Genomic DNA, 67882 nt, shown 5'->3' with positions numbered 1-67882 from the left:
TGGTGCCGCGCCAGGTCGGAGGAGCTGCGGAAGCTGCGCTCGCACTCCTGGCACTTGTGCGGCTTCTCGCCCGTGTGCGTGCGCTGGTGCCGCGCCAGGTCCGAGCCCCAGCGGAAGCGCTTGCCGCACTGCCCGCAGCCGTGCGGCTTCTCAGCCGCCAGGTCCCGGAACTGCCGCCGGCGCGTGGGCGGCCGACCCCGCCGCGCGCTGCCCACCCTGCCGAGTGGCTCCCCGGGCCGGTTCTCACTCTCCCAGGCCTCGGCCTCCTCGGGGCTCCAAGACACAGCTGCGGGGCCGCCAGCCTGGGCGGGCGACTGGGTCACGGCCTCCTCCAGCCGGGAGCTCCCGCTCTGGCATTTGAGCCCCACACCTGCACGAGGAGGGCCCAATCAGTCCCACCGGGCTCTGGGGCCAGAGCTGACCTGGGGCGGCTCCAGACTCAGACGGGCCAGCACTTCAGCGTCCCTGTCTAGAGTGGGCTCCAGGGACACCGGCGTGGAGGGCAGGGAGGCCGACTGCTCATGCCCTTGGCTTTGAGCCAGTCTCAGAGCTAAGCCCTGCCTGGGTTTCACTCAAATCCAGGGTCCCATCTCTGAACCCTGCCTATCCAAACTCCAAAATGAACAGATTCCCCTCAACACAGTGGGGAAAACATGGAACAAAACAAAATCCTAAAAAAGACCAGGCTGACTGGTCTGATGGAGACTGGTGGAAGCCCCAAGGCTGTGGCCCTGAGTCACCCCTCAGGCCCAGCATTGAATTTCAGCCAAAAGGCAGACAGGCCTGTAAGGTGAACAGCACCAGCAGGGGGGTGCCCACGCCTCAGAACATCAACCAGACGGATCACAGGGCAGTATTTACCCTGGGATAAAGCTCAGAAGGCCAGGGACAGGCAAGGAAAAAAAAAAAAAAAAACACAAAACTGAAGCGATTCAGGTAAGTTCCTCATGTTACCCAGGCTCTCCTCACAACCTCAAAGGAGATACCAAATCAGCCTTGAAGAACTCTTGGGCTCCACATTCAGGAACAGAGATCTGGACAGGAAGGGAGCCTGACCATCTGATTAAACGAGGGATTAAACGAGGTGACCCCACAACAGTGCTCAGGAAGCCCCCTAAAACCCAGAGTCCGGTTAGCAGAAGGGAGCCGCTGCCGCACAGCAGGTGCGCTCGCCGTGGGCCTGCTGCACCCCCAGGCAGAGGCGGCCCTTCTCCGCAGGACCGGCAGCCTGGGAGCCCCAGCTCTGGCCCACCGGCGGGTCTCGTTCACAGCTGAAACCCCTCCGCACTGGGCGGTGAGCAGCAACCGAGACACGAGCCTGGCACAGCCAGCCCGTGGCCAGCACTCTGCCACTAATACACGTGCAGGGGCACAGGGGAGTGAGCTGTCCACACAGCAGGAGTCCCAGGGGCTGCAGGACGGGGACCAGGGAAGACTGGCTGCCAGCAGCTATGGATGGGGTTCGGGGATCAGGGCCTGGTGGCTCCCGACAGCTATGGATGGGGGCAGGGTGGGGAGGAAGCCATGAGGATGTGAACGGGGAAGCGTGGCTGCCAGGGCGCCCTCTGCTGCTGGGACCCCAGGGAAGGCTACAGACCATCTTGGAGGAGCCAAGGACCCCCAGCCCTGGTTGCATCCCCCGCTTACCCAGAGTGACATTCCGTGAGTTCTCCCGCTTTATGTCCCAGAAAAGATCCCTCTGAGCAGGGTCCAGGGACCCCCATTCTTCCTGGGAAAAGTAGAAGGGAATGTCCCCAAATGTCACCAGTCCCTGGAAGGAGGCAAGGAGACACGGCTCAGAGCTGCCTTGCTCAGGACGCTAGGCAGCCATGGGAGGGGAAAGAGGGGCCAGGCAGGACCAGGACGGCTACAAGAGGCCTCAATGGGAAACCAAGGCCCCTTTCAGGGACAGACAGTGCCCAAGGCCTCAGGGGGATGGAGGCACTGGTACTCACGTGGACTCTGGGGGCAAGGAGGCCGTCTGCAGTCTCTCCAGGACTTTCTCTCCCCTCCTTAAGAAGGGCAGGAGGCTCGACAGTGAGCTGGGCTAGAGAAAGGGAGGCCAGCTGAGGCTAGAACGGAGCCCTGCAACCTCCCATACCCAGACCCTGACAGCCCCAGGCCCCAACACCCAGACCCCCCAAGATCCTGACACCCCCAGACTCTGACACCCAGACACCCCCAGACCCCGACGATCCCAGACCCCACCACTTCCAGTCCCCAACATCTCTAGGCCCTGACACCCCCAGGTCCCAACGCCCAGACATCCCCCCAGGCCCTGGCACCACCAGGCCCCAACACCCCCAGAGCCCGACACCCCAAGACCACGACATTCCCAGACCACAACACTCCCAGGCCCTGACACCCAGACACCCCCAGCCTACGACACCTAGACACAGACAGACAGATGTACCCACATCCAGACACATACACACCCAAACAGGCAAACCCATAGCCAGACACCTACCCACAGACATACGCCCTCACATATCCAGACACATCCATGCATATACAGACACGCGTGCCTAGGCTTCACGGAGGCAGGTACACCCTGCCCACCACACCCAGGGCTGCTGCAGCCTGCAGGGAGGCCTACTCACCACTGTGGCTGGGCTGCTCCTGGGGCAGCCGGCTCCGCACCCCCATCTTTGGGGGCAGCCCCTCGGCCTGGACCCCCTGGACCGCGGGCTCACGTTCCACTTTCTCTGAGGCCACATCCTGTGCAGGAACCACAACACGCTGGTCAGCATGGAGCCCAGACCGGGGTGACAGAGTCTAAACCCTGGGAAGGAGACACAGGAAACAGCCCTGAGGATGCTGGGGGCAGGGAAGGAGGTACGATCCGAGTGCAACAGAACACCAGGCAGCGTTGGGCACCCAGGGCCTCCCTGATCAACCACAAGACCAGAACCAGACCCCCAAGGCCAAGTCACAGAGCACCTGGCGGGGGGCTCGGCCCTGTGGCCAAGGCGGAGCCCACAGCCCGCCTCTCACTCCACTCTCCCAGAAGCCGCCAGTGTCAAGACCCGCCACCTCGCAAGACAGTGGGCTCCCGTGGACAGTCCTACCTTCCCAGACCCCCTCTGGAGTTATGACCCTATGTGCCACTGTATCTCACGAGTGGGCACTGGGGAACCCCCACGCAGGGGAAGGCTACCCTCCCTGGCCCCACTGCTCCCCTCTGTCTTTCTGCCAGCGTTCTTCAAAGGACCACCATGTGTGTGCTGTGCCTGGGTGACCCTAAGGGCCTCCTGGAAGACCGAGCCCTGGACAGGCCTCGTCCTTCAGCTCAGGGGTCATCTGGGTGCCAACGCCCCCACACACCGGCACTGGGACGTGGAGGCCCCTCACCTGCTGCTCGGCCTCCCCCGGCTGCTCCTGCAGGTCTTCCACCAAGGCCACGGCCTCCTCGCCACTCCCTGGGCGCCGCTCGCGCACCCGGCCCCGGAGGCCGCTGGGCAGCGCGCTCAGGAACTGCTCCAGCACCAGCAGCTCGAGCATCTGCTCCTTGGTCCGCAGCTCGGGCCGCAGCCAGCGGCAGCACAGCTCCCAGAGCTGACTGAAAGCCTCGTGGGGCCCGCGCGCGTCCCGGTAGCAGAACTGCCGGAAGCGCTGGCGGCACGTCTCGGTGTCCCTGCCGTCCTCCTCCTGGACACAGTCCTGCTCCCAAGAGGAATCTTCCACTTTGACGATGAGAAGCCCCTCTCCTTCCCCAGGGGCCTGGCCCTGGGGCTCCAGGGGCGCTGCCATTGCCCTGGTTTGGGCCCCAACCTGGCCCAAGCCTGCGGCTCAGTCTCCCAGAGGACTCCTGGGTGGTGGCCGGGTCAACATCTGGCCACGTGCTCCTAGGGAAAGAGCAAATCAGCAGGTGGGAATGGAGGGGCCCAGAAGCAAACACCACCTGAAGAGACTTGTAGGGACTCCAGCTGCTAGTCTTCAGTGGCCCTGAGGCCTGTTTTCAACAACATATATGGTTGTCAGTGGCTGCCACGGACTGAACTGCGTCCCCCCAAAATGCATCAGTGGTTTGGCAGTTACGTAACGATGTAATCACTTTCAGGGACGTAATCTGAAGCAATCCACTTGGAAGGGGGTTAGGGTGGGCTGCCACACTCTAACTCAGCTCACAGCACGGACCCAATGCTACAGGGGTTCAGCTGGGATACAGTCTGCATCAGCTTTTATCTCACAGAGATAAGAGGAGAGAGGAACCAGCAGAAAGACCCGCTATCATCAAGAAAGAGGAGCGGGGAGCAAATGTGCCCTTTGGACCTGGAGCCCCTGCGCTGAGACCCTCCTAGACCCAGGGGAAAACTGACGGCAAGACACAGAGAGATCTGCCCCGAATGCTGGCTCCGCAGATGTGGAAAGCAGACAAGCTCCCCACCGGCTCTGGTGCCCTGAACTCGGGCCGCTAGCCTCCTGAACTGTGAGGGAATAAACTTCTGCTTGGGAAGGCCACCCACTTGCGTTACGGCCAAACTGGAACACAGACAGCTGTCTGCAAGTCAAGTCCGGCTCAGGGTGACCCCTATGTGAACCACCCCACGGGGTTTTCAAACCTGGGACCTTTACAGCACAGGTCGCCAGGCCTATCTTGGGGCGTCTCTGCGTGGGTTGGCACTGCCAACCTTCCCAGCTGGTACAGCGCTGAACGGTTTCCGGTACCCAGGCACGGAAGACGAGAAACCTCCCACAAGGTGGCCGCGGACCGTCAGGGTCGGTGTTAACTGTATGATGTCACTGGTGGGACCATGAGGCTCCCGACACGGCCATGCCCGGTCCTTTCACCGATTCCCGAGCGACAGCTGAGCTGTTCCCCAGCCGTCTCCACTGCACACCGGGCGTGTTTCTTTTGTTCCTCCACGCTTCACACCGCCGCTCTCCTTCCCGGGCGATGGACGTGGAAGCGCCGCGCGGAGAGGGCCTGGGACTCACCAGAGTCGCTGAGCAGGACACGGCGGGCGGGAACGCTGGTGCCGGCGGAGCGCCGTGCTCTGTCACCAGCAGCCCGGAGCTGAGGGAGCGCCGGGCGCGCCGAGGGCGCCGCCGCTCGGAATGGCTGGCTGCCCAGTAACTGAGTGAGCGGCGGGGCGCGAGGGCGACCCCCGACTCCTCTCAGCACTTCCCAGCGGTGTGCACCCGCTCGTCCTCTGCCTCGGGGTATCGGCCCGGGCCCGCAGCCCCGCGCGCGTACCTGGAGCGCGGCGGCCCGAGTCGCCGGTCCCCGCCCCCGGGACACTCAGCCTCCACAGCTGCCCAGGCGTTCCCAGTTCCGTCGCCAGTTCGCGGCGCCGGAAACCAGCGCGAGGCTCGCCGGGAAACCGTGCGGCGCATGCGCCACGGCAGGTTTTCAGAACTACATCCCCCAGAAGGCCGTTCGTCTATTGCGTCCACCTTCTCCCCGGGGAACAGCCAATGAACAAGGACAATTCCCAGGGACGTCCAGCAGGAGGCAGCAACGCGTGATGCGTCACCTCCACGCAGCAGGGTCTCCCTCGACTCCTTGCGTCTTATCCCTTCTCCCTTTTTCTTTCAGTTTTCTCTGCGCCTCTAGCCTCTGAGGGCCCGAAGGAGAAATCAAGGTCTGGCTTGATGAGCAGAAACGCTCAGGGCCCAGCCACAAATGGAGCGCCACCTTTGCCGAACGCACGCGCTGGGATCACTCTAGTTGCGCCCCGGTCTCTTTGCTCTCCAAAGAGTGTGTTGAAGGCGGAGAGGGCTCCGGAGCTCGGTCCGGTGAGACCCGTTCTCAGCCCATTGGGTCCTGCCTTCTTCCAAGTCTCCAGCTGCAGGCGGGCAGCTGGAACTCATCCAGCAGTTCCATAGGAGAAAATGCAACCTGCTTCTATGAAGAGTCCAGCCTGAGAAACCCAACAGAGCAGTTCCACTCTATTACGTGCTAGGAGTAGAAAATGGACTGGACGGCGTAGCCAAAGAAGGGTGTGCAGCTTCATAGGAAACGCCGTCTACCGGGCGCGGAGCCTCCTGCTGCGGTTCTCCGTCTCTGCAGTCGGAAACGCTGACCCGGAAGGAACCCCCCGCTTCCCCACCAGCAGCCTCTCCTGCCCGGAGCTGAGGGGACTGCGGCGTCCCCCAGAGGGATCTGCAGGATGCCGCCTGTATCCGGGAAGCTGGGAGTTCTCCATTCCGTGCACTGGGATCCACTCTCGCCTTCACCCCAAGATTGGAGGCTCCAGTTCTTTATCTGAATAGAAAGCTTTTTTTTTTTTTTTTTAAATTTATTACTGTATTGTATCCTCAGTGTAGAAAAAGAAATTAAGAATGTATAGAAAATAACAAAGACATCTATTCCTCTTGATATCCACAAGGCTAGCTCCCGCACTCCCTGCTCAGATGTCACCCCCTGAAAGAGGGTTCCCCTAACCCTGTGTAAACAGCTCTCGCACTGTGACTTATTTTTCTGCCTCACATTTCTGGCTACCTGATTATATATGTGTACTGTTTGTCTCCCCCACTGTTTGACTCTAAAGGAGCTCTGGTTGTGTAGTGGTAAAGGCATTTAACTGGAAAGTCCATGGTTTGAACACACCAGCTGTTCCACGGAAGAAGGGGCAGTCTCCTTCAGTCAAGATTTACAGCCTTGGAAACCCAATGGAGGTCACTATGAGTCAGAATCAACTCCATGGCAGTGAGTTGGGCTTTTTTGGTTTATTCAACTGTAAACTTCATGAGGACAGACACTTTCTGTGTCCCTACTGCCAGCACCTAGAACTGTGCCTGGCACAGTAAATACTGGTGGAATGATAAAGGCGAAAGACATCCCTAATCAAGAAATAAATTAGTATTTTAGCCTGTGTCCCATGAGTATATTTATAACCCAAATACAGTCAATAATTAAGTAACATTTTGGTGACTCACTTGTCTACCAGAAATACTTTCCTTGTCAACAGTTATAAACAAAATGTGTCAGTTTTGCAAGCTGCAAAGAAGAACTGATATATTTGAGTTATGGTGTTGAAGATTACTGAATACACTTTGGACTGCCGAAAGAATGGACACATCTGTTCAGAAGGAAGTACAGCCAACACGAGCCTTAGAAGCAAGATGGCGAGACTGGCTTGCTACTTTGGACATGTTACATCATGCTTGGCAGAGGGTCAGCAAAGAACGGGAAGACACTCAACAAGACAGACTGACTGGCTGTAACAATGGGCTCAAATATAGCAAGGACTGTGAGGGTGACTCAGGAACAGACAGTGTTTCATTCTGTTCAACATAGGGTCACCATGCTTAGAATCAAATCCATAGCAGGGAGGTTATTTATTTATTCTTTTGGGGGGGGTATAATCCAAAGAAGCCCTGTTGACACAGAGGTTAAGTGCTCGGTTGCTAACCCATAGGCTGCCAGTTTGAGCCCACCAGCTGCTCTGTGGGAGTAAGATGTGGCAGTCTGCTTCTGTAAAGAGAAAACCTCAGAAACTAGGAAGCAGTTCTACTCTGCTGTCAGTTGGAATTGACTTGACGGCAGTGGGTTGGGTTTGGTTTGGCAATAATCCAGGATACTCTCCCAGTGTCATGATCTTTAATCATCTACAAAGCCTCCTTTTCCTTACAAGGCAACATTTCCTCATAGAGTCCCAGGGATTAGCACCTTATAGCTTTGGGGGTCCATTATTAGGATGACCACAGGCCCACATGGGGTCTCTTCAATTAGTAACCTCTAATGGTGAATACTTGGAAGGAAGGTTGGGCAATCCTACTTCCGTAGTGATACTGCCTTGGAAACCCAAGGAGGGGTCGCTATGAGTCGGGTTTGACTCCACGGCAAACAACAACAACAACAACAATGGTGAATAATTAAGGTGCGGCTCCAGGCAAATTACCTATTTCTGACTGATCAGAATGTCTGTATCCATGTCCAGGAGCCATTTTTCATCAGCAGAGTCCAAAAGGGGCACATGGTGGATCATGCTGGAATTGTCTCCCATTTTCTCCTCAATGAGACACATCTCTTCTGGGGCGCACCTGGAAGATGCCTTGCTCACGTGACTACTGGAGGCCCCGGTTCCTCCCCACGAAGACCTCTCTAAGGAGAACCTGAGTAACCCATTTGCGGAGTGATCTAAAAACCTCCGAATTTTGAGTGGGCTTCCTTGTTGCTGGGGTCATATGACCCAGCTGATTCCAGGGTGCTGGAAGTGCCCTTTGGCAGGGCCCTATACATGAATCACAACATAGAGCCGAGAATTTGGGGGCAAAACCATGCCATTCTCTACTGGTTACTATTCTTCAAGAAACATTTGTCTTACTGCTGGCTGCCAAGATGCTGTGTGACTTGAACTTCCCATCAGAAAGTGTGCATTGTCTGACGAACAATAACCGAGGGAGCAGGGCTGCACCCCGTGGCAGTGGTGTACGAGTGGGCTTGCCCAGGTCCTGTGGCAGGCAGTCGTGAGGACACGGCTCGTGCCCATGGGCTCCAGTTCAGTTACACCGCCTGACCTGTCCACGCCTGCAGGCGCAGCGCAGCTGGGCTGGGGAAGAAACTTGGGCTTGGCTTGCAGTGGATTTTGCATGACGGAGTCCACACTCCGAAGTGGATGGCTCCAGCTTTACAGCAGCACCTGGATGGCCCTGAGGACTCGTGCCGGCCACGCCCCCAGAACACCCCCTCTCTAGGAAGCCGGAGGCTTGGTGTCTCGGTGGTAGGGCTCGTGGACAAAAGGCGCGAGACCTCGGAACCTGGCGTCTCCCAACGAGGCTGAGAACCCAGGCATCCAGGCCTCATGAACCTGTGTTGCTATGGCAACGAAGCTTGGCAAGGAAAGGTTGAAACTTGGGCGCCTCTAACGGTTACCCGGGCAACCTTTGGGCTTGGGGGATTTCTGAGAACCTAGACGATTACTGGCCGGTTTTGCTGGCGCCCGCCCCTCTACTTGATTGGCTAAAGCAGCGGGAGAGGCGGGGCCTTTTGGAACGCGGACAATAAACGTGTTTCCCAGCGACTCTTCGAGGTCTGTGGCCAGTCTGCAGAAGTCAAGGGTCAAGGGGCTCACAAGCTGTTCCAAGGCTGGCAGTTTTCTGACCGCGCTGTGTAAAGGCCGGCAACCCTGGGCTGGAGTCTGAGCCGCAGAGGGCAGAGGTGCCAAGCGCCTTCAGCAAGTACCGGACTGACCAAACAGGGTCCCCAAAAAGGCCAGTTCCCGAGCTCAGGGAAGGGGGTGGGAAGCCGCAGTAGAAATCCTCCGTGCCCTCTACCTCACTGACATCTATTCCTGACCACACCCAGGCCCTTCTCCAGCGGCCAGCAGCTGGGGTTTCGGGTGTAGGCTAAAGCCAGGAGACAGGCGGGGAACCTGGACCCTCCTCACCTCCCACCCAGAGCGCCCAAGACCCTGCCCCCAGTCTCTGACCTCTCATTGGCAGCCCATCACCCACCCACTTGTGAGAACCCTTCCACTTGACATTCTGGAACCATCTACCCAAGTCTTACCTGCGCTCGTCACGGATTTTCTGAAGTGCCAATTTCCCACCTTAAAACACCATCATTCTGGGCCAGGTCTGGTGAAACCTGGCAGCCTGGGTCAGCCAACAGACCTCAGGTTCAAGTTCTCACATCTGGTCCCTGACACACAGCCCGTGCAGCCCAAGGGCTGGTGAGGGAAGTGCCAAGCAGCCCTTGGCATCAATACTGGTAATTCCCATAGTGCACGTGAACAGCAGGTGCAAAGCCAAGTGCTGACCTGTCCCCTCAACGTCTCCTTCCCACCTCTGTTCCCCTTCTTGGTTGAATGCATCACCCCCTCAGCCTTCCACAGAAACTCCATTTCTGGCTGAGTAACTGGGACCACAAAACGAGGAGGAAGGGCGCGGCTCGCTTTCTCGTCCCCCCCCCCCCCCCCGGAGAAATGACCACCTAACCCTGCCTCATCCCCAGCCCTGGATCGGGCATCTCCCAGACACCACACCGGCCCACCCAAGGTCCACATTCTGGGGCTTCCCGGTCTTGACTCCACCCCACACCTCAGCCGAGTCCCTAGTCCCTGGAGACCAGACCACTTTGTGCCATCTAAGTGTTTATTGAGCGGTGGCGCTGTCCGAGGGTCTAGAACGGGCATTTTGTACATTCCTTGATGTTAAACTCAGACCTGGATGGTCTCAGTCCCTCTCTGGCTGAGTGACTCTGGAGGGTCATGGGACACCCTCAGCCTCCTTTGTTATCTACAAAAGCTGAGGTGTAAAGCCCACTGCTCAGAGGTGGGATTAGGGACAACGGACTCTCACTGGACTAGTACAACTATTCTCAATCAGCATCCTATTCAAGGCACTGCGTCACTTAAGGGCTGGGAGCCAAGAGGGCTGCAATGGCTTCCCTGGTGCAGACGCTCTCCGGGTCAGCTGGGGTCAGAGGTGAACGCTGTCCCAACAGCTGAGCCACAAATCTGGGACAGGTGGCAAGCTGAGCCCAGCCCACCCCACCCGACCCGACCTCAGGAACTAAGAGAGAATGGGAAATGGAGCTCTGGAGTTCGAAACTTGGGAGGACCGGAGAGAGACGGAGGCACGCAGGGCGGGGAAGGGCCAATCACAGAACACACAGGTGACGAGGCCAAGGAGGGGAGAAGTGGAGATGTGGTGCGGGAAGCTCACAGCCCAGGATGGACCACGAGGGACGGTGGCCCTGGGAAGTGGGGACTTCTGGCTGGAGTGTGGCCAGGCCCCTGGGGACGCAGATGGGAATTGTCCACTCACTACAGTCCGAATCTGGCAGGCAGAGGAGTGGGAGACATTGCCAAGTGTGTTTCCAAGCTGGCACCTCCCTGCTCCCCAGATGCCAAGGAGCAGAGCCTGGTTGGATGCAACGCTCCCAGGCCGGCAAGCCAGACAGCCCTGCCCAGGGCCACAATTCCTGACCCTGCAGGGCTGTCTTCTGGCCTGGCAGCCTCTGCCGGTGGACTTGGGTCTTCAAGCCCTGGAAGGGGCTTGGACGAGGGCTCTGACCCAGGCCAAGGCTGAGAGGGAAAGATGCCTTCCTGAGAGCGATGACCGAGAGGGGGCCGAGTGAGGTCCTGCCGCCAGCCAGGCACCCCCATGCTGTGGCCTGACACACAGCCCGAGACAACTGTGTGGCCATAGCTTGAATTCCAAGGCCTTGCATTTCTAGCCAGAGGGCCAGCTCCTCTGGCCTCAGCTTCTCCCACATTGCCATGCTCCACCCCATGCCAGCTGACTCCCTGCCTCCCTTCCCAGGCCCCCCACTCCCTCTGCAACTGCTCTTACAGCTCCTAGGTGGGTGCAGGTCCAGGTACTGTCAGGGACTCCGCCTTCTCCCCCGGCTCCGCCTTCCCCCTCAGCCCCGCCTTTGCCCCCAGCCCCGCCTTCTCCCCCGGCTCCGCCTTCATCCCCAGCTCCGCCTTCATCCCCAGCTCCGCCTTCTCCCTCAGCCCCACCTTCTCACCCGGCTCCGCCTTCTCCCTCTGCCCCACCTTCTTCCCCAGCTCCGCCTTCTCCCCTGGCTCCACCTTCTCCCTCAGCCCCGCCTTCTCCCCCAACTCCGCCTTCTTCCCTGGCCCTGCCTTCTCCTCTGGCACTGGCTCGCCTCCGGTCTTGGGGCCCGGGGTGTGGATCTTCTCGTGCCGGTGCAGGTTGGAGCTGCGGCTGAAGCTCTTGCCGCAGAAGGAGCAGGAGTAGGGCCGGACGCCGCGGTGGGTGCGCTGGTGGGCAGTGAGGTGCGAGCTGTGGTTGAAGCTCTTGCCGCAGTCGAGGCAATGGTAGGGCTTCTCGCCGGTGTGGGTGCGGTTGTGGGCGATGAGGATGGAGCGATGGCTGAAGCCCTTGCCGCACTCCGGGCACGGGTAGGGCTTGATGCCGGCGTGGTTGCGCTGGTGGGTGACCAGGGCCGAGCTCTGCGTGAAGCACTTGCCGCACACGAGACACTTGTGGGGCTTGATGCCCGTGTGGATGCCCGTGTGGTTGACCAGGTCCGAGCGGCGGAGGAAGCGCTTCGGGCAGTAGTCGCACAGGTAGGGCTTCTCGCCGGTGTGGATGCGCTGGTGCTGGGTGAGCGTCGAGTGGCGGGTGAAGCTCTTGCCGCACAGGGCGCAGGAGTAGGGCCGGATGCCGCGGTGGGTGCGCTGGTGCGTGGTGAGATGCGAGCTGTGGCTGAAGCGTTTGCCGCACTCGCTGCAGCCGTACGGCCTCTCGCCGGTGTGGATACGTTTGTGCGCGTTGAGGTTGGAGCGATGGTTGAAATCCTTGCCGCACTGCTCGCACTTGTAGGTCTTCCTGGGGGCCTCGGCCTTGGCGGTGGGGCCCTCAGCCCTGCCCTCGGGAGCAGTGGTGCGCTTCTCTGCGCCCTCGGGAGCCGTGGGGCTCTTTTCCTCACCTGCACTCGCCTTAATGGCGGAGGTGCGCTCCTCCTCGCCGGGCTGCTTGGGGGCGCCACCCTCCTGGGTCTCTGGAAGGCTGGTGGCCGGTAGGGCAGGCTTTGGCTGTCCCTGCTCCAGACGCCCAGGCCGCTTGTTGTCCTCAGCCTTTCCCAAGCCCTGCTTGCTGGCTGCAGGCTGCACACACTGCAGGGAGGCCCCCAGGGCTCTGCCCGCCTTGGTTCTGAAGGGCTTCACATCTCCAAGGGGGTCCGAAGCCTCATTTCCCACTTCCATGGCTTCTGGGGAAAAAGGGTGTCCAGTGAGAGACTTGCAGAAGGGACACAGGGGTGTCAAGCTCAGTGGGTCCTCAGGCAGCCAGCTCCCCTGCTACCCCTAAGGAGCTCAGCTCTGGCCTCCTGGAACATCCATGGCCCCTCAAACTCCACCGAGGCCTAAGAACAGAGGTGCTACACTCTGAGGCTATACGGGAGGCCTGTGCAGGGCAGGAATGCAGGCGGACATGGGGAGCTCACACTGCAGTTCTGGGAGATAAGAGAAGGCAAGAACCAGGGGACCCTGGAAGCGAGAGCCAGCCAGGGACAGGCTCGGGAAGGCCGTGTGTCCTGGCCCAGAAGAGAACAGACAGGAAGCCCCGACGGGCAAGGACACCCAGGAACGAGCGTAGCCCCCTGCTCCCTGAGCCCTCACCTGTACGCACGGCCGTCTTCTCCTCCTCTTTCTCCCCTGCCTGCTGCCCGGACCCGGAGCCAGAGGCCTCACCCCTCCCCGGCACTCGGGAGGCCCAGAAAGGCCTGTTGATGGGAAACCCTGGCCGGAAAGAGACACTGGGCTCAGCCACGGGACTCCTGGGGCCACACAGCACCAGACGTCACCCACCGCAAAGTGCTGGGCAAACGGAGGGGGCTCTGCAGCTTGGGAACATGGGGCTGGATCCAGTGGGTATGAAAGGTCACTGTCAGGGGCGGGTCTGCTTCGGGGGCAGTGGGGACACGTTCCTGGGGGAGGAGTGATCTGGAAAAAGACAGTGGGCGTGGCTGCACACCTTGAAGAGGTCATTAGTGTCACTCAACTGCACAAGGAGAAACCTCTGAGCTGCTGTAAGTGTTGTCCTGTGTATTGGAACCAACATAAAACCTTTTCTGAAGTCACTTGCAGCACAGGGTGTGTCACTCCCTGGAAGCACTTCCACCGTAACTGCCAGGGACACCCTGTTCAGGGCTCGAGACCTGCCCGCCTGTCCCCAAACAAGCAGCAGAGTTAACGTGACAGCAGGTCAACTAAGTACGTCCCCAGCCCTGGCTGGTGGAACTAGGCATGAAAGAACTCCCATGTGGAGCCCCCTGCCCCCATGATCACATGTTCCTAGAGGTCAACAGGAACTCTAGGGAGAGGCAGGGCAACGGGCAGAGAAAGGCCATGAAGGAAGCAAGGAAAAAGGTCCCGAGATGCTGGCAAGCAAGCTCAGGGACCAGCGGCCCACTGGTCACGTCTCCGTGGCTGTCTGTGATGTCCAATGTTGAACAGTTACGCTGCTGCAGACTAGTGGGGAGGAATGAGTGACCAGAGAAATGAATGCACGCATGCTCCCACTCATCCAAGCCTGGTGAAGTTCTCCCAGGAGCACCAGACCCTCAGAGAAGAGACCAGAGACTCCCAGTGGGCCAGGCCTGGGGGCTGAGCCAGGGCCATTCCCTGCCATGGCAGGCAGCCCCCACGCCTCGGGCAGTCTTTCTGCTCCAACACCTCCCCCGTGGGAGCACAGGAAGAAGCCAGCGCCACGGGGTGACTGGGGGACAGCGGGGTCTGCCCACTGCACTCTCCAACATCACAGCCACTGGCCACAGACGCAGTTTAACCCTCAACTCGGACTGATTACAATGAAACTCAATTAAAAATCCCGCTGCCCTGGCCACATTCTCAAAGCTCAATAGCCACATCGGCCAGTGGCTGCCGTGCACGTGCAGCTCGAGAGCGTCTCCATCGATCCCGGAGGCTCTAAGGGACGGCACCCGCCAGAGAAACAAGGCAAGGCAAGCCGATGCCGAGGCGCTCACCGAGCCCGTTCCTCTTCTGCAGGGCGTCTCTGTAGATGCTCTGCTGCGCGTGGTCCAGGCGGCCCCACTCCTCCCGGGACAGGTACAAAGCCACATCCTCAAAGGTCACCGGCATCTGGAACAACAGAAGCAACCACGTCCCTGTTCAGGCCACGCCGCGGGGACTGGCAAAGGGACAAGGTGGCATCCCAACGTGTGTCTAAGCCCACTGGAACTGGACAGGTGACGGCCTGCGTGTGCGAGTGCACAGCTCTCGTAAGTGTGAGGCAAGAACAAGACAGCTGCGTCAAACAGAAGATGAGAGAATAAGACGTCCAGCCCGCTCTAGGGCCACAGCAAAGGCCCAGGGCTCTGCCACGCATGCTCCTCCTCAGCTGCCACCCGGACCCCAGAGCGCGGGTCACTCAGAGACACTGCCTCTGCCCTTCCTCGGTGTCTGCTCCACTGTGGGCCCCCGACAGAGCGCGTGGCCACCACCCCGCGAGCCTGCAGTGGGCCCAGGGCTGGGGGCCAGCTCCCAGAGGGCAGGTGTGGGTCCAGCCTTCACCAGGCACCCAACAGGAAGCCAGCACCCACCCATGGGAGTAGGGGAGGCAGTGCCTCAGCTCAGGGCCAGGGGTCCACTCACCTGGGACCAGGCTGTGAGGAGGGCGGCGGCCATCTGCCGGTCTCGGGTCCTCCCCTCCCGGGAATGGGCCGGGACCTGTGGGGAGGGGTGGGCTGGGGGAGCAGAGGGGTCCTCAGGCAGCCAGCTCCCCTGCTACCCCTGAGGAGCTCAGCTCTGGCCTCCTGGGACATCCATGGCCCCTCAAACTCCACCGAGGCCTAAGAACAGAGGTGCTACACTCTGAGGCTGCCCGGGGCGGCCTGTGCGGGGCAGGAATGCCGGCGGACGTGGGGCGCTCACACGGCTGCAGGCAGCTTTTCTGTACTGGGCAGGGGCCAGGACTCTCGCCCTGGCTGTGAACCCTTGTCCTGTCCCCCCACCCCCCACTGTGCTTGACTATCTGCTGCTCACCTGTCTCCTCCCCACCCCCTGCTCGCCACCAGCCTCCCCAGCTCTGCCCCCACTCACCTCTACCAGGGAGAAGAGCCTTTCTGGAGCCACGGCTTAGGGGCGGCCACTTCCGAGTGCCGGAAGCCCCCTTCTCCCGTGACGCCTCCTCCGGGTGCGGCTCTTTGCGCTCAGTACTGGTGTGAGGGGACTCCCGAGCGGCTCCCGCAGGCCCCGTCTCCTCCGACTGGGAAAGCATCTCTGAACAGGGACGCTGGTGACCTGGAAGCCGGGAAAGGCAGCCCCATCGTCACCGGGCAGAGTGTGGGAGAGCCAAACCCAGCTCTGCCCTGGGCCGGGGGCTGCCAGCACCAGAACCCAGGTGTCAGAACATAGAGCGGGCTCGAAGCACAGCTCTGGCCCCACGGTGGCCCTGCTGGCCTCATCTCCTCCTCCTCCCTCAGCACTCACCCACCTCCAGCTCCCCTCAGCAAGGACAGGGCAGAAAACCTGCAAGACCCGGGCAAAGAAGGCAGCCCCACTAGGTGCTGGCTCTCACAGGTTTCACTTCAGTAAGAAGATATTAGTGTGTCTCACTATAGGATATTGCCCCTCACCCTACTGGTCACGTGGTTCTCTCTCTGAAACCTGAACAGGTCTCAATTACAAACGACATAGGCCCAGGGGTTTCAGACAGGCTGAGGGACATGACGCTAAGCCATTCAGGCACCGATACTTCTGAGTGTCTGACAGGTGTTCCTTATACTCACAGTTAGTATTCCTCATCATCCTGAAGAGCATTTATTTTCGATTTTCTTTTAAATTGACTGCCTTGTTTTCAATGAAAAACCTAACTCAAACTGTTAAAGGAAACAATAAGGAAGAGCGGCATGGACATACAGAAATGCACGCTGTTGGAGTTGTTGTCATGGACTAGCCGTGTCGTCTAGAAATATGTGTCACCTTAGCTGAGGTACGATTGTCAGTGGTTTCGCGGTTACACAATGATGTAATCACCACTCAGGACGTGATTTGACGCCTGACCAGCCAACCAGTTTTATGAGGACCAGGGTGGGATTCAGCACCCTTAGTGACAACCCTGATTGTGAGAGGGTGGGATGTGTGGCCTGCTACACCTTTTTTTTTACCAAGAGATAAGAAGAGTAAAAAGCAGAGGAGTGGAACCTCATTAAATCCAAGACAGAACAGCTGGGTGTGTGTCCTTTGGCCCCGGGACCGCCCAGATCCAGGGGGGAACGGTGGTGCCAAGAAACATGATCTTCAAGGAGAGACAGGCCCACAGATGTTGAAAGGAGACAAGGACCTTCCCCCAGAGCAAGAGAAAGAAACCAGTCCCCCAGAGGTGGCGCCCTCCTAAGCTGTGAGAGAATAAATGTTTGTTGAAGCCATCCCCCGTTACAGCTGCCTAAGGAACTAAGACAGTGGCCTGCGAGTCAACAAGACCCACGGTGACCCTGGGTGGGAAACGGGGCTTTCGAGCCTGTAGAAGCAGATGGCCCCAGCTATCTTCCCAAGCGTCTGCAGGTGGGTCTGAACCTCCAGCCTCCACTGCTGTTACAGTGATGAACGGTATCCGCCACCCGGGCATGGCGGACGGAAAACCTCCCACGACGTAGTTGCGGACCCTCGCGATGGTCGGTAGCGGTGACATACGGGCTCGCCGACCTAGCAATGCTTCCTCACCGGCGGGGCCGGGAGCCTCCCGACCTGGACATGCTCCAGCGTCTTGGCCAATCCCCTAACGATGCATCTGAGCTGTTCCCAAGCCATCTGTCCTACGCACCGGGCGCATTTCTTTGTTCATACCCCCACACCGCCACTCTCATTCTGCAATGATGGAGGGGGAAGCGCCGCTCGGAGAGACTAGGCACTCACCAGGATCGCAGAGCAGGTCACGGCGGGTGGCGACGCTGGTCTGGGCGGAGCCCCGCGCTGTCACCAGCAGCCCGGAGCTGAGGGCGCGGCGGGCGGGCGGGCCAGCGGGCAGCGGGCGCGCCGGGCTGTCTGCCCAGAAACAGACGGGCAGCGGGGCGCGACTCGACCTCCTCCCGGCACCACCCAGCAGCGTGCACCCCTTCGGCCTCCGCCCTGTCCTTGGAGCCCCGCGCCCGTCCCTTCGAACGGGGAATCCCCTGGAGCCCTCCGCTCGGCCTCAGAATACGGGGTTCCGCGTCGCCGGTCCTCGCGCCGGGGAATCTCACCGTCGAAAGACGCCCACGCGTTCCCAGTTCCGTCGACTGACCGCGGCGCCGGAAACCCGCGCGTGGACCGCCGGGAAGCCGTGCGGCGCATGCGTCACAGCACGAAGTCGTGACTACACCCCCCCCCCAGGCCCAGAAGGGTGTGTGTTTGTTGAACCTGCCTACTCCCCGGGGAACAGCCAATGAACGGGGACAATTCCCAGGGATGGCCAATCAGAAGGCAGCAACGCGTGTGCGTCATACTCCTGGACACGGGATGCAGAACTATGATCTGCATATTGACTAGCTGCGTCCTACTGTTCTGCTCTTTTTTCCTTTTGTTTTCTCTGCGGCTCTGGTCACTGAGAGGCGGAAGAGGAAGTCAAGGCCTGGCCTGATGAGCAGAGGTGGCGGTTGCTGCAGTCACAAATGGAGCGACCGCTCCGCCGGAAGGGAGGCTCGAGGATGACTCTTTTGTTAGGCTCCGGTCTCCTAGTCTAAGGAGTGTGTTGAAGGCCCTGTAGCTCGCTCCGGGAAGACCCATTTCCAACCTATTGAGTCTCGCACTGTCCCAAGTCTTCAGCGGCAGGTGGGCACTTGGAACCCACCCAGTGGCTCCATGGAAGCAGAGACCTGGCTAGCTCCTCCCGTAAAGATTACAACCTGGGAGACCCTGTGGGGTAGTTCTACTGTGTCAGATTGGCTTGCTGTAGGTGGAAAATGGACTTCGTGGTAATGGAAGGGCCTGCAGCTACCTAAGAAATACCGTCCATTGTGGGGCGCAGAAACTCCTGCTGTGATTCTCCGTCTGAGCGGGCGTGCACGCTGGCCTTGGAGGATCCCCGCGGTCTCCCACCAGCAGCCTCACCTGCAGGGAACTGACAGGGCGGCGGGGTCCAGAGGCCCGAGGGCTCCGCAGAAGTCGGGCTGTGTCCCGGAAGCTCGGTGTTGTTTTCAGTGCCCTGAGATCTACGCCCACCTTCTCCACGCCTCCACCCAAAGAATTGAGGCTCCAGTTTTCATCTGTACAGAGTCTTTCCTTGTTAGTTTTTTAATCCTTAGTGCAGAAACAATTAAGAATGTATTGAAAATTATAAAAGCAACACTGGATGCCCACAAAGCTAGCTCCCTCACTCTCTTGCTCAACTGTCCCATCAAAGACTTCTCTAATCCTGGGTACACAACTCCCCCGCCCCCCGCCAGTAGTTTTCCTCTGCATTATTTTTCGCTGTCTAGTATAGGAGCTCTGGTAGCTTAGTGCCTAAGGCATTTGACTGCTAATCATAAGGCTGGTGGTTCAAAGCCGCCAGCCACTCCTTGGAAGGTAGATAGTGATACCATCTCTGACTCCATGGTGCATAACAACCTTTCATCTCCCATTATCCTCCTATAGGAGCTCTGGTGGCAGACCCCCTAAAGCACTGGATGGCTAACCCACTGCTGCCCCACGGCAGGAAGATGGAGCAATGTACTTCTGTAAAGATTTACTGCCCTGGAAACCCAACAGGGGTCGCTATGAGTGCAGTGGGTTTGTTTTTTTGGGTTCATTCAACTAAACTCCATGAGAGCAGACACTTTTAATGTCCTTACTCCCAGCACCTAGTATTGTGCCTGGCACAAAATAGGGGCTTAATAAGTATTGGTTGAATGACAGAGGCAAACCACAGTACTAATCAAGAAATAAGTGCTATACATATTGGATATGTATCGCTGAGTCACTAGTGTACCAGAGGTACTTTTCCCTGTCAGCATTTATAAATAAAATCCATCAGTTTTGTAAGCTGCCAAGAAGGGGTGCATTTGAGTTACGGTGTCGGCGAAGACCACTGACTGTACAGAGACGGCCAGAACGTACAAATCTGTCTTGGAAGAAGTAGAGCCAAAATGCTCCTTAGAAGTGAGCATGACAAGGCATCGGCTTGCTGCTTTGGACATGTTACCAGGAGGGACCGGTCCCAGCAGAAGGACTTCACGCTTGGTCGAGGGTCAGTGAAAAAGAAGAAGACACTCAACAAGATGAACTGACAGTGGTGGTAACAGTGGGCTCAGACATAGCGAGGACTGAGAGGGTCTCAGGCCCTGGCAGCGCGTCACTGTGTTCTACGTAGGGTCGCTATGTGGAGTCAATTTGATGGCAGTGGGTTTGGTTTTTGGGGGGTGATAACCCAAAGGAGCCCTGGTAGCACAGAGGTTAAGCGCTCAGTTGCTAACCCACAGGTCAGCAGTTTGAAGCCAACAGCTCTTCTGCAGGACAAAGATGTGGCCGTCTGCTTCTGTACATTTACAGCCTCAGAAACCCTATGGAGCAGTTCTATTCTGTCCCACAGGGGCACTAGACGTCAAAATCAATTCCATGGCAACAAAGTTGGTTTCAAGACAGTTTTCCAGTGCCATGATCCTTAATCATCTATGAAGCCTCCTTTTCCTTACAAGGCAATGTTTCCTTATAGGCTCCCAGGAATTAGCACCTTATAGCTTTGGGGTCCAATATTCAGACCAGTACAGGCTCACACGGGGTCTCTTCAAACAGCACAAGCAGCGGTTCAGTTTGTAACCTCTACTGGTGAATGATTAAGGCTGCGGCCCTGGCAAGCAAGTGACCTCTGACTGATCAGAATCCGGGTTCACCTCTAGAGCCATTTTTCATCAGCAGAGTCCAAAAGGGGCACATGGCAGATCATGCTGGAATCGTCTCCCATTTTATCCTCAATGAGACACATCTTTTCTGGGATGCACCTAGAAGATGCCTCGCTCACATGACTACTGGAGGTCTCTGTTCCTCCCCACGAAGACCTCTCCAGCGAGAACCTGAGTAACCCATTTGCCAAATGATCCGAAAACCTTCCAGTTTTGAGGGCCTCCTTGCTGCTCAAGCAGCTCTGGTGTTGCAATGCCTATGGTATGTGACTGCTAATCAGAAGGTAGGTGGTTCAAACCCACCAGCTGCTCCTTGGAAGGAAGATAGGACAATCTACTTGCGTAAAGACTGACTGCCTCGGAAACCCAAAGGGGCCTCTATGAGTCGGAGTCAAGTGGATGGCAGTGAGTTTGTTTCTCTTTGCTGCTCATACGACCGAGCTAATTCCAGGGCGCTTGCAGTGCCCTCTGGCAGGGCCCGATACATGAATGACAACACAGATCCTAGAATTTAGGGGCAAAACCACGCCATCTTCCACTGGTTACTACTCTTGAGAAACGGCTTTTGGCTTAGTATTAGCCCTTAGGAGCCCCGGTGGCACACTGCTTAAGTACTCAGCTGCTATCCAAAAGGTTGATGGTTCCTACCCATTCCGGGAGAACACTATCACAGTTTGCTTCCGTGAAGACTGACCACCTTGGAAACCCTACGAGGCAGTTCTACTCTGTCCTCTAGGGGTGCTGTGAGTTGGAATCCACTAACGGCCATGGGTTTGGTTTTTGGTTTACTGGGCCTTTAGAAGAAGCTGAACCCTGCTGGACCACAACTACCAAGTTTGCATGTGACCTGAACTTCCTATCACAAAGTGTGTACTGTCTGAACCACCAAGCCACCCCAGCTGGGCCCATGACCCACAGTGACCCATGGAGACAGGTGGGCTGCAATGGCTTCCCTGGTGCAACTGCTCTCTGGGTCAGCTGGGGTCAGAGGTGAACGGTGTCTCAAGGGCTGAACCACAAATCTGGGACAGGCAGCAGGTTGAGCCCACCCACACCAGGAACAAAGCACCCTTCTTAAGGGAGAAGAGAAAGAGATGGAGTCACGTGGGGGGAGAAGGACCAATCGCAGAGCACACAGGTGACAAGGCCAAGGAAGGGAGAAGTGGTGCTGGAAGCTCAAGGCAGCCCAGGATGGACCACGAGGGGCAGCATTCCTGGGAAGTGAGGACTCCTGCCTGGATTGGGGCCAGGCCCCAGTGGACGCCCCCAGACCTGGCAGGTGGAGAGGAGTGGGAGCTACCACCTCCCTGCTCCCTGGAGGCCAAGGAGCAGAGCCGGGGAGAGCCTGGGTGGACTCAATGCTCCAGGATGGCAAGCCATAGGGCCACAATGCCCCACCTAGCCTGGCTGCCTTTGGCCTGGCTTCTGACGGGGGGCCCCCATGCAGGTCAAGGCTGAGAGGGGGGAACAATGACCGGCGGGGGCCATGAGTGAAGATCTGTGGCCGTCAGGCACCTCCATGCTCAGTGGCCTGCCGCAGGGCCTGAGACACAGCTGTGGGCCACTGCTTGAGTTCCTAGGCCTTTAATTGGCAGCTAGAGGGCTGGCTCCTCTGGCCTCACCCCATGCCAGCAGGCTCCCGCCTCCCCCCTTCCCGCCTCACTTCCTTCACTGCTGCCCTTGCTCCTCCCGAGAGCCCCGGCCCAGCCCCATCTCCCAGCCCCCTAGGTGGGCGCGGGTCGGGGTGCTGCCAGGGCGCCCGCCGCTGCCCCCAGCATCAGCATGGCCAGAGCCTTGGGCCCCGTGGTGTGGATCTTCTCGTGCCGGTGCAGGTTGGAGCGGCGGCTGAAGCTCTTGCCGCAGAAGGAGCAGGAGTAGGGCCGGACGCCGCGGTGGGTGCGCTGGTGGGCGGTGAGGTGCGAGCTGTGGCTGAAGCTCTTGCCGCAGTCGAGGCAGTGGTAGGGCTTCTCGCCGGTGTGGGTGCGGTTGTGGGCGATGAGGTTGGAGCGCTGGCTGAAGCACTTGCCGCACTCCGGGCACGGGTAGGGCTTGACGCCGGTGTGGGTGCGCTGGTGGGTGACCAGGGCCGAGCTCTGCGTGAAGCACTTGCCGCAGACGGGGCACTTGTGGGGCTTGGCGCCCGTGTGGGTGCCCTGGTGGGTGACCAGGTCCGAGCGGCGGGTGAAGCGCTTGCCACAGCGGTCGCACACGTAGGGCTTCTCGCCGGTGTGGATGCGCTGGTGCTGGATGAGCGTCGAGTGGTGGCTGAAGCTCTTGCCGCACGAGGGGCAGGTGTAGGGCTTCTCGCCCGTGTGGATGATCTGGTGCTGGATAAGGTGAGAGCTGCGGCCAAAGCGCTTGCCGCAGTCCGTGCAGGCGTACGGCTTCTCGCCCGTGTGCGTGCGCCGGTGCGTCACCAGGTGGGAGTGCCAGCTGAAGCCCTTGCCACACTGCTCACACCTGTAGGTCTTCCGGCTGCCGTCGCCCTCGGCAGCCAGGCCGTCCTCGCCACTCTCAGCAGCAGCCCGCTTCTCCTCCTCGCCGGGCTGCTTGGGGACGCCACCCTCCTGGGTCTCTGGAAGGCTGGTGGCCGGCAGGGCAGGCTCCGGCTGCTCCTGCTCCAGACGCCCAAGCTGCTCATTGTCCTCGGCCTCTCCCGAGCCCTGACTGCCGGCTGCCGGTTGCACACACTGCAGGCCACCCCCCAGGGTTCTGCCTGCCTTGGTTCTGAAGGGCTTCACATCTCCAAGGGGGTCCGGGGCCTCGTTCCCCACTTCCATGGCTTCTGGGGAAAGAGGATGTCCAGTGAGGGACACAGGGGTGTCAAGCTCCGTGGGGGCCAGTTCTGGGAGATAAGAGAAAGCAAGAACCGGGGACCCTGGAAGCGAGAGCCAGCCAGGGACAGGCTCAGGAAGGCCATGTGTCCTGGCCCAGCAGAGGACAGACAGGAAGCCCCAGTGGGTGAGAGCACCCAGGAACGAGCACATCCCTCTGCCCCCCGAGCCCTCACCTGTACGCACGGCCGTCTTCTCCTCCTCCTCCTCCCCTGCCTGCTGCCCAGACCCGGAGCCGGAGGCCTCGCCCCTCCCCGGCACTCGGGAGGCCCAGAAAGGCCTGTTGATGGGAAACCCTGGCCGGAAAGAGACACTGGGCTCAGCCACAGGACTCCTGGGGCCACACAGCACCAGACGTCACCCACCGCAAAGTCCTGGGGCGAACTGAGGGGGTTCTGCAGCTTGGAAACCTGGGGCTGGATAAAGTGGGTATGAAAGGTCACTGTCAGGGGCGGGTCTGCTTCGGGGGCAGTGGGGTCACGTTCCTGGGGGAGGAGTGATCCGGAGGACAGTGGGCGTGGCTGCACACCTTGAAGAGGTCATTAGTGTCACTCAACTGCACAAGGAGGAACCTTTGAGCTGCTCTAAGTGTTGTCCTGTGTATTAGAACCAACATAAAAACCTTTTCTGAAGTCACCTGCAGCACAGGGTGTGTCACTCCCTGGAAGCACTTCCACCGTAACTGCCAGGGACACCCTGCTCAGGGCTCGGGGCCCGCGTGTCCCCAAACAAGCAGCAGAGTGAAGGTGACAGCAGTAGGGCCATGTCAGCTGAGTGCATCCCAGCTCTGGCCGCTGGGCCCAGCTTCCTGCTCCCACAGATCACACATTCTCGGACTATCACAAGGATACTGGCAACGGTGAAGGATACAGGCAGAGAGAGGCCCCGTGGGAAGCTGGGAAAAAGGGCCAGGAATGCTAGCAACCACCAAGTCTGGGACCACAGGTCCGTTTGCTGAGACCCCTTGGGGTGAGGGCCCTGGAGACCATCGGCTAAGACAGTAAGAGAGCAGGGTCCTGGCCTCCTTGCCTGCCCTAAGCACTGTGGGGAGAACATGTTCCAACGACTGGGTAGTTGGAGGGTTAGGGTGTCTGTGAGGCACGCCCCAGGGGTTCCGACGGGTGCCAGGTCTCTCCGATCTCCGAGGGGCTTGCCAGGACTTGTTGGAAAGGTAACGACACAAGGTGAGCACACCTAAGATAATTAAAGGTGTGAGAGGCCCAGGAGGACAAGGAGGGCGGCCTCAAAGCCAAGGTGGCACTGCCACGACCAGCAGATCTGCCTGGCCCTTGTGGACACATACAAACACTCTGCACAAATCAATGAACGGATGAATGAGTAAATGTACTCATACACTGACTTGTCCAGAAGCCTCGGAAATTCTCCCAGGAGAACCAGGGTCTGAAACGCAACAGTCAGAGCCCTGGGGCTACAGCCCCCTCTCCAGGGAACATCGGTAGCCCAGGCCCTCAGAGAAGTGACCAGAGGTTCCCAGTGGGCCAGGCCAGGGGGCTAAGCTGGGGCCATTCCCTGCCACGGCAGGCAGCCCCCACGTCTCGGGCAGTCTTTGTGCTCCGACACCTCCCCGGTGGGAGGACAGGAAGAAGCCAGCGCCACGGGGTGACTGGGGGACAGCGGGGTCTGCCCGCTGCACTCTCCAGCGCCACAGCCACTGGCCACATGTGGCTGTTTAACCCTCGACTTCAACTGATTACAACGAAACACAATTAAAAATCCAGTTGCCCTGGCCCCATTCCTAAAGTTTAACAGCCACATCTTGCCAGTGGCTACCATGCGTGCAGATGGGCCCTTTCTAAAGGACGGCACCATCCAGAGAGACAACGACGGACGGGCAAGCCGATGCCGAGGCGCTCACCGAGCCCGTTCCTCTTCTGCAGGGCGTCTCTGTAGATGCTCTGCTGCGCGTGGTCCAGGCGGCCCCACTCCTCCCGGGACAGGTACAAAGCCACATCCTCAAAGGTCACTGGCATCTGGAACAACAGAAGCAACCACGCCACGGTCTGGGCCACGCCGCGGGGACTGGCAAAGGGACAAGGTGGCATCACAATGGGCGTCCGAGCCCGGACTCGAACAGATGCGGCCACCCACTGGAACTGGACGGGTGATGGCCTGCGTGTGTGTGTGTGCATGTGAGTGAGCATGAGTGTGCACGTGAGTGTTCATGCATGAGTGTCTGTGTGTGTGTGTGCACGTGCAATTGTGTGGTGCAAGAACAAGACGGCTGTGTGGAACAGAAGATGAGAGAACAGAATGTCCGTCTTGGGAGACCACAGCTCAAGCCGTGACCCCCACACTCATCCCTCCTCAGCAGCTCCTCTGCCAGCACCCAGGCTCCCAGACGCTGCCTCTGCCCTTCCTCGGCGTCTCCTCCAGTGTGGGCCCCGGACGGAGCGCCGGGCCACCACGCTGCAAGCCTGCAGTGGGCCCAGAGCTGCGGGGCCGGCCCTCGGGGAGCAGGTGTGGGTCCGGCCTTCGCCAGGCACCCAGCAGGGAGCCAGCACCCACCCGCGGGACTGGGGGAGGCGACGCCTCAGCTCGGGGCTGGAGCCAGGAGTCCACTCACCTGGGACCAGGCGGTGAGGAGGGCGGCGGCCATCTGCCGGTCTCGGGTCCTCCCCTCCCAGGAATGGGCAGGGACCTGTGGGGAGGGGTGGGCTGGGGAGGCAGAGGGGTCCTCAGGCAGCCAGCTCCCTTGCTGGGCTCTGCTACCCCCAAGGAGCTCACCCCTGGGCTCCGGGGACATCCATGGCCCCTCAAACTCCACCTCCCCAGGCCTAAGATCAGGGACGCTAGGCTGCACAAGGTGGCCTCTGCAAGGCAGGGGTGCAGGAGGACCTGGGGGCTGGCCCCTCACACTGCGATGGATAGCTCTTCCACACTGCACAGTGGCCAGGACCTCTGCCCTGGCTGTGAGCCCCGACTGCTGCCTCCCTGGCAAGTGCCTCTCTGCACTCCTCTGCTTACCGCCTCCCCCTGCCCACCTCCCTCCTACTCATCTCTGCCTTGTTCTCTTCCCCCCCTGCTCATCTCCCCCAGCCCGCCTTGCCCCGGCTGCCTCCCCCATACTCACCTTCCCCCTACTCACCTCTGCACTCCTCTGTTCACCTCCCCCTACTCACCTCTGCCTTGTTCCCCACCCCGCTGCTTATCTCTCCCACCTTCCCTTACTCACCCCCCCCTCGCCTCCCCCTCCCCCTGCTCACCTCCATCGTTGAGCAGAGGAACCCTCTCGTTGCCAGGGCTCAAGGGCGCCCACCCCTGCACACCAGGAGCTCCTTCCTGCTGCGACCCCCACTGGGGATGCAGCTCTTCAGGCTCCATCTTGACATGAGGTGACTCCGGAGCGGCTCCCACAGGCCTCGTCTCCTCCGACTCGGAAAGCATTCCTGGACCAGGACACTGGTGACTGGGAACCTAGGACAGGCAGCCCCGTCGGCACCAGGTGGAGCGTGGGAGACACGACCCCAGCTCTGCCCCAAGGCACGGGCTGCAGCTGGAAGCCACAGGAACCGAGGTGTCAGCACGCACACAGGGTTCAAGGCACAGGTCTGGCATCACGTGGCCCCACTGGGCCTGTTTCCCTCTCCTCCCTGGGCACGCACGGACTTCCAGCTCATCCCACCAGGGACAGGGCGGTAAGGGAGGCGACAGAGCCGTGTCAAACCTGGGCTACAGTGTGGGTGCCAGGCACCACGCGGTGCAGTTCCAAACGAGAAAAGAACTTGTCTACAAGTGGATTCCCACCCGTGGCTACCCACCCCATGTGTCAGAGAGCAACTGTTCCACAGGGTTTCCGTGGCTGTAATCCTTACAGAAGCAGACTGCCAGACCCTTCTTCCGCAGTGCCACTGCGTGGGTTTGAACCACCGACTGTGAGCTCAGTAGGGAGGCGAACCGCATCTCGACCGCACCTTGTCCCCTAGCACAGCGGGGCACACGCTGCTTGCTTAGCCTCAGGAAAGCGGGGCTCTTCGCTCGCTCTCCCTCTTGCCCTCCCCGTGTGTGGGGGGTGGTGACGAACAGGCTCCAGGCTTGGGAGACCAGAACCCAGAGGAGTCATTCCCCTGGGCCTGAGGAGGCCGCTGGGAGGCGAGCACGGGCCAGCACGCCACCTGCAGGATGAGTTCCATCCGCCGTTCGGCGCAGCGCTGTGCTCAACCAGGGCTCGCCAGACGGCTGCTAGGGACCTGGCCTGTCGCTCCACCCCGGGCTGTGCTTGACCTTCGGGCCAGTCAGGGCTCTGGGTGCCAGTCCCAGCAGCACCCCGAGCAGCCCGGCTGCCCGCTGAGACACAGCTGCTCCACCTCCTGCCCGGGGGTGTGAGAAATCGCGCTCGGTAAAGTCCTGGGAACACATAGAACGCTACGTCGTGCGTGTACGACCCTAATGATGACGATTACGCCGTGCGTGCATGCGTGTATGCGTGCGTGTGTGCGTGCGCGCGCCTGAGGGATTCCTGCGGCAGCGGGAGTCCGAAGCCCGCCGGGGAGGGAAGGTGCGCGCCCAGGCAGACCGCATTTTTATGGGGCCTCGCTTTACTGCACTCTGCAGAAGTTGCCTTTTTCACAAACGCAAGGCTATCAGTGCCATTTTTCCAACAGCGTGTGCTCACTTCCTGTCTGTGATCCATTTTCCCAACAGCGTGTGCTCACTTCTGTCTATGGCCCATTCTGGTCACTCTCATAACATTTCAAACTTTCTGATCATGTGAGCGCCCAGTTCAGAGACCGCCGTAGAGTGTCAACGTGACTTTTGTAGGCCCTGGGAAACCACAACATGCGTGTGACTCACTTGCTCGCAGTATCTGCTTTATTGTGGTGGTCTGGGCCCGAACCCACCATCTCTCCGAGGTTCGCCTGTCCAAAGTCACTCACAAAGGGACCCATAACAGTGTCCACGATTCTCCATCCTTCCACGCTATGAAAACGGTAACAGGAATACTTGACTTCTGTTGGTATTCACAACCAAAGCTAAGTCCAGAAGGCGCTCCAATGCACAGGGGTTAAAGCACTCAGCCACCAACCAAAACGTCAGCGGTTCCAACCCACCAGTCGCTCTTTGGGAAAAAGATGAGGCAGTTGCTTCCATGAAGACTGACAGCCTTAGAAACCCTGTGGTGTGGTTGCACTCTGTCCTCTAGGGGCGCTGTGGGTCTGTGGGTTGGAATGGACTCCCCGGCATTGGGTAGAGTTTGAGCTTTGCTTCTGTGAAGATTGACAGCCTTTGGACACCCTGTGTGGCAGTTCCACTCTGACCTCTAGGGGCGCTATGAGTTGGAAGTGACTCAATGGCAGTGGGTTTGATTTTCAGTTCAGTTTACAAGGAGCTCTGCTGGTGCAGTGGTTAAGTGCTCAGCCGCAAACCAGAAGGTCAGTAGTCGGTCCGAACCCACCAGCTGCTTCATGGGAGGAAGATATCCTCCACTCCCATGAAGATGACAGCCGTGGAAACCCTGCCGGACAGCCCTACTCTGTTCTATAGGTCGCTATGAGTCAGAATCCACCCGACAGCAGTGCGTTTGGTGTTCGGGTAACCTGGGAGGCAAAGTGAGGCCCAGCTTCAGCCTCACCTCTCAACTCAGCCTCTCACAGGCACTGTGGTTCCCATGGGCTATGGACCAGGCGGGGACAGTGGGCACCAGGGGCCCAGATCTGGGAGGAGAGACTCAGAGGTGGGAGCTACTGAGTCCCTCACCTGCTCTCCTCTTGGCTCCAGGCAGCAGAGGAGGCGTGAGAGCCAGGTGAGACCGCTCTCCTCCCCACCTAAACTGTCCACTCCCCCCACCCCACTGATGCTCCTCCCAGCCCCCACCCTGCCTCCCCAGGGTACAGGAACAGGCTGGGAGCCAGAGCCTGCCCAGGGGCAGGAGCCCAGCCAGGGGAGGAAGGCTGGGGGCAGGGGGTGTGTGTACAGTTCCGGGAGAGTGGGGGCCAGGGGATGGAAGGCTGGGTCCTGGGCAGAGGGGTGACACGTCAGAAGCCACGTGAGTGCATCGCGGCCTGGCCCCCTTCCTGTCCCGCGTGAGGCCTCTTCCTCCCCATAGCTGCTACGGGCCAGGAGTCCCTCCAGGTGAGCACAGTGTGTGAGGCCTCATAGTGAAGAGAGCACCGTTCCCAGGACAGGGCTTGGCTGGGGTGGCACCCCTTCAGCTCTGGTGGCACAGTGGTTAAAAGCTCAGCTGCTAACCAAAAGGATGACGGTTCAAACCCACCAGCCGCTCTGCAGAAAGACCTGGCGATCTGCTTCCATAAAGATGACCGCCTTGGAAACCCTACAGGGCAGTTCTAGTCTGTCCTACAGGGTTGCTGTGACTCAATGCCCCACCTCAGGCCTGCTCTTCCCTTGGTCCAGAAGCTCTGCCTTGAAAACGCCCTCCCGCCTCCAGGCCCCTCCAGGCTGTGCTCACGCCCCAGCCGCCTCCTTACCTGTCGGCCTTCCTCCAGGTCCTGGGTAGCCCGGACTCCCCCACCATCCGCGGACACCGTTGCCCACAGAGCCAGACACTGCGGCTGGGGTGCTGCTCCCCTTGTGTGGGTCCTGGAAAGGCAGAGAAAAGCAGCCCAGGTTGCCTGGGGTCCCGTGGAAAGCCCCCGCCAGAGCGCCTGCTGCCCCCTCCATCGAACGGCCCCACCTTTGTCCGTTTGCTTGTTTCCCTTTGCCGCTGATGCTAGAGCCCCACGTGTCACCACCACCGGCGCAGGAAGACCTGCGCTACCTGTCCTGTCATCAGGGGCAGAATGTTCCGCAGAGAGCTCACAGCACAGGTGCCCGGTGAGGGCGGAAGTCCTCGCCCGTCTGCCCCCCACGCCCTGGACACGCACCTGAGCGCAGGCCTGGCTCCCAACCTGCCTACGGTCCAGACACTGACCTGTCTGCTCCCAGCTGCACGTCCCCGCCCCGGAGCCCAAGATGTCCAACCTGCTCGAGGTCCCAGGGGATGATGTTCGCTGTCCTTCTCCTGCCCCGGCCCGGGGCCAGGTCCTTCTCTCCCCACCAGCTGAAGCTGCCCAGCTCTGCCTCCGGTCCCTTCGGCAGGCTGAAGCCACACCTGCCTCTCCAGACCCAGGTGCTCCCCGGCAGCCCTGCCCACCGAGGCGGAGGCAGAGAGGGCACCCCGGCGGCCAGGCCCCCCCGCCCCAGGACAGGAGGCTCTGCAGCCTGCACCTGGTGGGCGCGGGGAGCCGGGTGGAGATTGGGATCAGGGACAACAGGAAGTCCCTCCCAGATCCTGTTCCCCACGTAGCTGCAGACCAACAGGGTTCCCGGTGTTGAGGGTTCCGGGCCAGGGTCCGAGCCTGGGCCGCATGCTCTCTTGGCCAGGAGGGGATCATGGGGAGGGAACTCCCTGGTCCACACTGCCGGCTCATGAGAACCACTTTACCAGCAGGTATGGATGATATCAACAAAGCAGAGGCACCAAAATAAATAAAAACAAAGAAACGTTTTGAAACCATCAGGAATCTGGTGTTTCAAAGAGGCCTGGCCAGAGTCACTGTGGTTGGTTGGCCCGCCTCCTGCTTCTCTTTGGTTTCAAAGCCATTGGGTGGGAGGGCGGCAGGGGCATCCTTCCCAGCACACAGGGCTTTGAAAGGTCTTAGGACTGTCCCCTGAAGGCCCTGGGTTGCATTGAAGCCTCCTGGATCAGCGGGGGGGTCTGTGGGACACGCAATTCTCACTCCTTAAGAGTGGACTTAGGAAACGGGGAGGCCAGAAGTCCCCCCAGCCCTGTCGTTTTGCCCCCACCTCAGGAAGACTTGGGATTCATGTGTTTTTTCCAGATCTGCCCCAGCTCCCTCTCAAGGTTGGGGGGTGCAAGCAAAGAAGAGATCTGACCTGGCTACCAGTGGGGTCCCCAAACCCTCAGGCCCCCCAGCGGCTTCCGCTTCCACTCTCAGGTTTCCGCTCACTGGGTGGGGAGGCTGTCAAGATGGAGAGGAGAAAGAGTATGCTTCACTTTGGTGAGGAGCCCACATCCCCTGGGCCAGGTATGGGGGTTCCAAGACTCCTGCAGGGAACACTGTGTGCCTGCCACCACCTTCACCCCACCAAAGTCCTCGGAGAAGCACCGCTTCACCAGACAACGAAGGCACAAGGGGCCGCTCGTACCAGGCCACGGGGGGAGGGGGTTACTCTTTTTTTCTCTCAATTTTGTTTTCAACATTTCAGAATTGGGAGAGATCTCACAAAATCATTAAAAAAAAAAAAAAAAAACAGGTTTGCTGGTCTGATAGAGCCTGCTGAGACCCCTGAGACTACGGCCCCTAGTTACCTGTCAGGTCTGTGACTGAACTCACTCCTGTGGCTTCCAGTTAAATAGACAGGCATGTGGGGTGAACATTTACATCAGGCAAATACACTCCTTGGAGCGATCAATCCAGGAGAACAAAAGGGTGGTGTTTGCACAGGAACATAGCTTGGGGTGCACAGAAGTGCATGAGAGGGAAGGACTCAGGGAAGAGGACTGTTACACTGTAGGGAATTGCAGTCTGTCATAAAACAAAATGTGTATGAACTGCTGTATGCAAAACGAATTTGCTCTATAAACTTTCACCCAAACCATAAAAATTGAAATATTAAAAAAAAAAAAATGGGGAGAGCTCTCATATCATCTAGACAGACACTACTGAGAATTCGGAATATTGGTCAACAGAGCCGCCCTCAACCCTTTGCTGTCTAGTCCGTTCCAGCTCACGGTAGCCCCACGCACACAGAACAGAACTGCACGCCGTTGGTTTTCCAAGGCGCCTCTTTTAGGTGACAAACTGAGCGCTTAACGGTTGTGCCACCCAGCGACTCCCGACAGGAGGCTCACACGCTGTATTTGGGGCATGCGCTCCAGGTTGCCACAGTCCCCAGCCATCTTTGTAGTGGCTAAGTTTGCAACTCTGTTTTTGCAGTTAGACATGGATTCCGATGGAGTCTGCAATCACTCTGACGAGTGAGAAGTGACTTCTGAGATCATTGGTTCGTATCTTCTCTGGTTACTGTGTGTCTCTAGTTAGTATTTTAAGAATTTTTAATCCTCACGGTGAAGAGGACTTACAAAATTGGAGCAAAAGTCAGTAATGTTTTTAAGCCAGAGAGAGCTATAAGCTGAAAATGCCACAGGGGAACCCTGGAAAAAGATGAACAGCTTGGTCCGTGGACGCTTTTCTGCCAAGGAGCGGAGCTGCGTATAGAGGAACTCACCCTCAGGGTGGACCATTTCACCCCACTGAGGTCCCACCCGAAAAAGAGGGTGTGTCCTGATTCCTGGGCAAAGCTTCTCCACCAGGCCAAAGGGGTCAGAGACAAAGGGGGGTCCCAGAAGTCTGGATCCTACATGAGCGTGTCTAAACTTAGACGAAATGAAGCCTGAACACTCATGCAGTTGTTTGGAAGATGTTTATTGAGCAGCTACTACGTGGCAGACATTAAAGCCTTCCTGAGAATGAGAGAAAATCCCTCCAAATGATATAGGGCTGACTTTGGGATCCGTGCAGATCCAGGAAGCCCTGCCCCAGTTGCTGTGCGTGGATTACAGCCCTTGAGACTTCAAACGGGCAGCAGAGCAGAGGGAGGCGGTAACCCAAATGAGTAGTGGCTTGGATGAAAGGTGACCGGCACTATGGGGGCCCCAAGAAATGATGCTTTGTTTAAAGGAGGGGCTGGGGGTCAGTAGTGTCCACAGTTGCAGATTTTTCAAGAGAAGCCACACTTTTTTTTTTAATTTCTATGTGAAATCTCTTGACTTCTAAATACTGACAACCAAACTTAAACACTAAGAACGCCACACAAGCCCAGTTGAACATGCCTGCTGTCTGCACCAGGCTCCTGCGTCACAGTCCTCGCCTCCCAAACCTGTCAGAAGAATAAGTATCACGGGTGACAGCGTTTGGCAGCGCTTCGGGCACAAAAAACACTCAACAGATGCCCACCGTGGTCTGGCGGCTTCACTGGGCCTGAAGGACAGGACTCCACCTTTTAGCAAATAAATCATGATCTTCGCCCAGAAAGATTTGTCTGACTGTTGACTCGAGTCTTGGAAGAGGACATTAAGAAAAGTCCCAGAATGAGCAAAACTAGAAAAAAGACTCATCTAAATGGAAACAAAACAGAAAAGGTACTAATTAAGGCAGTTAAGCCATTTGAAGAGTCGGGCAATGCAGGAAGGAAAGAGATGACAGGGTGGAAATAAAAGTAAGAGGGAGGTAGAGGGGACCTAGGACCCCGAGCCTACCCCTGCAGCGCACAGACCCTCAGGGCCCCACCTGCGCTGGAAGCGCGTCGCCTAGGCAACGACGTTATTTTTTTAAAAGCCTTGTCCCGCCCACGCGCTGACGTAGACGCCGGTGATTGGTGGGCGCCCCAACTATCCCCGCCCCCACACCCCGCCCATCGCCGCTAGGGGGAGACACCCAGCCGTTGGACGTGCGCGCCTCCGTCCGCGCCCCCGAGGGGCACCCCCCCCATACCCCCACCCCCGCCCCAGACTCAGGCCCAACCCCGGTCTGTGTCCCCTAGTTTCCCGTCCGGCTGCCCCGACTTCAATTTCCGGTTTTCCTGGCTTCTCGGCGATGGACCTGCCTATTAGGCCCGGGGCGACGGGAGGCTGGACATGGGCCGGGTCCTCGCGGGCAGCGGAGAGGGGCACCCGCGACTCCTCCAGTCGGCATTCACCCGTGGGGAAACTGAGGCCTGCCCGTGTGTGTGTGTGCGTGTGCGTGTGTGTGTGTGTGTGTGTGTGTATACATGCATGATACATGCATATATACTCATTGCCTGTGGAGCTCATTCTGACTCATAGCCACCCTATAAGACAGGGAGGACCGCCCCCTAGGCCTTCAACACTAATCTTTCTGGAAGCCCACCTACAGCTTTCTACCTCTGAGCAGCTCGTGGGTTCCAACACCTGTTAGCACCCAAGTGCTAAAACTAAACACTATGCCACCAGGGCTCCTTCCAATAAAACATACAATGAGAAAAGTGGGGGGAGGGGAAATGCAGAATTGCCTTGCTTTTAACGACTACATGATATTCCATTGTATGGGTATGTCTTAATTTACTTAAGCAGACTACCCATCCCCCAAGGCTAGTCCACATTGGCTAGAGGGAAGAGTAGAGGGGGTTGTACTGCTTTTCAGGGGTGAATAGGACTAACATCTCAGAGAGATGGCTCAGAGGCTACCCTTAGGCGTCTAGAGGACTCCCCACCCCCCACACTGCCAAACTCCTGGCTCCAGGCTTGGCTTCTGGATCTCAGCCTTCGCTGGCCTAATTACTCCACACTTCAATCTCCTCTTCTGTAAAATGGGCGGAAGTTCTGACCTCCATGGGAAGGTGGTCAAGAGAGAAGGGGGTAATATGTGTGAGGTTCAGACCTCCGTCAACGCGCAGCGACGTGCAGCTGCCTTCCTCCTGGGGCTGGGGCTGCAGATGGAACGGACCTCCAGCTCAGCCGACTCGCACTGAAATCTTTGTTTCTTCATGTTTCCTGTGACTCTTCCTTCTCTAAAACAGGACTGTGCTTCCACCCCCAGAAAGCAATGGTGTCCCTTGCTAGAACACAGGATCACTTGCAGGAATGGTGACTACTTTGGCCCTTCTCTCTCGGGCTCAGGTCACCCCATCCTCAGCCTGTCCCTGGGCAGCCATCCTCCTGGTGGACACTTGTCCCAGGCACCCATCTGAAACCCTGTTGAAGAGAGGACCCTCAGTGGGGCTCTGCACACACACTGGTAGAGCAGGAAGCACAGTGTGGGCATCAATGTCTCGGGTTACTTTTCACCAAATGCAGTGGAGCTTTTAGCAAGCTCAGAATTCTGAAAGATTCCTCCCCAGCCTAAGACCCAAGGTCTCCCCTCTGAGGCCAGTGGGATTTTGCAGACTCAGGCTGAGCAGGCAGCCAGAAGAACTGGATAGTGCCCAGCTACCACTACTGAACATTTTGATCAAAGATTCTATAGAAAAAACCCTGATCGAAAGGGGGGAAAATGCAAAACTGAATTTCAAATTCTCATAAAATCCTTTCTGGAGCTATGCAAGCTGGATGAACCCCTGAAACTACGGCCATGAGATAATCTTTAAACCTTAAACTAAAAATAGCCCCCAAAGGCTTCTTAAAACCAAACAACAATTTCACTGAACTAGTCAAGAATGTCTGCCTTGACCATTGTCCTCTTTCAAGGTCTGTTGTTGTTGTTTGCCGTCGAGTCGGCCCCGACTCATAGCGACCCCTCCTTGGGTTTCCGAGGCAGTATCCCTACGGAAGTAGGAATGCCTAACCTTCCTTCCGAGGAGTGGCTCGTGGGCTTGAACCACCAGCCTTCTGGTGAGCAGTCAAGTGCCTTAGGCACTATGCTACCAGAGCTCCCTTTCAAGGTCTATCTACAAGGAATCAAAAGACAACAGCATCTCCCAACATTCTATAGGTCCCATAGGGGACAATGAGTTGGTGTTAATGGAGGGGTGTCAGCACCTAACTTCAGGGGGGATAATGGGAATCAAGATCAGCTCCAAGATTCTATAGGTCCCATAGGGGACGATGAGTTGGTGTTAATAGAGGGGTGTCAGCACCTAACTTCAGGGGGGATAATGGGAATCAAGATCAGCTCCAAGCCAGTCTCTGGGGGGAAGGTCAGACATGGCCCCACTCTCCACACTTTCTGTCAGTTCTGGCGCCAGCTGTCACGCCCACAGCACTCTCTACTTCCCTTCTGGGTTCCATAATCTGTTCCAGTGGCCACCCAGAGCTCACAGACTGTATTCACTGTTAAGTGGTATAATAAGGAAGTGCCAGGCTGTATCTTGGGATCAGGATCAATAAGCTACAACTCAGGGCCTGGATCAGGAAGGGTGTAGGCAAAGTCTGGGAGGCGCCCGGGAAGTGGAGAGCCCATCCCTCCCTTCTTCCAGGCCTGGCAGCTCGCTTAGCTCCTCTGGGCTATGCAAGCTAACAGGCCCTTCAGCCTTTCCGTTGGCAGCGGAGCGCTTTAACCACTGCAGCGCCAGGGCATCAGAAAGATGTGGCCGTGTGCTTCCGTAAAGATGACAGCCTTGGAAACCCTGTGGGCAGGGGGCTTTGTGTAACGTTTATTCATCTCTGTTTTCCTGCGAAATAAACTTTAGTAAAATGAATCAAAAGGAAGCCCTGCCTTGGTGCCCTGGTCTTGCCCAGCGTGTAAGCCTCATGAGGGCAGCACCCATCTTGCTACCCAACACTGAATGACTGGTGTCAGGGACGGTGCCCGACACACGGTACCAACCGTGCTCCGTGGAGCTGTCAGAGGCTGATTTTAGACACCCCCGCGTGGATTCAAATCTATTGGTTAGCGCTCGAGCCCAGTAACCGTTTCACCACCCAGAGAATCCCAGGCGGCGGAGGAGCTTGGGCCAGACCCGGCAGAGGCGGAGGTGAAAGGTAGTGGGGCTCCCCTCCGTCTGTACGCAGCACCCTCTTTCCAGGCTGAACTCGCGCATGCGCACTCTTCACACCCAAGCCCGGGCTCAGCCTGACCTCACCGAAGCGCACCGCCCTTGCCACACCCCCTCTGACGTACGACGCCTCCGCCCCGCCCCTGTGGGCGCTAGTCCGAGTCGCCACGCCCCTGCCCGCCCCCAGTACGCCCCCTGCCGGCGTTGGGCGGTCCGTGTGGATTGGGTTCCTGGTCTTTGCATCCCGGAGGATGCAGGCGGGACCAATGAACACAGGCCCTGGGCAGCTACAGTGAAGGAACAGGGTACCGCGAAGTGCAGGAAAGTCTAGCCTTTTCCAGAGCACAGGGACGGCAAGCCCGAGACGCCCCTACTCAGCAGGTGGCTCCCCGGGACAGGAGGTGCCGTGGGTCCTGCCCAGGGGCCTGTGCGCGCCGGGGGCACGGCAGGTCCACCCCCAGCAAAGCGCCTTCCGGGCTGTGGCCAAAGGCTCGACCCAAGAAAGGCCCTGGAGCAAGGGGAAGGCCAGAGATGAGTCGGGGAGGCCACCTCCCTTTCTGGGAGCCCCTGCTTCTGCAACCATAGAGCCGAGACGAGAGGATTCTTGGCGGGGAGGGCCTTCTCTTCCTCCATCGCTCCCCACGAGTCACCCCGTTCTGTTTCCTTAGCCCCCACCGTTTGCTCGCAGGCGCCGGCCTGTGCGCCTCCAGCAGTCCCCACCTCCTGCAGCTAGCACGTGGCCGGTCCTCGGTGCACAGTTGTCAACTGAATGAAGGGCTTAAGACAAGAGCCTGGCACACAGTGGGCCTTTTAAATGTCCCCAAAGAGAGCACATGGAAAAATAGCAGTTTCCAAGGGGCCGCGGGGGCCAGCCCTGATGTAGGAGGAAAAGGGGGCTTGGTGGGCGGTGGGGGTGGGGTGGTAAACGCAGGTCAACGCCCGCACATCCGGGGTTAGAATGTGACCCAGTCACGTCGTCTTTATTTCTCTGGTCCCGCCTTCCCTCCACCCCACTGCCACGCTGGGAGGTAAAGGGTTAATTAACTCTGGGCAGCCCCTCTTTTCACCTGGATGGGACTTGGAAGGCAGGGAGCTTCCTGTACCATTTCTCCGGAGCACTTCTCCAGGCTGACGAGGCCGGCTCTGCTCTGGGGGCCATCAGAGATCCCTCTCCAGGACCCTACCTCTGTAGTTGGGACCCTCAGTGGTGAGTGGGAAAGGTGGCCTGAGGTGCAGGCTGCCCGGACAGACGCCAGCGGCTCGCAGCAGCTCGGAGGGAGAAGGGTGAGGGGCTCAGGCCTCCGTGGGTGAGGGTTGGGGGCTGGAAGAGAGGGTTAGGAGGCCGTGGGGGTCTGTTTTGGGGAGCCCGGTGTCAGGCAGCCCCAAGGACATGTGGCAGAGGGGTTGCAGGACTCCCTGTACCCACTGGCAAAGAGAAGGTAAGGTAGGCCCCGGGTGCTCCGGGTCCTTCTTGCCCCCGCCGCCCAGCCACCGGGAGCGTGCCCCCAAGGGGGGCAGTCTATGGCAAGCACAAATGGGGTTCTGGGGATATGGGATTGAATCAGGCTGAGTCCCCCCCTCACTGTGGGGGACTCAGCCAACAAAGAGGAGCAAAGCAGGCCCCTGCCAACCGGGTCCAGGGGGAAAAAGGGGGTGCTCCTGGCCGAGGACCCCCTCTTTTGCCCTCCTAGCTTTGGGCTCTCCCGTTGTCTTGGTGAGTTCTGGTGGTGGGGCCTCCATCCTGCCCTGGTCCAGCCAGTGCCCCCCAACCCCCCAGGGCTCCAGTTTAAGCTCCTCAAATACTGGATGGTGGCTGCTAAGCCTTCCTCCCTCAGCCCGCCCCAACATGTGCATATTAACAGCTTTTGTCCTGGAAACCTGGGGGGAGGGAGAGAGTCTTTAAAGCCGACTTGCCCCAAATCCCACCTCTTGAAAACCTCTGGTTAAGACCTCACCTGGAGATTGCAGCCTCTAGGCCCAAGGTCTGGGGTTGGAATCCCCCCACTCTGCTTTTTCTGATTCAGCCCACGCGCCACATTCTGCCTAAGGCTAGGAAAATCACACGGGGTGGTAGGGACCTGTAGGGTTATCCATCGTGAGCAATTGGTTCTCTAATTAATTTGCTTCTCTAGAAAAACATGGGAGCTCTGGTAGCATAGTGGCTAAAGCACTTGACTGCTAACCAGAAGGCTGGCGGTTCAAATCCACCAGCCACTCCTCGGAAGGAAGGTTGGGCAATCCTACTTCCGTAGTGATACTGCCTCGGAAACCCAAGGAGGGGTCGCTATGAGTCGGGGCCAACTCGACGGCACATAACAGCAACAGAAAGACATGGAACATTGTTACTGGAATATTGATCAAAGACCTTTCTGGCATTTGTACCTGCACCTTTCCATTGGTACGACTGTGAGGTAGCTATTAGCATCCCCGTTCTATTGTTGCGAGTAACAGTTGTGCAGTGGTTAAAGTGCTCAGCTGGTAACCGGAAGGTGGACGGTTCAAACCCACCAGCCGCCGCGAGGGAGAAAGATATGGCAGCAGTCTGATTCTGTTAAGTACCTACAGCCTTGGAGACCCTATGGGGCAGTTCCACTCTGTCCTCTAGGGGCGCTGTGAGTCAGAATCAACTCCAGGCAGTGGGTTTGGGTTGGTCTCTTTCTACAAAGCAGAGCAAGATCATCCAGTCTGCCTTGACCCGTTGTTGTTCTTAGGTGCCCTGGAGTCGGTCTGACTCATAGCGACCCTTCAACCATGGAGGCCCTCAAATACAAAAGCATTAGTTTTAACTTGGTGAATGATTTTCACAGCCTGGGATGGAGGACCCCCTTCCGGTGGGGCCCGGGGCCCTGCCATACCTGCCATACCTTAGATGTGCCTGTGGATGGGGGAGGGAAGGGGAGAAAGATGGAGGGAAGCCAGAGGGAGATGGGGGGAGGGGAGATTGGATGCTGGAAGGAGTGGGAGATACTGGGGGAGGGGAGGGGAGGGGCTGGGCGGAGGCTGGGAGCGGCTGGGCGGAGCCTGAGAGGGGCTGGGCGGAGGCTGGGAGCGGCTGGGCGGAGCCTGAGAGGGGCTGGGCGGAGGCTGGGGGCGGCTGGGCGGAGCCTGGGAGCGGCTGGGTGGAGGCTGGGAGCTGTTGGGGCTAGGCTGGGGGCTGGGGTGCTGGAGGGAGGTGGGGGTTGCGCAGGTGGGCTGGAACTAGGCCTGGCGTCTTCAGTGTGTTGCTTTGCTCTCCTCTGAGGGGTGAGGTTTAGAACCCAGGTGTCCCCTCTTCTACGCATCACACAGCTTATCCCCCTGGAAGGGAGGTGCTTAGAGCTCCTGTCCGCTATGAAGGGGGCTCAGCCAACACCGGAAGCTCTTGGCCAGGCTGGCTTTTACCTGGCTCTGTCGCCAAGGCTGGTTAACCTGCGAGCCTTGTTCTCCGCTGTGACATGGGTCATCGGTAGCACCGGTACTATTGTCGCCCTTGCTAGATTGTGGTCACTTGCATTATTACAGCTCTCATAACCAGCACCTTCCCTGGCCCACCTGCCACGTGCCAGGCGTTGTTCTCTGGCCTTTGGAGAGTGGCACATCCGATCCCCTCCCTGCCCTCCAAGCTCCAGGTGCCTGTCCTGAGAGCACAGATTTGGAGAAACAAGGAAGGTGGGGAGATGTGGGAGCCCAAGTTCCCGTATCTGTTCAGTAACTGCGAACCAAGTGGTAAAATACAAAAGGACCCTGAAACCTCTCTAACAGAAATACAAGCCTGTTCAGGAAAGTCGAAGCCTCTGGATTGTGTTGAAGGAATGAACTGCCCCCCGTGAGTGGGGCTGAACCTGGGGCGGCTCTGGGCTGCCCTGTAAAGGAACAAGGTGGAGAAGCTCCAAGGAGCCGGCCCCTTAGGTGAGAGGGGCTGGGGCGGGCTTGGGAGGTGGTTTGGGACCAAGGAACCAGCGCCCTCTGGTGGCCAGCTAGAAACATTGCTAGCCAGACTCCAAGGGTTGGGATGGGGCGTGTGGGGGATAGACCAGGAGAAATGCAGAATGGAGGGTGAGTTAGGAAAGAGAGGGGAATGACCCCCTGTCTGCCACCTCCCACCCAGCGCTTCCTCCGGGGGATCTGTGGGCACAGGGCCGCTTCCCTGGAGAGGGCAGATCCAGCTTGGTTGCCTTGGGGGCACGCCTCTCGTCCGGACACCATCCGCTGCCCAACTGAAACCCTCTTCCCCTCTGCTCTCCAGAAGGCTCCATTCCTTTCCCAGTAACGCCCGCTCCTACACTGGTCCAGGTGGCGCTCCAGTGAACTCTAGGCTCAAGCTGGGTGCTCCCATTCCTTCTCCCCGGGGCTCATCCTGGCCTTACCCCTGGGGCTGCAACTGTGAGAGGTGGGGTAATTGAGCAGCAGCAGGCGGGGGCCCAGCCCAGCTCTGCGCTGGTCAGCTGCGTGGTCGTGGCCTTGACCTCTGAGAGCCACTTGCACAGCCAGAAAGTAGAGTCAGATCGCCTGCTCAGATACCACGAATATAAAGATTTCCCCACTAACCTTTATTTTTAGTATTTTTTTTATCGTGATAAAAATATAAATACCAAATCTTCTATTTTTAAAATTCTCAAACATCCAGAGAAGTTAAAAGAACCATGCAACAAACACCCCCTCCCCTCCTTGATTCAAATCTTGTTACCGTTTTGCCAAGGAGTGCCTGGGTGGCGCCAATGGAAAGGTTGGTGGTTCAAACCCACCAGAGGCAGCTAGGAACACAAATGCCTGGGGTTGGGGCTTCAGAAGGTCAGCCCTGAAGACCGATGGAGTGCAGCGGTACTCTGCTCACACGTGGGGTTGTCAAGAGTCAGAATGGAACCAACGGCAACTTCATTTTGTGGGTCATTTTGCCACATTTGCCTTGGTCCTCGAGCTAACTTCACTTCCCTACTTTCCAGCATCTTCTAAGAACAAAGACATCTACTTACCACAGACTAGAATGCCACCTCAGAAAGTGAGCGGTCACCCCTGTTACCATGTAGTACCTATCCTATCCTTATTCACACGTCCCTAGCTCTGGTGGCATAGTGCTTAAGGCAACCAGAAGGCTGGCGGTTCAAACCCACCAGCCACTCCTCAGAAGGAAGGTTGGGCAGTCTACTTGCGTAGTGACACCGCCTCGGAAACCCAAGGAGGGGTCGCTGTGAGTCGGATGTGACTGGACGGTACTGAGTTCTTTGAGTGAGTTGTTCCCAGAATGCCTTTCAAGCTTTTGAAAAAAAAACAGCATCCAACCAAGGTTCCCAGTTCTTTTCTTAAATATTTTATTGTGTTTTCAGGGAAGGTTTCCGCAGCAGTTTCGGGGTCCCCGCTCAACAATTTCTAAACAAGCTCTTTGGTGACAACGTTCCGTGCTGACGCACGGCCTGGTTCTCAGTGTGTTTCCACTTGCCTGGTGCTGGTCCCCTTAATTCTGACTTCGTGGGCTGTTTGGCCTCATCTAGGTGATTTTAGTTTTTGTAAAGGAGCATAGATAGCAGTTAGGGGTGACAGTATTTTTTTTTTTCCAGCAAACTTGTTGTTTAGCCAGAAGGTGACATCGGGAGTTAGTAGGCTTGCCACTGCTGATCACACTTTCTCTTTGGTCACCTCTAAAACAAGCCCCTCCCCAGGCACTGATGTGTTACACGGTCTGTCTAACAAATGTGTCTCCTGAATGTTCCATCTTGGAGGGTTTGTCCCTTATTTCCCATGTTGCCGTTAGGTTCCAACTCACAGTGACCCTGTGTACATCTGAACAAACACTGCCCAGGCCTGCGCCGGCCTCCTCCTCCTTGCCCTGCCTGAGCCCATTCTGGCAGCCACTGTGTCGGTCCATCTTGCCAAGGGTCCTCCTCTTTCTCACCGACCCTCCACTTTACAAAGCACGGTGTCCTTCTCCAGGCACTGGTCCCTCCTGAAGACACGTCCCAAGTACGCGAGGCATGGCCTCCCCATCCTCACTTCTAACGGGCACTCTGGCTGTACTCCTTCCAAGACGGATTTGTTGGTTCTTCTCGCCGTCCGTCCCGTATTCAGCATCATTCACAGACATCACTCTTCTCTGGTCTTCCTTATTCATGGTCCAACTTTCACATGCATGTGAGGCGATTGAAAACACCATGGCTTGGGTTAGGTGCACCTCAGCCTTCCAGGTGACACTACTGTAATGTCCTTACACTGGAAGCTGGGTCTAGGGGCTGTGTTAGATTGAGATGGAATGCTTTTGGCAAACTCCATTCTTGACGGTGCTGTGGGCTCCACACAGTAACACAGCAGGGGGCTGTTCTCGGGGATGTGAAATTTAATCCCTGGGGTGACAAGATGCAGACTTCTGGATACCCAGGACAGGACAATAATACTATCAGTTTTCTCTGCTTTTTGGTGCTTTGTTCAGGTTGAACCACTACCCACGAGCAGCGGTAACTGTTTCCTTGGAAGGCGTCTTAACGTTGACTGGAGTCCCTGGGTTGTGCAAACGGTGAGTGCACTTGACTGCTAACCGGAAGGTTGGAGGTTCAAGTCCATCCAGAGATGCAGCGGAAGGAAGGCCTGGCCGTCTCCTTCCGAAACACCCAGCCGTTGACAGCCTTACGGCACACGCTTCTCCGTATACACACACGGGGTTGCCGTGAGTCGGAACGGTTTTAACCGGTTTTCACATCGGTTGGTGACTCGGGAAGCAGCGGGCAGGTGGGGGTGAGTGCCTCCGGCCCAGACCCCAACTCTGGGTCTTCAGCTTCCCAGGTGGGGAAGGAGGGAGCGACCTGAGAGGAAGCCAGGTGCCAGGAGGCGAAGGATGCTCACAGAAGCCGGCCCGGCCGCCCAGGAGCAAGAGCAGCTTGGCGCCGTCAAACTGGAAGACGACGAGGCCGTGGGGCAGCAGGAGCCCAAGCACCTGGACAGCAGGCTGCGGCCCGAGGTGGCCCACCAGCTCTTCAGATGCTTCCAGTACCAGGAGGACATGGGCCCGCGGGCGTCCCTGGGCCGGCTCCGCGAGCTCTGCGGCCACTGGCTGCGGCCGGCCCTGCACACCAAGAAGCAGATGTTGGAGCTGCTGGTGCTCGAGCAGTTCCTGAGCGTGCTGCCGCCGCACCTGCTGGGCCGGCTGCAGGGGCAGCCGCTCCGCGACGGCGAGGAGGTCGTGCTGCTGCTCGAGGGCGTGAGCCTGGAGGCCGGCAGCGCGGGGCCGCTGGTAAGAGGCGGCTGGGAGGGCAGGCAGGGCCACGGGCTTCACTGCCCGTCCGTGGTGTATCTCAGCTTTTAAGACTTTCCTCACTATTAAGCTTGCTGCAGATTTCTTTTTTTAATACGGGCAGTCCCTGGGTTATGAACTTCCAACGACAGACAACTGTTGTTGTTAGGGGCCAGTGAGTCAGCTCTGACTCCTAGTAACCCGTGTCCACAGAACGAAACCCTGCGCCACCCTCACAGTCCTTGCTACACCTGAGCCCGTCGTCGCAGCCCATGTCACTCCATCTCTAGGAGCTTCCTCTTTATTGCCGACCCCCTACTTTACCAAGCACGTCCTTCTCCAAGGACCCTCCTGACAACACGTCCAAAGGACATGGGTCCGGCTCTCATGCTACGTCCCCTTTAATGTGATGGAAACCCGCTCTCACTTTGAAAGGACTGAACCAACCCCGACTCTCAACAGATTCCTCCTCAATGTTACCTTCGCTTGCTGCACACACAGCTTTTCAGTCAGTCACTGAAAAGGCTTTGAGCCTGTTCTCCAATTAAAACTAAAAAAAAAAACAAACAAACTCAAACTCACTGCCAGCGAGTCAGGTCCAACTCAGAGAGACCCCGTTGGGTTTCCAGTCTTTACAGAAGTAGATTGCCCCGTCTTTTCACAGAGTGGCTGGTGGGTTTGAACCGCCAACTTTCTGGTGAGCAGTCAAATGCTGTAGGCACTGCGCCACCAGAATCCCACTTTTGCCTTCAATAAGGCTAAGTGACAACTGAATGCCCTTGATCCGACTTAGCTACAGATTCTTAAAGACACAGTCAGGACCGGATCTCAAGGCTTCGTTCACAACACGGGGAATACCTGTAATTTCTTTTTCTTGTTGAACATACACAGCACAACATACGCCAGTTCAACCGTTTCAATGTCCATTCGGTGACACTGATTCCATTCTTTAAGCTGTGCAACCATCCTCATCCTCTCTTGGTGAATATGCCTCCCCCATTAACAAGAACTCACTGCCCCCTGAAGGTGCGCACTTCTTTATATTCTTTGACTATTAAGTAAAATCCTTTCCACTCCTGGTTTGCCAAGGGTTTTCCTAAAAGCATACTTGACACCTGGGTGGTATCAAATCATTTTTTCCTGTGGGTCCACAGCAGTGATCTGAGCCGTGGGGGGTTCATTGGGGTGATACCTCGGCTACCAACTGAAAGGCTAAAGATTCGAGTCCAGCCCAGGGATGCCTCGCAGGGAAGGGCTGGTGACACACTTCAGAAAAACCAGCCACTGAAACCCTGTGGAGCAGAGTTTGACTCTGTTTGTTTGTATAAAAATGATTGTAAGGCTTTTCCCTTCAATCCACTAAGATGGGATGTTGAGTATTAATTTTTCTGACTTTGACCCATACTTGAATTCTTGGCATAAGCCCTATTAATCATTTTTTTTTTCCCAAGAAAACTTATTTTTTTATACTCGTCGCCAATATTTTAATATGCTTATAGATCATAGCAACCGTTGGGTTTCTGAGGAAGCAGATTGCCCCGTCTTCCTTCTGTGGAGCAGGTGGTGGGTTTGAACCACCAACCCTCTGGTTAGCAGTCAGACGCCTTAGGCACTGAGCCCCCAGAGCTCCTAAACATGACTCGAAAAAAAGAAAAATTTGCCACTGGGTTTATCTGCTAGTATTTTGTTCAGAATTTTTCTACCCATGGCTGTGTTTTTCTTTTCCGTGCTGTTCTGACTAGATCTTGAAATCAAAATGCATTTTATAAAATGAATTGTCTGCCTTTCCTTCTTTTATTTTCATTCTCTGAAACGTAGATACACACTCAGGATTTTGTTTCCTAAAACTTGAGGAGAAACTTTCTGCTTCAGGTGATGGGAAATTGACAGTGATCAAGGGCAAGAGTTGCCCAGCCATTTGTGTAAATCTGTCAGTAAGTCTGACCCTTTCCTGGTATGACTGAACTGTAGCAGTACAGTCAGACTTAGCAAACGTGATAGACATTTACAACAAGAATCTGAACAATCAGCTGCTGAGGCTGCCTTGTACAAACAAAAACAACAGAAAGTCTAGTCTGACTTGCCTGTTTTTTTTTAAATATAGGAATCCCTGGAAATACCACCTTCCTCTGCCCACCGCTTCCTCCTTAACTTCCTGTCCCGTTCCTGGTGGGTCTCACTCACCTGGCCTCTTCCCCTTTGGAGTCGGTAGGACATGAACACACGTATACTCTGTAAAATACTTTACAGGATTTTAGCTTCAACACCGGCAAGAATTACCCCAGTACAGATGTCACCGCAGAGGACCAAGGGGGCCCTGCCCAGGTGCCCAGCCACATCCCCAAAGAGGAAGTACCCTCCGAAGAGGCTCCAGGTCCAGATGCCACCCAGCCAGGAGCCACCAAGCCTTTGGAGCCAGGCACCTGGGTACTCAGCCCAAGTCCAAAGCAGCCACAGAGCCCTAGTCCCAAAAGAACCTTCCAGACTCTGCAAGAAATTGGTGAGAAGCCCAGGAAGGTGGAGAGCTGGCCGTGTGGGTGGAACCTGGGAGGCAGGCTATTTGGGAACTGGGCAGCCTCCTAGTTGGCCGGGATGGGAGAGATCCAAGATGTCTCTCACAGGACTGTGGCAGTGGGGTACCTGTCCCTGAAGCCACGTGGCGGGCAGGGCTGGTGGCTTCTAACAGCTCTGTCTTTGTCTACCCCAACGGTGGCAGCTACACAGGGCCCCGTGGTATGGCCAGAGAATTCCCAGGATCAAGAATTGGCGGCTGTGTTGGTGAGACGGGCTGGTTGCCTCACCTGAGGTGGTTGGCACCTTCTGGAACTTTCTCAAGCTCTGTAGGTTTAGCCAATCCTTATCTTCCTTTAAGGAGCTCTGGTGATGTAGTGCCTAAGGCATCTGACTGCTAACCAGAAGGTTGGCGGTTCAAACCCACCAGCCACTCCACTGAAGCAAGACTGGGCAATCTGCTTCCATAAAGATTTACCATCTCGGAAACCCAAGGGGGGTTGCTATGAGCCAGGATCACTTGATGGCAGTGGGTTGGGTTGGGTTGGTTTTGGTATCTTCCTTTTTTGAAAGCCTTCATCCCACCCCTACCCCGACCTCAGCCACTCCTCACTCACGGAGGCTCTCTGCCATGCCTCTGGTTCCAGGAATCCTTGACCTTTGAAGACGTCCCTGCCAAGAAGGCGTGGCCTGTGCACCCTCTAGGTAAGAAGCCTTCCCCCAACTTACTGGGAGATCCTTCCTCGGGTGCCGGGAGTGGTCCCTGAGGCTTCAGATGCCGTCTGGCTCTTCTTGTCTCTTAAAATTGATATTCTTTTTTTTTTTTTTTTTAAGGTTTACTGTATCTGGTCTAATTAGCACCCCATTTCCTTTGGGCATTTACAGCAGTTGTAGAGGGAGTGACTGATTAATGGGCATAGGGTTTCCATTTGGGGTGATGAACATGTTCTGGAATTAGATGGCAGTGATGTCTGAACACAGGGTGAACGTAATTAATGTCACTCAACAGCACACTTAAACCTAGTTGCAAAGCTAAAAAAAAAAAAAAAAAAAAAATGTGTGTGTGTATATACATATAGATGTATAGATATATTTTACTAAAATCCAAACAAAAATAGGTGATGATGAAAAAAGGGCCTTCTGGCTTCACCCCCACCCTGTGCCCATCAACGTCTTTGCTGACACTGGGGTCTCTCTGCACCCAGAGCAGTGAGGTTCTGGCCTTTCCTGGGAGTCCCTCTAAATCAACCCGACCATCTTCGTTTCCTTCTTTGTCCCTAGGATTGGAAAGCAGGACTCCAAACAAAGAGGAATTTAAACTAGGAGAGCCCAGAGGGGCTGCCTGGGGCCCTGCCGTCTCAGGAGAGTTGAGCACAGCCAGTCCTGGCCAGGCGGAAGACCCCCAGGACCAGAAGGCCGGCCAGAGCCCTGCGGTGGGCGACACCGGTGGCCAGGATTCCCCTCCTGGCAGGACTGAGGTGGTGGAGGCCCCGGCAGCCGGCGGGCCCCCCAAGCCCGAGCCGAACGTGCGGCTCATCTGCACCGAGTGCGGCACGAGCTTCGCGCACCTGTCGCTCCTGGAGGCGCACCGCCTGCGCTCGCACGGCGGCGGGCGCACCTTCGCGTGCCTGTGCTGCGGCAAGCGCTTTGGCCGCAGCTCCGTGCTCAAGCTGCACATGCGCACGCACACGGATGAGCGCCCGCACCCCTGCCACCTGTGCGGCCACCGCTTCCGCCAGAGCTCACACCTGAGCAAGCACCTGCAGACGCACGCGGAGCCCGCCTTCCTGTGTGCGGAGTGCGGCCAGGGCTTCCAGCGGCGGGCCAGCCTCCTGAAGCACCTGCTGGCGCACGCGCAGGACCAGAACCAGGCCCAGAAGCCACCCTGCGGCCCTGCCGAGCCCAAGGCCGAGGCGCAGCCGCCGGCGCCGGAGCTCACCGTGGTCCTGTGCTCACACTGCGGCCACACCTTCCAGCGCCGCTCCAGCCTCAAGCGCCACCTGCACATCCACGCCAAGGACAAGGGCCACCAGTGCACCGAGTGCGCCAGCAGCGCCCAGCCGGCCCCCGAGCGCAGGCCCTACGTGTGCGACATTTGCAGCAAGGCGTTCCGGCGCAGCGAGCACCTGGTGGCCCACCGGCGCGTGCACACGGGCGAGCGGCCCTTCTCCTGCCAGGCCTGCGGCCGCCGCTTCAGCCAGAGCTCCCAGCTGGCCAGCCACCAGCGCGTGCACACGGGCGAGAAGCCCTACGCCTGCTCGCAGTGCGGGAAGCGCTTCGTGCGGCGCGCAGGCCTGGCCCGCCACCTGCTGACTCACGGCGGCCCGCGGCCCTACCACTGCGCCCAGTGCGGCAAGAGCTTCAGCCAGACGCAGGACCTCACCCGCCACCGGCGAAGCCACACGGGCGAGAAGCCCTGCTGCTGCAGCGAGTGCGGCGAACGCTTCAGCCAGAGCGCGCACCTGGCCCGCCACCGGCGCATCCACACCGGGGAGAAGCCCCACGCCTGTGACACCTGCGGCCACCGCTTCCGGAACAGCTCCAACCTGACCCGCCACCGCCGCAGCCACACGGGCGAGCGGCCCTACAGCTGCCCCACGTGCGACCGGAGCTTCCGGCGCAACGCGCACCTGCAGCGGCACCTGGCCACCCACCTGGGGGCGGGGGGGGAGGAGGCGGCGGCCGCGGCACCGCCGCCGGCAGAGGTTCCCCAGGAGTGCGTGGAGTGTGGCAAGAGCTTCAGCCGCAGCTGCAACCTGCAACGTCACAGGCTGGTGCACACCGGCGCCAGGCCCTACTCCTGCCCACAGTGCGGCCGCAGCTTCAGCCGTAACTCCCACCTCATGCGTCACCTGCGGACCCACGCTCGCGAGATCCTGTACTAGCTTGGCCAATCGGGCCAGGCCTGGCCATCCCCGCCCCACGCCGGGCCTGCGGCAGAGGCCTGCGGTGCATCCACACCCCCCAACACCCTCCACTGGCGCCTATGCGCCACTCCCTACCAGAGCACCCCCTCCAGGCCTCAAGAGTGTATTTCAAAACCCCTAAGTAAATGACCTTTTTGAAAGCAAATGCTCGCTCTTTTATTATTATTTTTTTTTATTATTTTTATAATTTGGGTGGAAGTTTACAAAGCAAATTGGTTTGACATTCATGCACATTTTGTTTCCTGACGCTGCAGTCCTCCGATTTGACGCCTCTTCTCCCTTCCTCCCTGTGGTTACCATTTCCCCGAGCTCTTCTTTTCTGTCCTGTCCTGCTTTCTGAGCCTTATTTATTTTTTTTAATTGCAGCAGAATGACATCCGGTCGTCTCCACACTGTGTCCAATGACGCCCTTCTCCCGCCTCCAGCGCCCTTTCCAGGATGTGATGTGGGAACCAGAAAGACGCAGTGTGTGTGTGTGGGGGGGGCGCTGCCCAGATAGAGCCAGCGGTGGGTAACATACCGGAACCGCAGGCTTTTGGCCCTGGAAGTATTCTTCCCCCAGGATACTCCTATGGCTGCCCTGTCAACTACCGCGTCCACTAGCCACGTGTGGTTCTTTATGTTTAAATTGGGTAAAATTTGAAATTTCATTCTTGGGTTGCACTGGGCACGTTTCAAGTGCTCGGCGGCATGGCTGTCAGTGGCCAGCGCCAAGGTGCAGCATTTTCATCTCGGCAAGCTCTGCTGGCCAGTGCTGGGTGCCCTGGGTGGAAGGTGGCATTCATGCTCGGCAGTGTCCATCTTTTCCAGGTCCGAAGCACCAAAGGAGATGGGAAGAGTTGACGCAGAAAGACCTGGATGTCTAAAAACGATGTGCTTTTGTTTTTTGTGGTTGAGTACACACTGCTGACCACCAGTTCAGCAGTGTCTCCGTGTACAATTCAGTGGCTTTGATGGCATTCTCTGAGTTTGGGAACCATTCTCACCCTCCTCGGAGTTGTCCCTCCCCGGTTAACATCAACTCACTGCCCCCTAAGGTTCCCATCTCATCTTGCCAGTTGCTGCTGTCAATCTGACCCCATCAGATCTTACAGCATGACGCTCCAAGGCAAACGCTCTTTACTAGTGAAGCTAAACTTGCTTTTCAGAAGACTTCAGGGCATTTGTTTTTGGCTTAAGGTTTAAAGATGGGCTCGGGGCAATAGTTTCAGGGGTTCATCCAGCCCCCTGGCTCCAGAAGATCTGGAGTTCATGAGAATTTGAAATTCAGTTCTATATCTCCCCCCTTTTGATCAGTGTTCCTCCACGGATTCTTTGATCAGAATGCTCAGTAATGGTAGCCAGGCACCATCTAGTTCTGGTTTCGTGGCAGAGGAGGCGGCAGTTCATGGCGGCAATTAGCCACACATTCGACTTCCTCCTGCAGTTTCTGACTCTCCTAGTGTAGCTCCAGGCAAATAGAGACCAATTGTACCTCACATGAACACTAGCAGCCATTTAAGACCTGCAAGAAACTAGGAGGTCCAACACATGTTGTTCGGACAATTACCTGGGATGTCCCACGGAAGCAGGGTCCTTGGCTTTGTCAAAAATAATACCTTGTGTTTTCAGTGAAAGTTTATGCGGCAAATTAGATTCCTGTGGCGCAGTGAATGAGCTGGTCTGGTTCTTCTAGCCGTGGTCTCTGCAACTGCCACCAGATGACTGGGTGGAAGTATGAAAAGTGAGGTCCTTGTGGCCCACCAGGTGGACTGGATAGCTTGTTATCAATGTGAATAAGGTACATGGCACCCTTGTGCAGATAGGACCATGGAAATCAGGTGGATGGAACCCTAACACAGGGGTTGGCTGGTTTTGCTATTCTGCTACGCTCAGAATGATCCTTCCCAGAGATGGAGAGGGGGACTCTCACTATCATCAAGACAGAGAGCAGGCAGAAGGGGAGTGTGTCCTTAGACCCAAGATCCCTGTGCTGGCCTCCTTGGTAAAGAGAGAGTGGCAGCAGAACTGAGAGACCGACATGAGACAGAGCGGCAGCATGCCAGCCCACAGAGTGAGAAAGCTGAGTGCCTTCAGGCAGGCTTGCTGGTGGAGTAGGGTGCACCTATCAGCAGAGCTGAAAGAGTTTTGTGGCACTTGCTCGAGCAGGGTGGACACCAGGCTAAGAGGCCATGGGCTAAAGAGGTGTGACTGCAGGCATGGCCAAGGGGAGGCTGTTCTGATGAAGAACTGTACCCTGAGCATGCCTGAATCTGAGTTGTAGCCTTTTACTTCCCTAATAAACCCCATCATCATGAGTATTGTCTGTGAGCTCTGTGTGGCCATTGCAACAATTCATCAACCTCCACAGAGAAGTTGAGAGTGCTGTGGGAGGGACGGTTGGTGTCTGAAATTGGCGGACAGACTGGTGGGTGGCAGCTTGTCTGACTTCACGGGAATCAGCCTTGGCCTGATGCTGCTGGTGGTGATTCTATCTCCTCCATGTGAAGTTGGAGGGATCAGAGGACTCCACCCCCACATCCTTTTTGCAGTTCCCATTTTAGGATTTCTGCATAAATCAATCAATGACATTCACTGCATTTTCCACAGCACGTCAACCTTCTCATTTTCATTCTGGTTGTGCCATTTCCGCGAATCTAGTTTCCCTGTCCCACCTTGCCTTCTCATCTTAGCTTTAGGGTTGGTCTCAGAGAGATGACTTTTAAAAGGAGCAAGTACTCATGGGTGATATTGCTTATTTTATGTGCAAATCTGTTACTTAGGTGACTTCTGGGAGTGGTTTCAGTTCCAAGTTTAGAGGGTATCTCAAGGTGATTGCTGCAGGGGCTTCTCTGGCTTAAACTGGTCCAGAAGAGCTGCACTCAGGGCCCAGCTACTGTGCCTCCACTCAGACGGAGGTCAGCTGATTTCACACGACCTTTCCTACACTCCAGACAGTCCTTCTATTTCTTTTTTCACCCAGGATGCCATCTCTTTATGGTGATGACAGTCCGATGTTCCCAAACTTCTCTAGTGAAGGAAGACATCAGGACTGTTATAAGACATCTCCTGCTTTGCAGCTTTGGTGACTGATTCAAACCGACTATGCTCATAGGGAAAGCAAAGCTTGCCTTCCCACCACCTGGCCCTGACCCCCATTAGGCAGTTGAGGGCTGCTTCTAGGGAGGAAAGGTTTTTTTTAATCACATGACTTCTGTTAAGCATTCAGGAAAGAAAAAAAAAAAAAAAAGCTCAACTGGCCCCAAAGGACACTCTCACTGTCTGTCCCCTTTGTGGCTTTTTCGGGACTGGGTATTGCCTCGGTTGCTTGGTTTGTTTTCCCATCTCCTGGCACATCTTTGCTGCTTGTTGTCATTATTGTTAGGTGCCACCAAGTTGGTTCTGACTCATAGCAACATTAGTGCACAACAGGCTGGAAATGTTGACAGTCCTGCGCCATCTCACAACTGTTGCCACGTTTGAGCCCATCCTTGAAGGCACTCTGTCTTTCCATCGCGTGATTTCTGTCTTCTTAGCTGACCTGCATTACCAAGCATGGGGTCCTTCTCCAGGGAATGGTCTCTCCTGATAACATGTCCAAGCTAAGCAAGACAAAGTCTGGCCATCCTGGCCTCTGAGGAGCATTCCAGCTGTACTTCCTCCAAGACAGATCTGTTCATTTTTCTGCCAGTTCATGGTATTTTTGGTATTCTTCACCAACATCACAATTCAAGTGCATCAATTCTTTGGATTTCCGTATTCATCGTCCAGCTTTCACATGTGTATGAGGTGACTGAAAACACCGTGGCTTGAGTCAGGTGCACCTTAGTCCTCAAAGTGACATCTCTGCTCTTCAACACTGTAAAGAGGCCTTTTGCAGCAAGTTTCCGAGTACAATATGTCAAATTATTTCTTTTTTACTTTTTATTGTGATTTGGGTGAAAATTTACAGAGCAAGTTCATTTTCCATACAGCAGTTCATACACATTTTGTCTCATGACATTGACTGCAATTTCCCACAATGGAACAGCTCTCTTCCTACTTCCTCCCCGCAGTTACCTCTTCCCTGTGTCCTTCCCTCCCATGCACTCCACCCCAGCTGTCTCCCTGTGCAAACACTGCCCTTCTCTTCTCCCACCATTGATTGCTCTAAGGGTGTTGACGGTGGATCCCAGTAAAATGAAATCCCTGACAACTTCCATCTTTTCTCCGTTTATCATGATGTTGCTTATTGGTGCAGTTGTGAGGATTTTCATTTTCTTTATGCTGAGATGTAATCCACACTGCAGACTGTGCTCTTTGGTCTTCATCAGTAAGTGCTTCAAGTCCTTTTCACTTTCACCAAGCAAGGTTGTGTCGTCTGTGTATCTCAGGTTGTAAATGAGTCTTCCTCCAATCCTGATGCCATGTTCTTCTTCATATAGTTCAGTTCCTCAGATTATTTGCTCAGCATACCAATTAAATAAGCTGGTGAAAGGATACAACGCTGACTTACATCTTTCCTGATTTTAAACCACGCAGTATCCCCTTGTTCTGTTTGGACAACTGCCTCTTGGTCCATGTATAAGTTCCTCATGAGTATAATTAAGTGTTCTGAATTCCCATTCTTCTCAATGTTGTCCATGCTTTGTTATGATCCACAGAGTTGAATGCCTTTGCATAATCAATAAAGCACAGTTAAGCATCATTCTGGTATTCTTTACTGTCAGCCAAGATCCATCTGACATCAGCAATGATATCCCTCGTTCCATGTCCTCTTCTGAATCCAGCTTGAATTTCTGGTTGTTCCCTACCAATAAAATGCTGCAACCATTTTTGAATTATCTTCAGCAAAATTTTACTTGTGTGTGATATTAGGGATATTGTTTGATAATTTCTGCATTCTGCTGGATCACCTTTCTTTGGAATGGGCACTAATATGGATCTCTTCCAGTTGGTTGGCCAGGGAGCTGTCCTCCAAATTTCCTGGCAAAGCCAAGCGAGCACCTCCAATGCTGCATCCCTTTTAAAAGGTAGCATATGATCAAGAACCAGTGGTGTTGAAGGAAGAAGTCCAAGTTACACTGAAGGAACTGGTGAAAAACAAGGCTCCAGGGATGGATGGAAAACTCAATGACATATTTCAACAAACAGTCAAGTACAAAAAAGACATTTGCACACAAAGAAAAGATCATAGCACAGGAAGTGCTTGGTAACTGGCTTGATTTGGGCAAACAGTCCACTACTGGGAGGGATGTTGTGGAGACCTCCAGCTCCCATTGAAGCGGCCGAGGGCTCTCCAGGGATCCCATGTAACCAGAAAAGGCTTTCATTGCCCCCAGCTAGAGTCTGGGGCTCCCCCTTGCCCTTGTTCTTCCAAGGAGCTTTTGGGCCAGGGAATGGCACCACCCTGGGACCTGACGTAACAGCTCCAAGACCACAAGCACCAAGGATATCACCTTCCCCTCCCATCTTCTCCTCTGCCACCCTAGTTCTCAAGTGCATGTTCCAGCACCCCTGCCCTGACCTCATCCCTCCCCAGCCCCACCCCTTCCCATGTGGGGTGCAGGGGATTACGTGGTCTGGCCCTTCTAGCCATGGTCTTTGTGACTCCCACGAGATGATTGGGTGGGACTATGCAGATGTGAGTGGCTTGTGGCCCATCAAGGGGATTGGCTAGCTTGTTAGCAGTGTATGTAGGCTACATGGCACCCTCGTGCAGGTGGGACCATGCAAATAAGGTGCATGGAAGCCTAATGTGGATTGGCCAGTTTTGCCATCTGCTCGCTTCAAATGAGCCCTCCCAGAGCAGAAGGAGAATCTCACTGCCATGGGGGGGGGGGGGAGGGGGGGGGGGGGGGGGGGGGGGGGGGGAGAGATAGAAGAGCCAGGTGTGGAGTGCTTCCTTGGACCTCAGATCCCTGCGTCAAGAGACAGCAGACATCGGCGATGGCAGCTGAATCAAGAGTCTGGCACAAAACAGAACGGTGGTGAGGTAGGCCCACAGAGAGAGAAAGCTAAGTGCCTTTGTGCAGGAGGCTTGCTGGCAGAGTGGGGTGCACCTAGATGCACCTGTGGACAGGGATAAAAGAGCTCTGTAACATTTGCTGGAGCAGGACAGAGGCCAGGCCGAGGGCCAAAGAGAGGCATGCCTGGGCAGGGCCAGGGGAGACTATCCTGATGGAAGAACTGTGTCCTGAGTTCCTGAACCAGAGCTGTGACCTGTTACTTCCCTAATAAACGCCATAATCTTGAGTATGGTCTGTGACTTCGGTGTGCAGAACCCAGCAGAAAAGTAGAGAGTGCCGGGAGAGAGACGAATGGTTGATGTCAAACAGGGGGAAAGGTTGGAGGGTGTCAGCTTGTCTAAGTTCTGCCTTATGGGAATCAGCTTTGGGGTATTGCTGTCAACCCCTCTCTCTCCCCCTCATGGAGTTGGAGGAGGTTAGAAGATGCCCTTGGCGCCTCATCCCTATCCCCAGCTTGTTGTTGTTGTTGTTAAGTGCTGTCGAGTTGTCTCCAACTCATAGCGACCCCATGCACAGCAGAACAAAACACCGCCTGATCCCGCGCCAGCCCCACAATCCCTGCTATACTTGAGCCCATCACTGCAGCCACCGTGTCAGTCCATCTCGTTGAAGGCCTCCCCCTCTTTCGTCGACCCTCCACCCTACCAAGCACGACATCCTTCTCCAGAGAATGGTCCCTTCTTACAACATGACCAAAATAGGTGAGACGAAGTCTGGCCATTCTTGCTTCCAAGGAGCATTCTGGCTGCACTTCCTCCAGGACAGATCTGTTAGATCTCTCAGCAGTCCGTGGTACTTTCAGCATTCTTCGCCAGCACCACAACTCAAAAGCATCAATTCTTCTTCGGTCTTCCTTATTCATTGTCCAGCTCTCACGTGCATATGAGGTGACTGAAAATACCAAGGCTTGGCTCAGGCTCACCTTAGTCCTCAAGGAGACATCTTTGCTCTTCAGCACTTGAAAGAGGTCCTTTGCAGGAGATTTGCCCAGTGCTGTTTGTCTATCCCCAGCTAAGACCCAGGAATCCTCACTCTAGGCTCCTCCCTTCCTTCCTCCCTCAGCTGAGACCCCAGATCCCCCAGGAGCCACTCAGGTCCCAGAAAGGACAGGTGCCATCCCACAGGAGCCGTGGGAGCGGGGTGGTCGGGGCAGGATGCTGGCGTGGGGGCTGGAGCGGCAGCCATCTCCCATCCCCTGGGCCCTCTCCCTCCATGTCTGCCTCAGCCTCAGGAGCTGCAGCAGCCAAAGTCAGGCCCACTGTCCCCCATTTCCTTCTGCTGGGCTCCCAGCTGTCCCGAGGGGGAGGGTCTTTCTAAGACCCAAGACTTCATTCCTGTGATCATCGGGGCTGAAGAAGCTGGCAGAGGAGGGCGTGGGTGGGACACTGTGAGCCCTGGGAGCTTTCATCTTCGGTTCTTGTTTTCCTCGGCAAAATAATTTACACAGAAAACGCATGTTAAGCAGTGAGCAAAGCCAAGTTCATTGCTACGTTGTCACAGACAAGAACGGGCATCCATCCACAAGCGGTAGGGAGCCCCGCGAGGTCTCATGTCTCTCCCTTTACTCTATTTTGCTCCCTGGCGCTGTTCTGAGCCTTCGCCTCGCTCCGCCTTTTGGGGGGTGGGAGGTTGGCTTGGCTGACACTTAGAGATATTATACCTTTCTGGCTACTGCGCATGCTCTTCCCCGTAACTCACTTGGTTTGCCCGGGGGTGTGTGTGTGTCAAAACTGCGATGCTAACTTATTATAATGATATTGTAATGACTTCAGAGAGGGCGCGTTTTCTCTCTAGTGCGCACGCGCGTTGTGGCTTGGCATTCCCCTTACCGCTGGTGGTTACCTTGTCTCGCTGCAATTGGTTAAAACCTGCTCAGCCCCTGTACGGGCTCTTCCTACCTGACCACCTACCTCACAGGACTGGCCAACAGAAGTGTCCCTGGCCTGGAGGCTGAGGCCCTGGGACCTCGGTCCCTGATTACAGCCCTCAAACACGCGGGCTGCCTCCTCCCCACACAGGGAGCTCAGGCCTGGGGGAGCCAGAAAGGACACCCCTCCTCCCCGGGGGCTGCCCGGGACCGAGGCCTACCCCCCACCCCACCTGCGCTGCCCTGTGTCAGGCTCCTGCAGGCCCTGGACGGTCGGTCCCTGGCACTGCTCAGCCTGATCTCAGTAAATCAGTGTCGGGGTGGGAAGCAGGGTGGTGAGCACACCTTCCAGCCGCAGGAAGAGGGAGGGGGCAGAGCTCCTTCCGGTCAGAAGGTGAACTTGGCCCCCAAATACTCCAAGTGCTGGAGACCCTCCCCATCGACTCCATGGAGACCCTCCCCCCATTTGACTCCATGATGGAGACCCCCCAGGTGCCCAAATCTCCACAGGTGGGGTTGAGGCCTCCAGCCCAGAGGTCTGACAGCTGCCTCCTTCGCTGCCTGGCCCAGGTGGGGTGCCCCTGAGTTGCCCCTATGCCCCAGCCCAGCTCTGGGGCCCCCCACCTTGCAATGAAGACCAAGGAGGCCCAGTGGGCCACGGAGTGAAGGAGCAGGTGCGGAGCTGGAAGGGGGCGGAGGCCAGGCCCCTGGTGGCCTGAGGTTGCTGCTGACCCAGGAGTGTGCACGTATTGAGCACCCGCTGTGTGCAGCCCCCACCTGTCTGTCAGGGGTGCTGTAGGCTGGGCACCGCGGAGCTTCGCGTATTGCTAAGATACGGTGTCATCAGTATTTCAATACCAGCACTGGACTGGTGCCAGTAAGACAGCCTGGGACAAAAGGCCTGGTGACCCGTTTTGGAAAATCAGCCAGTGAGGACCTCACGGACCACAGCAGAACCTGGGCCGACAGGGAGCCGGAGGGGCTGCAGGACCAGGCCCGTGTCATTCTGCTGCTCACGGGTCAGAGCCTACTCGGCAGCCGCCCACACCCTGCGCCAGGCCCCCGGAAAGCAGCGCACAGGCCCCATGGCCCAGACTCCTCACCCCAACTGGGAACACACAGTGCCCAGTGTCCGCCTTTATAGACAGGACGGGTCAGGTGGGGCACCCCCTCTCACGCAGACCGCAGACCCCAGCCTCTGCCCACAGACTGAGCCTGCTGCCCCGCCTGCCCTCCGCCCCACCTGTCACCGAAGGGCTCGGGCAGGCGTTCGTTCACTGGCTTCAAGCCACTTTTATTAAGACCCGCAGTGAGCTGGACTCCACGGCCAGAGCGGCCAGTCAGACCCGCAGAAGGACAGCCAGACAGGCGGGGAGGGCTTTGAGGGTGGGGGACAGGGCCCGCATAGGGAGGACTGAGCAGGGCTGTCACAGGTGGTCGGCAAGGGTTGTCGTTGTGGTTAGGTGCTGTCGAGTCATCTCTGCCTCAAAGCGACCTTGTGAACAACAGCACCAAACACTGCCTGCTGCCTTATGATCCCTACTAGGGTTGAAAACCAAAAAACCAAACACACTCCCATCTAGTCCATTTCATAGCGACCTCCTTTAGGTTTCAGAGGCAATATCACTACGGATGTAGATTGCCCAGTCTGCCTTCCAGAGAGCAGCTGGTGGGTTTGAACCACCAACCTTCTGATAGCAGTCAAATGCCTTAGGCACTACGTCACCAGAACAAGGGTTAGCGGGACCAAAGCCAGTGCTGGGGGAACCTGGGGCTTTTCAGCTTTGGCCACAGGCCCCTCGCTGGCCTTAGGCTCCTAGCAGCCAGCCTATCATGTCGGAGAGGCAGGCGGAGACAGCTTTCAACACATTGCAGGTGGTCCTGGCCACAGCCCGGCCCCCGCCACCGCCATGTCCGCCATCAAGCCGGCCAGGTCGTCCTGCCACACCATCAACATTTGCGTCATCAGCTCCTTAAGCTTTCTGTGGAGCCGGGCCTCAAAGGTCTCCTCCGAATGCCCACTCTCCCAGCTCTCCGGGGGTCGAGGGGCCCTTCGAATTCTGTGACATGAGTCCTGATGTACTTGGGGAGGTAAGGGAGCTACATCCTGCAGGCATGGAGGGCGAGTCAGGTTCAAGGTCAGGGTCTGGGCTGTGTCAGTGCAGCCCCAGGCTTGTGGGACTCTGGGAAAACAGAAGGTCCCCCCCCCAGCAGAAGGCCCTCATGGGAACGCCCTCCATTACCTCCAATGGCTCCGCAGACTGGAGGGAGCTGGCTGGAGGCTCCTGGCGCCTGCGGCTGTATCTGGCTGATGCCCGCTGGCTTCTGGGCCTGGCTCTAGGCACACGCTGGGCTTCATCCACGTCCTGGGTAGAGCGTGGCAGGTGGTGTCCTCCCAAGCTCTTGGGCACGCCCCCTTCCCAGGCAGGAAAGCTGAGCAAGACTCCCACTTAAACCTGGGGGTGTCGGGGTGATGGCCAGGCAGGGCAGGGGGTTCACTCACCGGACTGCTCCTCTGATATTGATCTTCCGCGGCGTCCAGTCCAGCGGGCTCTCATTCCAGTCGTCCTGGAGGGAGGGAGCAGGGTGGCCGCGGGCTCCCTCCTGCCTGCTCTTCCCACTGTGGCCTCCTGTGGGGCAGGTCTGGGCTTCAGGGGAGACTCAGGAGACTGGACCGAGACCTGATTACTGGGGCCAGGTGTGGGGCAAGGGCAAGGTCCAACCTCACCTTTAGCTCTGCCACGCTTGGCTGCACCTGTTGAGAAACAAAACGAGTGGCTTTAAATTCACCCCAGGAGGCCCAGGTGGTGCAAGTCTTTAAGCGCTCCACTACCAGTATGACCCCAGGCAGGGGTGCCTGACTACACAGGCCTGTGAGCTCCATCTGAATGATCAGCCATGGAAACCCTATGGAGTGGCTCTACTCTCCACACGTGGGGTCGCCGTGGTCAGAATGGCCCAGACAGGGAACCAACCAGAACAAAGAATTCACCCGGCCTCCCAGGGTTCAACTTTATGTTCGGGCGCTAGCCCACTCTCAGCTCCTCGTTCCTGCTCCCCCAGCTGGGGCCCAGACACCTGGCACCCCCTGTCTGTGTCTCCATGCTGTGGGACTAGGATGCCCCTCAGTGTCCCTGGCCTCAGCACCCCTCACCTGTGCACTCACGCCCTCACAGGTGTGTCCTGAGGAGTTCGTGGGCATGTGGGGCTGTGGCCCATGTGAGGCCTGAGCAAACCTCAGGTAGCACCATCTCCATGAATCCACGCACTCCACCCAAACTGTGGGGACCACGGGGCTGGGGACACCTGGCTGGAGGTAGGTTCCAGGACACAGTGACCCACCTGAACATCTCCTGTGGGTTGATTTCTGACTTTGTCACGTTCTTCGTCTAGATTCGTGCTGTGAAGAGAGACAGAAGGGGGAGCAGTGTCCTCATCCTTCTCCCTCCTGGGTCCCAGGCCTCCCAGGTGCTCTCCCTCCCGAATGTCTTCAGGGTCTGACAGCAAGACCTGTCCCCCTTCAGAGCCCCAGGCAGACTGACGTGGGGAAGAGCTCCTTGCCATTCCAGTCCTCACCGGCTGGGCAACACAGTTTTCCTGTGGCGGTAACAGTGACACTCAGGCTGTTATATGCCCCCCCTTCCAGTGACAAGTTCTGTGCACACCTGCACCCACACTTACCTGCAGGTAGACCCCCTTGCACACACAAGCATTGCGTGTGCCCATTCCAGTCCTCACAGGCTGGTCAACACGGTTTTCCTGTGGCGTTAACAGTGACACTCAGGCTGTTATATGTCCCCCCTTCACAGTGACAAGTTCTATGCACACCTGCACACACACTTACCTGCAGGTAGACCCCCTTGCACACACAGATGTGTGCGTGTGCCCATTGTGGTGCAGTGTGCTCGGTCAGCTGGTTAAGCCGGGAACTCTGTTTCCCCCAAACCCTACCCTCCATGATCACCGTGAGAGCCAGCCTAGAGAGAACCTGTGGGGCTGGGAGGCAGGAGGCGTCTCTGCAGCCATTCCTCTCTGTGGTGGTGACAGAGAAGCACGGTGCCCAGCTCGGTCCACTCTGCATGAGCTGCTGTTCCTGACTGCCGACCCTGCAGGCTCCCAGACCCCGGACCTACCCCCCGACACTGGGAGGGACCCACAAAGGAGGGAGGTAGCCACAGATTCTGCTTGAGCTCCCATGCCACGGCCGCCATCGGGTGGCTAGAAGCACTTGGCTCCTGGACAGACTGTGTGGTCAGTGCCCCATCCCCTTGCCAAGGTCTGCCCAGCCCTGTCCATAGAAATGATTCAATCAGCAACAGCACTGTGCTGTCAGCCCATGGCAACTGGACAAAGGAAGTGCCACACTGTCCAGCGGGAGGAACTGGCTCTACAGACCCAGCTCCTGGCACAAGGGCAGTCATTAAATCCTGGACGATCCCGTTGGCCCAAGTCCCAGAGCTCCCAGAGCATCTGGTCGACCTCGTGTATGTAGGAAGCAGGGAGAGGGTTGGCTACAGTCCCACAGGGAGAAACAGACATACAGCTCCAGGGCCACACCAGGCACTGGAGCGGACCTTCCCAAGTTCCAAAGAAAGCACTCCAAAGCTTGCCCACTCCCACCTTCCTGACCTTCCATCCCCAGCTCCCCACAACTATCTCAGCTGGGATTTCTAAAATAACGCCCTCGTCCCATGAACACTCATTGTTACGGGGCTCCCCTGACTGAGCCACGGCACCCACCCCCCATAAATACCTAAAGAACATCCCTCCTCCCACACACACAATGAACATAAAACAACATGCCTCCTCCCCCCACACACACACAAAAGGAGTTGCCCCCCAACATTCACCTCCAAGACCAAAGCTCTGACCCCTTAACCAGGATGAGCTACGTAGCTTGGGGGACCCAAAGCACAATGAAACACAAGTCCTTTGTCAAACGTTACTGGGAATTGGAAGACGGTGACGGTAGAGCATTAGACAGATGAAGTGTGGGCTCTGGGCAGAAGCCAGACCAGGGTATGAGCCCCGGCCACCACGTAGAGCCCCGCCATGTCCCCCAAAGATCAGGGGGATCAGGAAGATGAGTGAGGATTCTATGCCCTGCCGTCCTCTCGGGCTTGCTGTCACTCACCTTGGAGTAGCCCATGATAGCTCGGAGTCCAGAAGGCAGTGGCTGATGGGAAGGAAGAGGCAGGAGGAAAAGTGAGCCAGGACTAAAGCGGGCCTCTGCCCTTCCCCCCGGGGAGTCCCTCTGGCCTCGGGGCCCTCAGCTCCCTCCCTGAGATGCCCCCACACCCAAGACCAGCCTTGCCCTTGGAGGCGTCCAGGGCTGGGATAGTCACCTGTGCTGCACCAGACAGACACCCGCGTCTCCTCTCCTTGCAGTCTGCACTAAACCCCACTGAGGTTGCTCCCAAGGGAAGACTGAGCTCATTTTAAAGCAGAGGAAGGAGGAGGTGGTGGAGAGTGGAGGGTGGAGGCTCCTCAAAGCAGGAGGTGGAGGTGAGGGTGTGGCTGTGGGTGACCGAGAGAAAGAGAAACAGAAACAGACAGAGGTCCGAAGGGCGTATGAAGGGTACAGTTGTCTCTTACAGTCTGGATCCCTGGCCTCGGCCTCGCCATTCTCTGAACTGCCAAGAATGGGCGCCTCCCCTGACCTCCTCTGCCTGAGACAGGGGAGGGGCAGAGGGAAAGTGCAGAGCTAGGAAAGAAATGGCAGAAAACTGCAGGTGAGAAGAGGGGGGCCTTCCAGGTCAGGGACCCAGATGCCCAGCTTGAGGCTGGCCAGGTCTCTTAAAGGACCTGCATCCTGGCACCAAAGTCCAGAGAAGATTCTACCACGCTCTCAGTCTGCGACGGGCAGGGACCTGCAAGACCACGAAGGTGGGTCCTCCAGACCAGAGAGCCCCAGCTATGCCACTGCAGGAGGCTCTGGCGGTGAGGTGGACACTTGGGTTGTCCCTGTCTTTTGCCCATGATGAAAAATGCCTCTATACACATTCAAGTCCAAGTTTGTCGGTTTTGTTTGCTTTTTTCAGTCAATACTTGGAAGGTTTTCTTTATTATTTCTTTGCATTCTAATGATCTTTTTCCCAACTTCTCATTCTCTGAGTTTTATTGTTGTTGAAAGTATACACAGCCAAACACACACCCATTCCGCAGTTTCCACCAATGCACTTGGGTGGCACTGATCACACTTTTCAAGCCGTCCAACAACGCTCACCCTCTTCTCATATGTTCCTCCCTCCTCGAGCTTCCCGTCCAACCTTTCGAGTTGCCGATTTGACCCCATATCCACGGGTCTTTAAAAGAGCACTATTTTCAAAGGAGAGAATCCTTCCAAATGAAGCTAAACTATCGTTTGATTTAAAACAGTCTTCGGGGGCTACAACAGTTGGAATTTGAAAAGCTTCAAATTCCCCTCCTGCCCTTCTGTTTAGAGTTTTTCTATCGCATCTCTGGGAGCTCTGGTGGCCTAGTGCCTAAGGCACTTGACTGCTAACCAGACAGCTGGCAGTTCAAACCCACCAGCCCTTCCTCAGAAGAAGATTGGGCAATGTACTTCTGTAGAGATACCACCTCAGAAACCCAAGGAGGTGTTGCTATGAGTCGAATCAACTCAACAGCAGTGAGTATCGCATCTTTGGTCAAAATGTTCAGGAGTGGTAGTCGGGCACCAGCCAGTTCTTGTGGTCTGAAGCCAAAAGAGACATTTGTTCATGGGACCACTTAGCCCCACATTCCATATTTTCTTCCTATTCCTGATTCTCCTAGTGCTGCTGATCCGGGCAAGTGGAGACGAACTGTTGTGCCTGGGATGGACACTTGCAAGCTTTTCAGATTCCAGGCATTACCCCAAGAACACGGAGATGGCAGGATAGAAGCACTAAAAACTGTATCAGCGTGATTAAGTGGATGGCCTATGAAACCAGGACCCTAAATCTCCACACCAAGAAATCATATACCATGAGATACTTGGTTGGACACAGTCAGCCTCAGCAAAACCTTTTTTTTTTTTACAAGTTTTTGTGTGGAGGTATGGTTTCATTTCTCTTGGGCATGCACTTGGGAGTTAAATTACTGAATCATATGATAATTCTATATTTAAACTCTTCAAGAACTGACAGACTGTTCTGCAAAGTGACCAGCAATGTAGGACGGTTTCAGTTTCTTGCCACCCACCAACAGTTGCTATTGTCCATCTTGTTTTTATTTTTATTGGGGTTTGAATGAAAGCTCACAGAGCAAATTCATTTTCTGTACGGCAGTTCATACACATTTCGTTTCATGACATTGACTGCAATTCCCCACAATGCAACAGCTCTCTTCCCTCTTCCTCCCTGTAGTTACCACTGCGCTGCCCGGTGTCCTTCTTTCCTGTGCATTCCGGCCCCCTGGGCTGTCTCCCTGTGCAAACACTGCCCTTCTGATCTCCCAAGACTGATCATTCTAAGGAGTGTGTCTGCCTGATGTAAATGTTCACCCCATATGCCTGTCTATTGATTGGCTGGAAGCCATGGGAATGAGTTCAATTTCAGACCTGAAGGGTAACTAGGGGCCATGTTCTCAGGGATTTCACCAGGCTCCATCAGCCCAGTAAATCTGGCCTTTTTTTTTTTTTTAAGGTTTTGATTTTGTTCCACTTTGTTCTCCCACTCTATTCAGGATCCCTGCACTGATCCCTTTCCAAGTGGTCGACAGTGGTAGCTGGGCACCACCTAGTTCTGGTCTCATGGTCCTATGGCTGAGGTTCACATGGTCCACCAGCCCCTTGGACTAGTTGTTTCCATGCATCTTTGGTTTTCTTCATTCTTCTTTGCTCTGGACAAGGAAGATCCATTGTTGCATCTATTTGGCCACTTGCAAGTTCTTAAGACCTTAGTTGCTACTCAAAAAACTAGGATGTAGAACAATGTTTTTGTGTAGTATGTGATGTCGATCGAGGCGGTGGGACGACTGCACTGGGAGAAGCACCCGGAAGCTCCGAGCAGCTGGTGGGGAGAGGGGCTGAATTTTCCCGGCCAAGCCAGTCTGATCCGGCCCGAACAGCCGCCAGCCACTGCTGCCAGGCGGGAGGGGGCCCGGGAGGAGCCGGCTGAACTGCGGGAAGGGCCAGCAGTTACGGGAAATGAAAGGCCCTGCTGAACTCAGTGGGGTCCAGAGCCTGGTCCCCCTCCCAGCAAAGGGCCAGCCCTTTGTCCTGCGCCTACCCTATAAGGCGAGCTCCCCCACTTTCCACGTCCCTCCCGCCACCCTGCCTTCTCCCCAGAGGGGTCTGGAGGGAGGGGCTGGAAGCGGGGACCTCCGCGCGGTCCGCTGTGCCCTTGGCGGCCGCCCTCCGCCAGACACCTGCGTCCGCGCGGTGCCTGAACGCGCGCGCCCCTGGCGACTGGATCCCGAGGCCGCGCGGCCGCTGGAGCGGAGATGCGCCCTGGAGCCGGAGGGGTGTGTGTGCAGGGCCGGCGCGGTGCAGCCGTCCTGGGGGCGCCCCTCCGCGGAGCCCCCAGTCCTCAACCCCGAAGCACACGATGGAGAGGCAAGCTACTCGCACCGCCTGCGAAGTCCAGTGGTGGGGGATTCTGCGCTCAGGTTGCTTCCCGCTCAGGGACAGGAGGGGCAGCCGGAGAGGCAGGCGCCGAGACCCCGCGGCCTGATTGATCTCGCACTGACAATCGCACTCTCCAGGCTTGGGGGGACGTTTTTTGGGGTCACCTCTGGGGGCGGGACAGTCCAGCCACTTGGGCCCTATGGGGCGGGGGGAGTCCCGATCGGCCGCGACGCCGCCCGTGGCGAAGCGCCAGCCGTAGGCGCCCTTAAAGAAGTAGGTGTCACCTGTGGGAGCCGAGGAGACACTTCAGGGTCAGGGCCCAGGCACACCCCAAGCCGGCCCCATTCGCCTCCCTCTGGGTCTTTCTCCAGAGCTCCCCCTAATCCCCCAGGATTACCTCTGCCTTTGTGGCTCCAGGGACCCCCAGCCCATCCCCAAGGCCAGCTCCTTCCCTTGCGTTGCTGACTGTAACCTCGTAGAAGGCAGAATGCACCTCTACCCAGAGACTTGGGGTGAGCGGGTAGCTGGGGTTCCGTCTGGCCACCTCTTCATCCCACATCCAGGGACCAGGTAGGGTCACGGGGACATGGCGACCCCCTGCTCACCCCGAAGCAACGCCCGCCCAGTTGAGGGTCCTTGAACACCCAGAGCAGAGAGTCTGGTGGGAGGGGGCCGCCGCTCAGGGTGGGCTCGCACCTCCACCCAGGTCCTGGTGGGCCGCCCACGTCACCCCAGCCCCCGGTATCCCCGACCCGGCTCACTGCTGAAGAGGACAATTCTGCAGTCTGGGTGGCGCAGGCAGGGGGCTTGGGTGACCTTCCTCTGGGTGGGCCGTCCCTCCCAGAAGCAGTGCCGGGCACACAGTGGGGCCACAAGCTCTCCTGGGGCCTGGAGGCGCTGCAACCAGAGACCGTGGGGCCAGTCACGGAGAAGTCTGAAGCAGGAGGTCTTTCCCGGGTGTCCCTGTGGGATGCCAATGGTTAAGCTTGTCTCCTAACTGAAAGGCTGGAGTCCGCCCGAAGGACCAAGACAGACCCAGCATTTACTTCTGAAAAATCAGCCATTGACACACGCGGGGGCGCTACAAAACCCACTGCCGTGGAGTTGATCTTGACTCACAGCAAGCCCTCCTCGGGTTTCCAAGGCGGTATCTACACGGAAGTAGATTGCCCGGTCTTCCTTCTGAGGACTGGCTGGTGGGTTTGAACCGCCACAAGTGGTTGGTGTTTCGCTTTGTTTTTCCCCGGCTGTGTGGCTGGGGGTGTTGGGCCCAGTGCTGGGCGGCCGCTCCCATGGACTGTGGGGACCCAGCTGGAAGTCGGGGTGCAGTGGATTGGGGTGACTGACTCGTCCTGGTTTGCCTGGGCCTTTCCTGATTTTAGCACTGAAAGTCCCACATCCCAGGAAGCCCCCTGTCACCGTAAGACATCAGCCACCTGGGCCCAGGTGAGCAGTGAAGTGACTCACCTTTGAAGAAGAAGGTTTCACCCCTGATGTTGGCGACACCGGTCAGGGATGGGGGAGGAGGGGCTGCAGAGGAAAGGACGGATGAACAGAGAGGGGCGGGGGCTCCTGGTCTCCTCTCTTCACTCCACAACAGTCCCGTGAGGCCAGGCCTCTGACCCCCATCTCACAAAGGAGGGGGCAGAAGTTAGGGAGCTGCCCCACATCACACAGCTGGTGGGACTCACCTGTCCGGGGGCAGAACCAGGGGCTGGGGGGGAGGAGCCAGGGTCTTCCTCGTGGGCTCCTCGTGTGCGGGTTGGGGTCTTTTCCCTGCAAGGAGAGAGTCGGGGGGCATAGGTTTCCCTGGCCCGGCTGCCAAGCCCTGCAAAGCTGGCTGGGGCACTGCCATCCCCACCCATACCATAGAGCTGCTACGGGCCGTCACACTCAACCTGGGACAGGTGGTACTGGTTGGAGTCACCCATGGGACCCTGGTATAAAGGTCTCATGATGGAGTCAGGTGCTGAGGAGTGGGCCAGGCCCAGGACGTGGCCAAACCCGTGAACAGGCACAGCAAACAGGTTGGTGTCCGAGTCATTTGGGGATTTAGTGAGGGAGAGAGAGCTGGTTGTGGCCACCTTCACACCAGGAAAGGGGCAGCCCCTGGGAGTGGGGACAACTGAGGATCAGGAACAGTCTGGAGACCCTCTGAGTGTGGGTCAGGGCCCCTCTGCCCATACATGTCCCTGGGCCATTTCACCATTCATGTATTCATTCATTCATTCATTCATTTAGGAGAGGCTTTGGGTACCACCTACTTGAAGGTGCTAGACCCTGGGCCCAGAATAGAAAAGATATCTACTGGTCGTGGGAGAAATGCTTGGGCAG

General features: G+C 57.0%; 4 protein-coding genes across 4 annotated transcripts in view; 1 reads left to right on the top strand and 3 right to left on the bottom strand.

The window, feature by feature from the left end:
• ZNF213 (zinc finger protein 213) overlaps positions 1-3750 on the bottom strand; it is a 4039-nt gene extending 289 nt beyond the window's left edge. Inside the window, exons 1-5 of the mRNA XM_007939559.1 lie at positions 3352-3750; positions 2601-2718; positions 1956-2047; positions 1648-1771; positions 1-370 (exon numbers count right to left, since the gene is read on the bottom strand). The exon at positions 1-370 is cut by the window's left edge and continues 289 nt beyond it. Of these exons, the coding sequence (XP_007937750.1) occupies positions 1-370; positions 1648-1771; positions 1956-2047; positions 2601-2718; positions 3352-3750 (1103 nt within the window). The remainder of the gene's footprint in view (positions 371-1647; positions 1772-1955; positions 2048-2600; positions 2719-3351) is intronic.
• Positions 3751-5118: 1368 nt separating this feature from the next.
• Positions 5119-15660, bottom strand: LOC103196038 (zinc finger protein 205-like). The gene is made up of 6 exons (XM_042780791.1): positions 15483-15660; positions 15036-15127; positions 14408-14522; positions 13041-13160; positions 11274-12631; positions 5119-5397 (listed from the first exon to the last, which is right to left on the bottom strand). The coding sequence occupies exons 1-6, from the start codon at positions 15658-15660 to the stop codon at positions 5119-5121; spliced, it is 2142 nt and encodes a 713-aa protein (XP_042636725.1).
• Positions 15661-21963: 6303 nt separating this feature from the next.
• ZNF205 (zinc finger protein 205) lies at positions 21964-26478 on the bottom strand. Its single transcript, XM_007939556.1, has 5 exons — positions 26298-26478; positions 25658-25749; positions 24950-25064; positions 23250-23369; positions 21964-23021 (listed from the first exon to the last, which is right to left on the bottom strand). The coding sequence occupies exons 1-5, from the start codon at positions 26476-26478 to the stop codon at positions 21964-21966; spliced, it is 1566 nt and encodes a 521-aa protein (XP_007937747.1).
• Positions 26479-43474: 16996 nt separating this feature from the next.
• Positions 43475-49101, top strand: ZSCAN10 (zinc finger and SCAN domain containing 10). Its single transcript, XM_007939557.2, has 5 exons — positions 43475-43705; positions 45956-46205; positions 46422-46483; positions 46864-46921; positions 47498-49101. The coding sequence occupies exons 1-5, from the start codon at positions 43475-43477 to the stop codon at positions 49099-49101; spliced, it is 2205 nt and encodes a 734-aa protein (XP_007937748.1).
• The last annotated feature ends 18781 nt before the right edge of the window (positions 49102-67882 follow it).

This window comes from Orycteropus afer, unplaced genomic scaffold (assembly GCF_000298275.1).
Source record: "Orycteropus afer afer isolate SDZICR_OR568_19922 unplaced genomic scaffold, OryAfe1.0 scaffold00061, whole genome shotgun sequence".
NCBI classification, from domain to species: domain Eukaryota; kingdom Metazoa; phylum Chordata; class Mammalia; order Tubulidentata; family Orycteropodidae; genus Orycteropus; species Orycteropus afer.
The sequence above is the reverse complement of the archived record's forward strand: the minus strand, read 5'-3'. Positions and strand labels throughout refer to the sequence as shown.

What these genes read in the sequence shown, in the direction of transcription:
- ZNF205 (XM_007939556.1), bottom strand. Translation starts at nt 26,478, where the DNA reads ATGCTTTCCGAGTCGGAGGAGACGAGGCCTGTGGGAGCCGCTCCGGAG. An exon ending in TCCTCACCGCCTGGTCCCAG is followed by an intron (nt 25,065 to 25,657) that starts GTGAGTGGACTC and finishes CTGTTGTTCCAG; the next exon opens with ATGCCAGTGACCTTTGAGGA. An exon ending in GAAGACGGCCGTGCGTACAG is followed by an intron (nt 23,022 to 23,249) that starts GTGAGGGCTCGG and finishes TTTCCCCAGAAG; the next exon opens with CCATGGAAGTGGGGAACGAG.
- ZSCAN10 (XM_007939557.2), top strand. Translation starts at nt 43,475, where the DNA reads ATGGGCCCGCGGGCGTCCCTGGGCCGGCTCCGCGAGCTCTGCGGCCAC. An exon ending in CCGGCAGCGCGGGGCCGCTG is followed by an intron (nt 43,706 to 45,955) that starts GTAAGAGGCGGC and finishes AATACTTTACAG; the next exon opens with GATTTTAGCTTCAACACCGG. An exon ending in AAGAATTGGCGGCTGTGTTG is followed by an intron (nt 46,484 to 46,863) that starts GTGAGACGGGCT and finishes CTCTGGTTCCAG; the next exon opens with GAATCCTTGACCTTTGAAGA.
- LOC103196038 (XM_042780791.1), bottom strand. Translation starts at nt 15,660, where the DNA reads ATGCTTTCCCAGTCGGAGGAGACGGGGCCTGCGGGAGCCGCTCGGGAG. An exon ending in GCAGAAGAGGAACGGGCTCG is followed by an intron (nt 13,161 to 14,407) that starts GTGAGCGCCTCG and finishes CTTTCCGGCCAG; the next exon opens with GGTTTCCCATCAACAGGCCT. An exon ending in AGAAGGCGGAGTCCCTGACA is followed by an intron (nt 5,398 to 11,273) that starts GTACCTGGACCT and finishes CCCGGGGAGAAG; the next exon opens with GTGGACGCAATAGACGAACG.